Source organism: Lycium barbarum, chromosome 8, assembly GCF_019175385.1.
Source record: "Lycium barbarum isolate Lr01 chromosome 8, ASM1917538v2, whole genome shotgun sequence".
Taxonomy (NCBI): domain Eukaryota; kingdom Viridiplantae; phylum Streptophyta; class Magnoliopsida; order Solanales; family Solanaceae; genus Lycium; species Lycium barbarum.
In genome coordinates, this window is record NC_083344.1 from 128,143,537 (window position 1) to 128,214,894 (window position 71,358).

Genomic DNA, 71,358 nt, shown 5'->3' on the forward strand with positions numbered 1-71,358 from the left:
ATAAAGTTGAGTGACTATCTGAGTGAAGTATCAATAATTGAGTAACTTTTGAGTTAGAAAATAAAGTTGAGTGACCTTATGAGTAAAGTTACCTTAATTGAGTGACCATATGAGAAATAATCTCTATTTCTAATGAATTGTATAACCACAGAAGTTTGATATCACAAAGGGGAAAACACTTTGACGCTATTCCTTTTGTCTCAAATTACTTGTCGTGTTTCCCTTTACACGTCTTTTAAGAAAATATTAAGTAGGGATGATTATGTCTTAATATATAATTTCTCTTTATTGAAAATCTATTTTATAATTGAAGTGTTTGTAGTCTTCAAAAAAAAAATTACTACTAAGGATAAAATAAAATAAAAAATAACTAATTTTATTTTGAACATTAAAATGATAAATAAATTTGAAACAAATATTTTTAAGAATCACGATAAATAAAAATATATATTTTTCTTTTAACTCAAAATGTTAATGAGGTAGTACAAGATTGTCCATCTTCCAAAAGAAGCGGCGGGAAGGGGAAGCAAAGACATAGTTATTAATTAATGATATAATGGACCCCCTTGTGTTGTGTGTCTCAAATAAACAAACTAATGCAATACATCATTAATTAAAAATATATATACTCTATACATCATATGAAAGCTCCATCCATTGATTATTTTCAAATAAATCAAGACAGGGACTAAAATGAGTGATAATAAACCTTAGCGGATAAGCACATCCATTTTTTTTCCCCCTCCCATTTTAGGAGAATTTATAGTGTTTCCACACTTTCCTTTCAGTGTGACTCGAACCCAGGACCTACCGGTCGTGGGTGGAGGTGCTTAACCACTGAGCCATCCCTCACTTGTCAAGCACATCCATTTTTTTTTTCCCCCTCTCATTTTAGGAGGATTTATAGTGTAAGCACATCCATTTGGTCTTAGAGTATAAGTTTTTTTTTTTTTTTTAAAAAAACATTATCTCTTATCTAACAGTAATTTATGCTGACATCCATTTATTTTTTGCCCCGATAATAAATTTTAGGAGTAATAATTTTAGATTTTTGCTAAATTTCCTCCTCCTTCTCCGTCTTCTTCCCTTTCTCTTTCTTCATCCTACAACAACAACATACCCAATCAGTGGCGGATCCAAAATTTCACTCCGGAGTTAAAAAAAAAAAGAATAAAAGCTTTATATAAAAAACTATGTTGTCTTTGGAGATCGAATCTAGGATGCTAGAGACAATTTTGAACACCCTGGACCGCTTGAGCTAACCTTTTGCATTTGTTCAAGGTGTTCAAAAGTCAATATATGTACATAAACACAAAAAATTTACCCTATATATCACTGTAATTTTTTACCACCGCTATGTAAATCCGCCCCTGTACCCAGTGAAATCCCATTATGGCGGGGAAGATAAAGGATACGTAGACCTTACCTCTTTAAACTTAATTGTTAAAGAATATTTTGAACTTAATTTTTAAAGAATACAAAGTGATCTATTTATTCTTGAATGTTTGAGTTGAATCTAACAAATTGAAATGGTTGGAACAAATACTAAAAGCCTAGATATTATATTTGGAGTAGAACAATCCCGCAAGAATGTGTAGCTGAAATTTTACACAAGTTTATTGTGACCCACAAGAACTATGAGGATTTGGTGGTGGCTAATTTCTGGCGATAGTTACTTATGTTTATTTTGAACAATATTTCTTTTGTAGTTTATGATATTATACTTATCGTTTTAATTTTAATTTTTCTTGTAATATCTTTTAACCTAATAATTATCAATATAAAAGATTAATTATTTAACTTATTTGTCCCATATAAAATTCTTACTATTTTACTAAATCTAAATTTAAATTAATCAGATTAATATAATGATCTTTCTTCAAGCTCGTGCATAGTAAGAGCTTAGTGCACCGATATGATCGACTAGTGCCGGGTAGTTAAAGGGATAATAATTGAAGTAAACATCAATTTACTACATAGAGTGGGTGACCCACTAAAGAGGATAAGAGGATTGGTCCCAACTCCCTAGATACTCACTCTGACACTCCAAGAAAACAAAAATGTCTACGTGTGACCAAAGACTAAAAGTGAGACAAAACTCTTGCTTCACTTGTCTTCTTCCTCCATTCTTCAAGCAATAAAATAAAAAGCCGGTTTGGATGGGTTTATGCCTATAAGCTGTTTGTAGCTTATAAGTTAAAAAAAAAATTAGGGTAATTTAACTTTTTTTTTTACTTATAAGCTATTTTTAATTTATAAACTGCTTTAGATAAGCTAAGTCAAATAGACCCAATTATTTTTTTAAACTTATTTTAAGCACAAAATGAGACCAACCAAACACAAAAAAAAAGAAGCTAAAAACAGCTTATAAGCCACGGCAACTTGGAAGCCAATCCAAACGGGCTCAAACTCTCTTTTTCTTCTTATTTCACAGTCCCACTATCTTGGTCTATATATATTACACACATATACGGCTTGTATTGTACAAAAATATCGAGTCATTATTTATAATAAGACTTGCAGCAGTGAACAGGGTGAGCTCACTGTGCAACAAACTTATCCGTTCTCCGTTATAATCTTTTACGTCAGTATTACAAATACCCATAAGGATATTTTTCTGTGTTGGCTCATTTCCAGGTAAAAAATAGTGATCTTGATTGATTATGTATTTGGATTACATAATTGTGTTTATTTCTGGATTACCTTCGGTGGTTCTTATTCAATTTATCGTAATTTCACAAGTTTTTGGTTTGTGGGTATCTTTTCAAAATTAACTTTCTGAAACTTAACATACGGGTCAGTGGGTCTGTCTTAGTAATTCAGCTATACAGAAGATACTCCCCTCTGGTTCACTTTTACTTATCACGTTTCGCTTCGTACGACTTAATTTGACCAATTTTCGAAATTAAATTGTACTAAATTAATTCATATTTTTAAAGTTAAAATTTAGACCTTTGAAAACTATACAAAAAATACTACTAAGTTTCAATTTTTCTCATATTAATATGATGATAAAATATATCTTAAAATATTAATCAAAATCCATGTCGTTTGACTCTCGAGAAACAAAACGTGACAAGTAAAAGTGAACATAGGGATAAATAAAAGGAGGGAAATGGAATAGAGTGAAGGAAATCAATTGTCCTCTCATGTTTGGTATTGAGGGGAAAATAATAAGGAATTTAATTTGGAGCTTTTCTCTTCCTAGGGGTCATTTATTTAGCAGACAATTTATACATGGATTATACTATAAAGGATTGTGATACAGTTAACAATGATCACTAGTATTTGTAATGTTATGAGATGTGTGATTAATTGTATTAAAATGTGGATACACATTGTTTAATCTAAACATTTGTGTGATTTTAGATTGTATCAAAATTGTTTCCCCTTCTAAACACAGAAATTTTATTTTAAACGCCTTCTTATTATCTTAAAATTAGTATTACAAACTTTACTAGAAACAAAGGAGAGATAACAAGTAATGGATAGTTAAGCAACAAGTAACAGTACAAAGGTTATTCTTTCGTTTATCTGCTGTTGTGTAGGTATTACTAAGACATCATGATAAAATAGAACAGGAATTACAGCATAACAAATGCAAATATTACTAATATGGAAAGAAAAAATGGCTGCTAAGCGCCTGACTATTAATGCACAATCCTCGACCTTGTCTATCGTTGCATGCATTTCCATCCGTGACGCAACTGATTCTATAGGCCATGTTCCCGGTGCACAGAGAACTGCCTTCAGTGCCCAAACTTACTCACCCATGGAAACCTTGCAGCCCAAAAACTTATGAATGCTAGTGATTGCTATAAGAAAATGACTTATGTGTGACCTCAAGAAGAAAAAGCTCATTTTATTATGGACTTTCTGCCTTCCTAAAAAAAAGCTTAAAAATGTGATATACCTTCCTTTTTCTTCTTTTCTCTAGTTTCCAAACACGGTTAATTTTACTGCTTTGTGGGGGCGGGGAAATCGTAATAGTCCTTAGTGGATAGTGGTTGCATTCTCATGGCCAATCCCAAGTTGCATTCTTTATTTGTTGGCTCTCTGTTTGTTTGCCAGTGGTTTTGTTTACACAAAAGTGCAAATAAATTGGTCATGATATGTTGTAGCCTTTTGTGCTTTCACTTTATGCATATGTCTTGTTTCCTCTTGATACAATGTACTTGAGAGGCCTTCATGTTGTAGTTAAGTACTTAAAAAATGAGTTTGTAAAAATGTGTCTGGTATTATCATATCAATGGATCAACGGTTTGTCAAACTTTGTGCTGGTTATTAATCTCAACTAATTTTGCTTGACTCTAGAATATAGTAGTATGATCACTTTGCTATTCGGTCATAATTGAAGTTGAGGGCGGGGATTTAACAACAACAACATCAATATACCCAGTATATTCCCACAAGTGGGGTCTGGGGAGGGTAGAGTGTACGCAGACCTGACCCCTACCTCGAGGAGGTAGAGAGGCTGTTCCCGAAATACCCCCGGCTCAAATGACACAAAACAAGGAAGTTAGAAAAATACAATAGGGCGGGGATTTAAGAAAAATTATAAAATATAGAAAGGAGGAAAAGTGTTAAACTAGTAACCTGGCCAAATGGCGTCCCTTTTTAAGTTCAATAATTTGGTGTATCGTAATCTGCGGGACCTTTGAGCCAGTGTGTCTAGCATCTCCTTGTGAATTCAGCTTAATGAGTTTCAGTTATATTTTGGATTTGGTCATTTATCATTCTTCAGGTTTTATCTTCTGTTAATTCAATCAGTTAAAGTTTGTCCTGTAATTTGGATTCTTTTGGAACTAATTTATGAGCGAATAGATATAATATCTGCACTACAACATTTCTCCTTTTTATGGCGTTATTTTTTATTCATTAAGTTAAGAAAAAAATGTAATCCTTGATTGCCATTACTGTCATGCTTATAAGCAGAATATCTGAGAGCAGTTTCTTCTCTACGAAAGAGATCACAGCCCTTTCAATCCACCAAATGGAACACTTGGCGTGTACCAAAAATGAGAAATTGGGTCAGATTAATAAGCTTATGACCACTTAACAAGCTTTTTTGACCTTGATCTACTCATCTACCCGATTGGCTCTCGTTCTGATTTGGCGGAAAGGTGAAAACCACCAAATCTTTCCTCCTGGTTGGTGTACTAGGGCGAAGCAAATCTCAACCCCTTCATTAGCTAGCTTAGCTTTTCCTATTTTCAATCTAAATCAAATCCTAACTGACTCTTCTTGTTACTATTAGTTCAGACAATCGTCTTTTTGGTTCTGTCTCATGCTGACATTAGGTTGTTGTAAAAGGTAGCAACTTTACAACTTTATACTTCCATTATTGATCAGAATCTAACTGAATTTGCACCTCTTTCAGAGCTTAAATAGGCTATAGGCCTACAGCAACAGCGAATAGTCTGAGAAGGAAGATGGAGTCGAGGCATTCCCTTCATCACGTACTGCTTTTAGTTTTGTGTGGTTTGTCTGTCCTGTGCAAATGTTCGGCTACTGGGATTGAAGCAAACCAGACAGCAGTATTGTTTGTGAATGCATCTGAAGCATCAGCAAAGAAAATACCTGATACACTTTTTGGTGTATTCTTTGAGGTGAGCTTAGTAGGTGCTCAATTTGTGGTTCAAATGAGAAGCATTTACCTTCTAATTTACAGTATGGAACTCACTGCGTGTATTAGATGTTTAATTTATTTGTCTTTTTCTTTCTTTGTGCAAACTCTTTATCTACCTGATAACTATTCCAGTTTGCATGATACTTTGAATCATAAGCATCTGCTTCTCGAAAATAAATCCAGGATATGTTTTAATTAGTTCATTCCATCAAGCTGAAATTTGCATTCTGAACTCTCGTAAAGGTGTCCTCTTTGAACTGAAGAAGGAAAAGGATAATAAATAATGTGAAACTGGCATTGGACATTTGTCAAGTGCTGTTGATGCCTAATCTTATGATCAACAATATTTTCCAAATATCTGGCTGGAAGAGAATGATCATAAATTGGGCATAAGGGACATGTTACAGAATAAATTGGACTTAATTTCCCATGATATTGATATGGTCTATTAAATCTAGTTCATAAAACTTGAAACATTGTATTTCAGGAGATCAATCATGCTGGCGCTGGTGGATTGTGGGCTGAGCTTGTCAGCAACAGAGGTCAGTTTGATTTTATGTTTTACTTATTAAAGGAAAACTTCCTAAGAATAAATGAATACATGCTTTGCTTCTTAGTGATTAACTACTACTTGGCTTTTTTTGGCCTAAAATGGAAAAGGAAAGAAAGGACAAACAAGACTCATATGTTGGAAAGGATGAACTAGTTACATTTAGGTTGCTCAAGCAGAAAATTAGAGACGAGCATTGCAAGATTTTGTGCTATCTTGTCTCTTGGATTGTCATTATTACTTTTCCCTGTTGAAATATATCTTCATAGCTGAATATTAACTTGGATGGATCAAAGAGGTTGCTTTTTGGCTGTTTCGAAACTGTGGTGAATATACTGATAAGGGAATTAATGAGAATTTGCTATTGATCTATTCTTGCAATAAGAGCTTTGCTTCCTATTTATTCTTGACTTCTATTTTATTCAAGTGTTAGTTTTCTTGAAACCTCAGGTTTTGAAGCTGGAGGCCCAAATATACCTTCAAATATTGATCCTTGGTCTATCATTGGAGACGAGTCCTCAGTGATTGTATCAACAGACCGTTCATCATGCTTTGAGCGGAATAAAATTGCAGTTCGAGTGCAGGTGCTATGTGACCATACAGGTGCCAATATCTGTCCAGATGGAGGAGTTGGCATCTACAACCCGGGATTCTGGGGCATGGTATGTTTCTCTTTTAATGCTTGACCGAAACATTCTTTATGCGTTCCTTGCTTCCTCTCTCAAGGATTCACAGTTCAATACTCCACAATACTAAAAGCACATTTGATTCCTTCTTTTGTATCCCTATAGCCGAGTTCGCCAAGCTTCTGGGAAGTCAAAAGTGCTTATTTTAGAAAGTTGAGGTGTTTGGCCAAACTTTCAAGAAAAAATAAGTGCTTTTGAGTAGTAACAGAAGCTGTTTTTTAGAAGCTAAAGAAAATAGTTTTTCCCTGGAAACACTTTTGAAATATTGTCCAAGCACAAAGTATTGCTCTAATATTGGCAAAAGTGCTTTTCAATTAATTAGCCAAACACAAACTGCAATTGTTCAGAAGTACTTTTTCAAAAAGCACTTATGACAAAAATACTTTACAAAATAAGTAGATTTTGAAAGTTTGGCCAAACATGCTATAAGTCTTGCTTAGATTAAACTAGATATTGATCTACTCTTCCTTCTTTCTGTATTTTCTTGGTGCATGTTCTGTCTTTATTATCCTCATTTTATTTTTTCGTGCAGAATATTGAGCAGGGAAAGAGTTACAAACTAGTGCTTTATGTTCGTTCACAAGAATCAATCAATGTATCTGTAGCTTTAACTGGTTCAAAGGGATTGCAAAAGCTGGCTGGTGGCAACATAATGTAAGTAGATGTCTAGTCGGTTTTGTTTTCCGTGTTTTTACAAAGTTTGCTTCTTGCACACAATTCATTCAACATGCTCTTCTCAGAGCTTCCGATGTTTCAAATTGGACAAAAGTGGAAGTTATGTTAGAAGCAAAAGGAACAGATCCCAATTCAAGACTGGAATTGACATCATCTAAGAAAGGTGTTACATGGTTTGATCAAGTGTCATTAATGCCTACTGACACATACAAGGTGAGTGGTTTAGAGCTTTCTTGTAGCTATTTAGATAAATCTTACAAATTATTGTGGCTGTTTTTTCGTTTGCATTTTTTGGCTGTAGATATCCATCAGGTCTGCGTTACTTTAACGATCCTTCTTTTTCGACCAGCATGATATTTTTTCCAATTATTTTCTTTCTTATTTTTCATTTTTGTAGGGGAATTAGATGTATTCGTTTAATAAATGTTATTTGTGGCAATTTTCTTGGCATAGGGGCATGGCTTCAGGAAAGATCTTTTTGGAATGATTAAGGATTTGAAACCAGCATTCATTAGATTTCCAGGTATGCTTCGATATATTTCAACTTTTTCCTTGAGGATCATGTAACTTTACCAGCTGATTAACTGGGAATTACAGCTTTTAGTATTTTATACCTGCTATATTTATAAGCTTTTTCACGTGAGCCCTTCTTGATGAGGAAGAAGTGTATCACTAGAGAGGATTAATTCATGAGTAAATTGGAAACATAAAAGTATAATAAAAAGAACACCTTTATCTTAAACACTTAGATCTAAGAACTATCACCATTGTGATACTAAGGGAGATGAACTTCTAGATGTAGGATTAATATCAGACACTGTTCAAATTTTATCTCATATTTCAATTTCCAATTCTTTGACGGAGTAATAAAGTATCTTTTATCAGAATTCTGCTTGTGATTTCTCAACATAGTAACATGTTTCCTACCCAGGGGTTAGGATGAAGGAACTTGAATTGAAATTTGAACTTTCTGATTTATCTTTTTTTTTTTTAAAAATGTTTGCTTTACTTCTTTGAAGAAGTCAAATCTCCTCTTCCTAATCTGTTAATAATTTGTATTTGAGACTACTAGTTTATTTGACATTTTCTAGGAAAAGGGAATAAATATTAGACAAATGTAGTAAAAAGTCTTCATCAATTAGAGGACTTACTCTTGTGTCTTCTTTTACCAGTTCCATTCATTTTTGCCTCTGTTCCCCCCTATCAGTCGCTATCTACTATATGAGCTTCTCAACGATCATTTGTCCAATGTTGATAAACATTCATGTTATCTGTCTGTAGGTGGATGTTTTGTCGAAGGTGACTGGTTAAGAAATGCATTTCGGTGGAAAGAAACCATTGGACAATGGGAAGAGAGGCCTGGGCATTTCGGTGATGTTTGGAATTACTGGACTGATGATGGACTAGGCCATTTTGAGTTCTTGCAGGTAATATTCTATTTTCTCCAACTTTGTTGAAAAAAAGTGCACAAACTTGAACTAAACAGTTGTAAGCTTCTGAATTTGAATGACTCGAGTTTGTTTTCTGCAGCTTGCCGAGGACTTAGATACACTGCCAGTGTGGGTTTTCAACAATGGTAGTTCCTCCACTTCCACAAATGCACTATTCTTTTTCTTTTACTCTATTTAGTCCATTTAATTAATTTAAACTTCTTCCTATTGTGCTTCTATATTTTCAGGAGTCAGCCACCACGATGAAGTTGACACTTCCAGTATTTTACCTTTCGTGCAAGTAGGTTCTATTGAATTTTTAGCTCATTGAATATGATGTAGCACTTTAATATGATAAATTGCTCCTTATAGTTTGTTTAGTGTCATGAATGTTTTTTTTTTTTTGACAGCTGCGAACTGTCTATCTGTTCACAAAATCATAGACATTAAAAACTCACATCATTAAAAGCCTCATTTTTAATAGCCATAATACTCCGAATTGAAACTTTTCTTGGCATGTGCATTAGTAGGTTATGTTAACAGTCATTGTGTAACAGATTCAAGTCACCAAAGTAATCAATATTTTGAAAGCAACTTACCGTAAATTGGTTAACAAAGTAAAATTAGCAGTAGATATTGCATAACATACTCTAGCTTCTGTCTCTGTTGCAACAAATTGACTTCATTGGTTCCTTGTTAGTTGTTACACTACAATTTTACAAATATATTTTGTCTTTATCCAGGAAATACTAGATGGTCTTGAGTTTGCAAGAGGTGATCCTACTTCAACATGGGGTTCTATTCGATCCAAAATGGGACATCCAGAGCCCTTCAATTTGAAATATGTAGCTATCGGAAATGAGGATTGTGGAAAGCCAAAATACCGTGGTATGCATACTTTACTGTATTTGGCAGATGATATATTGCTCTTCTGGTTCACAGGGAACTTATTATGACACACAAAGGATATATCTGATTTCCAAACAGCACATTTATCTGAGTGAAAAATTTAGTGACTGATTTCTATTACTTGAAATTCAGGAAATTACCTCAAGTTCTACTCGGCCATCAAAGATAAATACCCAGATATTAAGATTATCTCAAACTGTGATGGTTCTTCGAGTCCACTGGATCACCCAGCTGATTTATATGATTTTCATGTAAGATATTGACAGTTTTCTAAGTCTTCTCACACTTAGCATGTGAATCAAAATCTTAAACTTTGGTTTCCTTGTCTTTTCATGAGCTTTAACTTTGTGATGTTTATATGGTTAGATTTATAGCAGCGCAAGTTCTGTATTTTCTAATGCTCGCCATTTTGATAGTGCACCACGCAGGGGACCAAAGGTCAGTAAAGCTTCCTTTTGATGATTAATGAGTTGAATTGTTAAGTGGTGCTTATGTATTATCATATATTTCTACAGGCTTTTGTGAGTGAGTATGCTGTGACTGGAAATGATGCTGGAAAAGGTAGTCTTTTAGCAGCGCTGGGTGAAGCTGGGTTCCTCATTGGGGTAGAAAAGAACAGGTACCTGTGTAGCATTTGTCTAATTTTCTTTTTTATACTATATGATTTTTGTTTGACTAATGCCGCATAGAAAGGGTGATATGTGATTTCACTTACCCAAGTCTCTGTTGCTTAACCACCTACTCTTTTTCATATGCAAATAACTGATCTTTACTTCAGCTTTTACTTGAAAATGTTCTACTCTACGCTAGTTCATCATGCAGTACTATGCCTTTATTAATTGTATGCCGGATGAGTTTGATCTTCTTTCCTTTAATATGTTCTCTTTGTTTGATGGAACTTGCAATTATCCTCTATGCAGCGAAGCAATTGAAATGGCAAGTTATGCACCCCTATTTGTTAATGACAATGACAGGAGGTACATCTGATTGCTTCTGCTCTTATTTCTCCTCTTTTTTTTTTTTGAAGATTTTCTTAATGTATTTTATTGACCAAAATTGTTCTTTCATATAGGTGGAACCCAGATGCAATTGTCTTCACCTCTTCACAAATGTATGGAACCCCTAGTTACTGGATGCAGCATTTCTTCAAAGAGTCAAATGGCGCAACTCTTCTGAGTTCATCACTACAAGCTAATCCTTCAAATTCACTCATAGCATCTGCCATCACTTGGAGAAATTCAGTTGATAACAGCGATTATTTGAGAATAAAGGTGTGCATATTTTCTTGTTTTGATTCATCACTCTTGACCATTTTGCATTTACACATATTGTTCTCCGTCTTTAATTGGTTCATTACTCATATACTGAGATATTTTCCCCAGGTCGTGAACTTTGGGACCACCACGGTTACTCTTAAAATCTCTATCAGTGGATTGGGGCTGAACACGTTAGAGACGTCATTTGGGGCTATAAAAACCACATTAACATCCAATAATGTGATGGATGAAAATTCCTTCAGAGAGCCTAAGAAGGTACAATCATCCTTCATTTACTTCTTATCCTAAAAATTTTGTAGTCTTTCATGGAACACATTATTTTCTGGATCTGCTACCAAGATTTGTTGGCTTGGGATAAGATGTTTCACATTTAGCAGCTCTAAAAGCTATTGTTCCTTGGCCTCTTCAAAAATGTTGCGGGTGCGCGTCGGATCCTCCAAAAGTAGTGCATTTTTTGAGGATCCGACATGGGTGCATTGGCATTTTCGGAGCTGAAAGAAGTTCATACTCAACAACTATCAGAATAAACTTAGTTGCTCCGTTCTCTTTTCTTTTTCAAATGAATTTCTTTCTTTTTTACTTTGCCTCATCAATACAATGGAACAAGTCAAGAATTTTTAGAAAACTTCCACACACCCGATTTTTACACCAAACCACATGGATTTACCATTTTTAAGTAGCAAATCGAGGTGAGTGTGCACTTAAACCTTAAGTGATATATGTGTATATAGAATAGATACATGTCATATCTTTATCGGTTTAGTATAAATACCATGTGTGACTTAAGTTTTTCCCGTCAGAAATGTTGTAGTTTACTGATATCTAACTTACAATAACTCCTTTTAAATGTCTGTAAAGCATGCTCAAACAAGAATTTAATTTTTACCTATGTTTTGGTGGTTACTTTTTTTTTTTTTTTTTTTTTTTTTTCTACTTATGTAGGTATCACCAGTTAAAGCAATGCTTGAGAAAGTTAGTGACAGCATGGATGTTGTAGTGGCCCCAAGATCCCTCAATTCATTTGACTTCTTAAGAAAATCAATCAGCAGCAGTGTGGATACTGCTTCTGTCCTTAAATCTTCATACTAGTAGCCTGCTATGTATTATTTAATTTAAGAATAAATGTGGTTATTTATCAATAATATCAGTTTCATATTCATGTTATTCTTGATACTTTCTATTTCTTTTGTTCTCTGTCACTTTTCTTTGATATGGGAACACTTCTTGGAGGCGGCCACTTTATGAAATAATCTCCGTTTTCACATTACTACCATAGAGAGAGGAAAGGGCCCCCTCGGAAGCCATTTGATGATGAGTTTACAGATTAGGATAACAGCAGCAACAACATACCCAGTGCAAATTCACCCCGTCTTTAAAGCAATTGTCTACAACAGGGGCGGATGTACCATTGTAGGTACGGGTCTTGAGCCTATAAATTTCGATACTTACCCATAAATTTATGCGTAAAAATTAACTAAAGTTGCAATAAACAGTAGAAATAAACTATAATTTTAAAAATGTAATGGATTCAATCTTCAACATTAAAGGTTTGAACCCGTAAAATTTAAATTATGAATTCGGCTCTCTTCTACAATTCCGCGTTTTGGCAGTGTATGGCTCAAACACATATCAGCTCCCTGCATTCAAGTTAGACAAGGACCTTATAGTAAGGTGTCATTCGAAAAACACACCATTTGGAAGTTAGACAAGGACCTGATAGTAGGGTGTCATTCCAAAAGCACACCCATTTGGTTATTAGAAAAGAATATTTAGATGTTGAGAAAAATAATTTGTTTTAATTACTACTTAGTATTCAAATCTTAATACAACACTCAGATATATATTTAGATTCAAACGTTCAAATCATAAATCTGAATACACATCAATTGCTCCTTCGATTTTTTTTTTTTTTTGGTACATAAGAAAGTGTATATGGTCCCATGTAACTCTCCATACTTTGTAAATATTGAATGTTGGTAAGTTGCGAGGTGATGGGAATTATTTCGATATAATCATTGAAAAACTATAATAAAATATGACTAATTTATATTACAAGGACAAATCGAAGTAAATATCAGATGCTATGAAAATTAAAGGTAAACATTTCCTGCTATCTCATAGGATATAAGCTTTTATAAATAATATTTTTAAATAATTGAACTAACTGTTTACCTTCTCAATCAACGAATAAAGAAGATACACGTAAAATCTTAACCAAAAATTCAACTCTTAAACTTGAAGTTACATGTTGAACCACAAACCTGAAACTCAACGCATGTGTAACAAATGGAAGCATTGAAGAGAAAATATTTCTTTCACAAGAACAATTGCGTACAAGCAACAAATATATATCATGTTACCAAAATTCCTTTTTCTTTTAATAATGATAGTATCTGGATCAGCTTGGCTAAATTATTTTACGCTCTGCTGCTTTGTACTAGTATAATTATCAAATATCTTTGTTCATGTGTTTAATCACTTATAGTTTATTTATTTTGCTTCGAGAATAACTTTTAAATGCTAACCATTATAATATATGGAGTAAATCGACTAGTCTAAATTGAAGGCGGAGAGAGTAATTTTCAAACTATACTTCATGGTATATTATATCAATTTCGTCTAGCAAGGATAAAAAATTTCCCTTCTTCACTTCTCAATTTTCTTAAAGATGTCTTATTTTAAAAGTTCTTATATTATTTAGAGTAAATGTTGATTACCTCCTTACTCTTTTTGATTTGCGGAATAGTGTTATGAAAAAATTTACTCAATAATATTACATAGAAGTTGAATTCAGTAACATCTCTCTTTCCTCCTTTAGTCTTGAATTTCAAAGTCCCAATTTTTCCAAAAACCTCAAATTTCTTTTCGAGATTTCTCCTTAGAGCTTCAAAACTTTGAATATCTTTTCCCCTAAAAAGTATTTGAGTTGGATTTAATTAGTATTCAAAAACAATATTTTAAATCATAATGATAAAGTCGAATCTAATTAAAAGATTGTGTGCAAGCATAATAAATAACCTACTTTGTATCACCAAATTTCTTTTTACCTTCTGCAAAGTAATTTTGTGAAATTTAACCTACTTCACCAAAATTAATCAAATAATTAAATTGAAAAACAATCCAAAATCTTTTTATTTTTACGTTTTATGCTCCATTTGTTTAGTACTCATTAACAGCACGATTCTTTCATAATGCACTAAAATAACTATGGCATTCAAAAAGCAAGTTCATAAAGTGATTGACAGGATTAACAATTTTTTTCCATAGGTTAACATAATATAGTAATTAATAATTTCTATTTAAATGTTTAGCACTGCAACCATATAGAGTAAATTATTAATTACTCCACTGTCACATAAAAAGTATAGAGAGGAAAGGTAATTAAGTGTATTATTGAAACAAGATAAGAATCTATTAATTACGACAACCAAGACAGAAGGTCATTACTATAATTTGCCTTATCTGATGAAATTATGAGGATACCATTTGAATCAACATGAATGGGATTTTCGTCACATGATAAAACATTAACTAAATTCAAATATTCAAATACTATTAAATAAGAAAGGCTAACACATCCTAATGTCATGGATAAAGATAAAATTCGAGAAAAACTTATCTGAACTCACCATATTCACTAAATTGTGATTTATCTTAGTTAAGTGCTAAATGAATTCTAACTAATAATACTCATCACTTATCATGATTAAGAAAAAGAACTTAATATAAACAAATTTATATTATGTAATTATTAGTTTAAAATATGGACAAATCCGATAAATATATTTACCTAAAACTGGTATAGAAAAACTAAGCTAACAAATTCTAAACAACCCTCTTCCCAACCTCGTCCATCCATGATCCAACCGTGTGCCATGTCTCCACCCATAATATGATTTGTTGTTTCTTAATTCTTATTTAGAATTTGTGTCAAGATAAGCAAATATCATTATAACTTTCGCTAGTTAAACATGCACCACTAGCGCATTCACACCATCTTTAAAACAAGCATCAAATTGAACCCAAAAATCATAATTTTTGCACAAGAAAAAAACAATGTTTTGAATGGAAAAGTTTAATTGTTTCACACTTCCACTTGAGTCTACAAGTCAAACTAACTTAAATTAATATATGTCTAAGGGGTTGTTTGGTTGCTCGTTAGAGTTATGCATGAATTACTTATGCAGAATTTAGTTATTCATGTATTAGTTGTTTATTCCACTTCAAATAAGAATAGGGGATATATAAACATCCGTAAAGTTACATTGCTAAAGTGAGTTTTGGGGGACAAGTTTGAGGGGGATTCATGTATTTTCTCTATATAGATCATCTCATAACTTATACATATAGTATTAGTTATGCAGGACTATATATCGACAACCAAACACAATACTTGGTGTGCTGACTTTTATATATAGCAACTAAAGCGCTACCAAACATGACACTAGTTATGTTGATTTTAATACATGAATAACTCAATCCCTAACAAACAACCAAACAACCCCTAAAAGTTGGAGGAAATTATGCAAATATAGTATTAGTTATGCAGGACTATATATCAACAACCAAACACAATACTTGGTGTGTTGACTTTTATATATAACAACTAAAGCGATACCAAAAATGTCACTAGTTATGTTGATTTTAATACATGAATAACTCAATCCCTAACAAACAACCAAACAACCCCTAAAAGTTGGAGGAAATTATGCAACTCAACTTCTATTTTGGTTCTTTTTCCTTTTGGAAAGTTTAAATAGATTCACATGAGTCTATGAGTAAAAATTGACCAAAATTAATTATATTTCTAAAAGTTGGAGAAAATTATATGTAACTCAACTTCTATTTTTTATTTTTTTTCCTTTTCTTTCACTTCATATTTTATGCATATGACAAAAAATTGGTCCCCCTACACCCCACTCACAAGAGTGCCAATGCCACTTACCAAGAATTACCAGAATTTCTTCTTTTTCTCCAAACCCAATACATATAGCATTCCACTAGTTCTCACCCAAAACTACTAAGTACTCATCACTTTCACCACCAACCACCCCAACCCCCCCCCCCCCCCCCAAAAAAAAATTCATAAAAACACTTGAACAAGCAAAAAGATTGAAACTTTATGCAAAATGGACCAAGAATTGCAAAGAAATTTAATTGAACCAAGATACTTTAGAGGTTTAAGTACCCCTTTTTCTTTTTCTTTAACAAGATTAGCCTCTTCTTTTAATCTTCAACAAAATCAAATTTTTGATGATGATGATTATGGTGATTATGGTTATTCAAGACCCATTGTGGTTCTTGATGTGATATGGAATTTAGCATTTGTTTTGGTTTCTTGTTTTGTGTTATTGACAACTATTGGAGAAAAACCTTCAACTCCATTAAGGCTTTGGATTGGTGGCTATGCACTTCAGTGTCTATTGCATGTTGGTTTTATTTGGATTGAGTTTCAAAGAAGGAGTAATTTTGATGATTTTGATGCTGTTAATTTTGATGGGGTTTCTCCTTTTTCACTGTTTCACAGCAGGTAAATTTTACTTACAATTTTTCTGATTTTAGGGTTTGGTAGTAAATATTATATTTAATTTTTACTTAGTTTTTGGAGTTTTTTTAATCTTTCTGGACAGGGAAAGAGTTTTTTTTTTTTTTTTTAAATAATAATTAATTTTGGAGTTTTTAATAATATGGTTGGATGGTTTATGTAGCTATCTGGACAAGGATAGTTTTTTATTTTATTTATTTTATTTTGAATAAAAAAGGATGAGCTTTGGTTGTAATTGGCTTGTTGCATGTTACTCTTTACCTAGGAATATGTTCATTCTCTTTTCCTTTTCCTCTTATGTCATATATTTATTGTTTACTGCCATTCTATGGTTTGTTCTATAATTTTCATATTATTTTTTCTATTTGCAGTAAATTTTTGGTTCTCTATAGGGTGGGCGTGGGGGGTGGGGGGTGGATAGTTCATAATTGAGGGAATACTTAGAAATCCATCTACCTAGTTTCACTAGTATATTATTGTATTTGCCCTTTTTCCTCTTTGGGTTTCTGAGTTTGTTGTCATAGTATTCTTATAGTTTACTGAATTCCCAAAGAATAATAATTGGGGCAGCAATTTAATATGCATTTAACAAAGATGAGTAAGAAATAGAATTTTGTTTTTAATGAAATAAGTGTGAAAGCTTATTGCAAGATCCCATTTTTGTGGTACATATTACATGTACAGTCAGACCTCTCTATAACAACCATCTTTCTGTGTGAGTTTCGGAAATATCCCCATCCATAGGTCCAAGATCTACATCTATGAATTGAAAGGTCCGAATGATCAACTCTGTATTCAGTTGTTAGAATCAATAGGTCTTCAAATTGTTCATTTGAAAAAATTGAAACCCTTTTTATTGGACGATCATGATACTTCCCCTCTATTATAACATTTCACTATAATAGGCATGTTTCCTGTGGAACCGATTTTTCATTTTATGTTATATTATATTATATGTTCTCTATAACAACATTTCACTATAGCAGCTAGAAAACATCGGAACAAACGACGCCATTATAGAGAGGTTTGACTATATCTCGGGTAACATCTATCTAGGAGTGATTGTATCTAAAGACAGAAATTACACACTGCTTCCCTTCATTTGAATCTAAGGTCCTCTTTGAAATAAGTGTAACTTTTAGTCAATTGATTTGATAAACCAAGTCTAGGGACTTTTTTCTCAAATGGTCAAGTTTGATGGAGATTTCCCGGAGTTGATAGCCTTGTTTGTCCGTGTAGGGAGAAGTGAGACTTATAACCTCTAGTTTTAGAATCCCTAGTACGAGTGAATTGGGACTTATATAGAGCACAATTGAATATAGAGGATCTTATAGCCGACTTAGACTAATTTGGGATTGATTATCAAAATAAACAACGAAAATAGTGCTCATGTATACTCATGTGATCAAAACCTCAAGAATTCAACAAGGCAAAATACAATGGTGAAATTGATCTAAGCACATGACTGCTTCTCTGTTTCTTTCCTTAGTTCATTGGGTTCAAAGATCAAGAGAGGGAAATAAACGAAAATTGCTTCTTCTCTGTTTCTTTCCTTCCCGAAAGTATCGAGAGTTCATTTTTCAAAGTTACTTCACTTTTTTTTTTTTTAACCGTGGTGTCTAGGATTGCTTGCGCGCACCTCGACTAAAGCTCAAATTTCTGATCAATCTTGACAATTTTGAGTGTGAGATATTATCACTCTTAATGATGACAACAACAACAACATACCCAGTGTAATCCCACATCACTCTTAATGATGAAAGTTGTGTATTTAACTTTCCATCATTTTATATTTTAGCAGCATCATGAAGAGGCTGGAATCAATCAATACTGTGATTTCATCAATCTGGTGGGTGTTTGGCTTTTACTGGATTGTTATGGGTGGCCAGGCACTGCTGCAAGATTCACCTCGTCTTTACTGGTATGAGCCTTGCTTCTAGAATTTGAAAGTTTTTTTTACTTTGTATTTACCGCTGTGAGGCGTGAGTTTCCTTTCCTCCCACACCCCCCAAAAGCAAATCCATAAGCAAAAAGTAAAATTGGAAAAATATACAAGGTGCGAGCTTGACTAAAGGGAAGGTTCCCTCGATATATGTAGCTAAAGAAATTAAATGGTGATTATTATTTCATTGCAGTTTACTTTCCATTGGCACATTTATGTTTATTTCTCAACTCTAGTTTTATTTGTTTTTTGGCTTAATTCATTAACAACCCCTTAAACCTTTTTGTTTTTGATAAGTACGACAAACCCTAATCTTGCCCGTACTTATCAAAAACAAAAAGGTTTAAGGGGTTGTTGATGAATTAATCCATATACAAGGTGCGAGCTTGACTAAAGGGAAGGTTCCCTCGATATATGTAGCTAAAGAAATTAAATGGTGATTATTATTTCATTGCAGTTTACTTTCCATTGGCACATTTATGTTTATTTCTCAACTCTAGTTTTATTTGTTTTTTGGCTTAATTCATCAACAACCCCTTAAACCTTTTTGTTTTTGATAAGTACGACAAACCCTAATCTTGCCCGTAAATATCATTAAGACACTCGCACTACGACTTGTTCCAATTGGGCGCCCTAACACATGATAAAGTGTTCTTATTAGACACTTGCGGTTCAAATTTTGAAAAAACTTGTGTGTGTGTTCTCAAGCGCCTATTAGGTAGTCAAGTTAACCATATAAAATATGTCATCTCCTTTAATTATACACATTAGCCACAATAAGTGACATATTTTAAGTGGTTGACTTATCTACGTATTGGACACTTGAGAATAGGCGTAAAGTTTTTGCAAAAATTTGAACCACAAGTGTCTAATAGGAACACTTTATCATGTGTTCAAGTGCTCAATTGGAAGTTCGAGTGTATACATGACATTTACGGGCAAGTTTAAGGGGTTGTGGATGTATTAAGCCTTCCTTTCTATATATATGAATGTGAAAACGTTGGTAAGTTTGATAGCTTAAATAACAATATCCTTAAATTTTGCAGGTTATCAGTTGTTTTCTTAGCATTTGATGTGTTCTTTATGATCTTTTGCATTGCGATGGCATGTGTAGTCTTCTTCGCGTTCTTTTGTTTCTTTCCGTTTATCGCAACAGTTGCATATGCCATGAGACTTGGAGATGGAGCATCTGAAAATGATATCAAGACTCTTCCCAAGTATAGATATGGTCAAACTAATACTTCAGGGAGCCTCGTAAATGTAAAGACGGGAGATGATCACTTGTTATCACAGTTCAACAGTAGTAGTGACTCTGTACCTGAGCTTGCTCTTCAACCAGATGATTCCGTAAGCACGTTTATCCACTTCTCCTCCATTTGAATCTTTTCCGCTTAGTTTACTATTTCTTCTCTTATACACACTCATTTTTTCAACCTTGAAATAAGGATTAGAGTCCAAGTATCGAGGAAAGTGTAATCGAGGAAAGTACACTGTGTAAACTATTACTCCCTCTGGCCCAATTTATGTGATACTCTTTCCGTTTTAGTCGGTCCCAAAAAGAATAACACTTTTCTATATTTTGTAACTATTTAACTTTGAACTTCCATTTTACCCTTAATGAGATGATTTATGGCCACACAAAATATTTCTGACTTATTTTGGACCATAAGTTTCAAAAGTTTCTCTTTCATTCTTAAACTTCGCATCCAGTTAGACACCTTCACATAAATTGGGACGGGGGAGTATATGTCTTTTCTGTATCGTGAGGATTCACCATAAATCGACTAGTTTTACACTGGTTGTCAACCTACAATCTCTTGGTTTATTTGGACTTGTGACCGGCAATATAAGCAGAGCTCACACAGGGATAGCTGTCGTCGTATATCAAACTATATTTCCTTATGTTATCTTTTGACCATAGTGGCTAACTTTTCATGTCAATATTGTTTGCCTACACAGGAGTGCTGCATTTGCCTCTACAAATATGTGGATGGGGTAGAGCTGTGTGTTCTTCCGTGTAATCACCATTTCCACCATGGATGCATTAGCAAATGGCTGAGGATAAATGCAACCTGCCCACTCTGCAAATTTAATATTCTTAGGGGTGACACTCTAGTCTGAGTAATTGTCTGTCAGAGGGTTGAGACTACTGAGAAATGTAATTTTTCCATGGCCTGCGATCTTCTGTCAAAATGTATGTAAAATTAGCCATATTTAATGATTGTCTCACTGTCACTGTTTCTTGTCTTTAAGCTCCCCCCTATTCCCTCCTGGGTAGCCTCATATGTATGATTAGTATGCTTCTTTTTCAGCCTAGGACCGGTAAATGGTACTTAATAGAGTTCAAGTTCTATGCACGAACAGTGTAAAAAATTATTTACACAATCAGGTTTCTTGTAAGGTAATTACAGGGTAATAATATGATAAAAATGGTAAGTCACCTACGATCACAGATTAAAGTTCTCTAATGTTGTAGAAATTCTTGACACTGTCAGCATATATAGTTATTTCCTTGATAATAGAGTGATTAGGTTAAGACTCCTCTACGCTATCACCATTTTGCAAGTTTCATATCTAAATTGTTGCGTGTTCACAATTTTTTTTTACTACCATGAACTCATTAAAATCCTCTATCAAAATCCTCTAGAGGAGTATGACAGGCTACGTGAACATCATGCTCCAAACGTTGTTCTAAAGAGTTCCAAGTGGCAATATATGTGGAAAAGAATTTGAGTGAATAGGTTTAAACGTTGTTCTAAAGAGTTCCAAGTGGCAATATATGTGGAAAAGAATTTGAGTGAATAGGTTTAAACGTTGTTCTAAAGAGTTCCAAGTGGCAATGTATGTGGAAAAGAATTTGAGTGAATAGGTTTAAAATCTATGTGAACATCATGCTCCAAACGTTGTTCTAAAGAGTTCCAAGTGGCAATATATGTGGAAAAGAATTTGAGTGAATAGGTTTAAAATCTCTCGTAAATTATCATCGTTTTGCGAGTTTCATACTTTAGGTGTTCATGGAACCTCCTGGAGTACAATGAACTTTATTGTGTCGGATAAACTCATTTTCAAGACTTTTTTCATCTCCTACGCGTCTTTCAACATGTTATCTCAGATATTTTTCTACATATTTATTCATTTTTTTTTAGTTAAAGTAAGTTATAGTCCAGGATTATTAGAAACACTAAATAATATAGGTACGAAACTCACAAAATGATGATAATTTAAGGAGGGTTTAACTTATTCATTGTTGATGATATGGTAGCGTTGATAATGTTGCCATTGATGTGGCTAATATGTGGGCACTTGCAAGCAAAATCTGTCAACCACAAACTGGTAAAAGGCATTTCGTGGAGTTTGATTTGATAAAGATGCACTGAAGTAGTGAGTGGAGTCGCTGCTTTTGCTTTTAGTCTCGTCATCAGTCAATAAACCAAGTTTAGTCATATTGTTTACTAATCTAAAGGTGACAAAACAGTACAAGCATCCAGGGCCACCAATACGCTTAAGAGGATATTCCAATGGCTATAATCACCAAGTCTGTTGGAGACAACGACACATTATACACAAATCTTGAAAAATTCAGCTTTTTTTGTACCAAATGCTTAGTGGTAACAATCGGAGAGAACACTAACTACATTCCTAGAATTTTTCGACGAGCTAAACCAACAAAATTTAGGAACAGAAGGGAGAGGAGAGCATTACGCTGAAGCCATCTTTGCACGAAAACATCCAATCCATCAAACAGAGCTTCCAGAAAAACTCAACAAAATGAGCAAAAGGCCATGGATGGCACAAGGGAACTTCACAAACAACAACAAAAAAATAATAATTAAAATAAATAAATAAATAAAGTTCCTGGAACATATTCCCATGGAAACTTCAGCTTCAGAGAGAGTATAGGATGTTTCTCACTCAACCAATACCAACTACAAACTCAAGAACAAACATATTCCATCACAAATCAAGAAATAAATTCGGAAAAAATCTAATTAATTCATTAAAGCTTCAGATACAGATTGAAGAAAATGATCTCAAAGGTTAAAGTATTTCAAAATTTGAAGGAATACAAGAAAGCAGATAAACTTGCAAGACATTTCAAGGTTAAGCCTAGACATTCTTGTTCTTCTTCATTTTTGAAGGTGGCCATCGCCCTTTCTTCCTTAGGTGGCGCTTCCTAACGAGTCTCTTCCTCCGTAGTCTAATCTTCTTTGCCAACTTCATTTTCATCTTCTGTTCAGCCATTTGCTGAAGCTTAGATTCCAGAGGGAGATTCTCAACAGGCACACTTTCCTCATTTTTCTCTGGTGAAGGCTCGGGATTATCAGAACCGACACTATCAATGTCCGCAGCCGCCTTGGCGATCAAAGCACCTCTCTTTTTGGAGATAAGAGGTGCTTGAATATTACCATTGGCAAATGACTTTGTTGCCAGGGTAATGTGATTGTTGCAGAACCTGGAGGCTAAATACAGAATAGATTACAACGTTCAGAACCTTTTAGAGTGTGGTCACATGAACCAAAAGAAAATCGAGCAAACTTTTTGTATCTTTTTATTCCTTTCTAATTTTCAAAAGTCGATATATATATATATATATATATATATATATATATATATATATTTGAAAAGAAGTACCAACTTCATGTCCTATTTTTCAGTCACCTAACGTTTGTTTGAACACTTCCTATTCAGTGTAAACTGTAAACTCATGTGTTCTGAACAATATCCTATATTTGTAGTACTCAAGTATTGTATGTGCACAGAAATGAATACTAATTTTGATGGGATACCTAAAAGAATAGTGCATCATTAGAACGTGATGGACTTAATCAATCATAATCATATAAAAGGCATATATTAACCTCAAATTGTTTGATACACCGTTGTCAATATAAAGAAATTTGAATTGAAAACAAAAATATATAAAAAAAGGACTTGTGTTGGAATTGACACTACAGTTCTAATCTGCCTAGAAGGAGTTCTACCGCTCGAACTCAGAGAGATGAACCCAAGAGTGACCCAAGCCAAAATAGAGAGAGTAGAAGAATACAACTATCTACTCGGGATCACAGTTCCCACCATTCCTTTGAAGAAGTGTTCACTGTTCAGCCACTCTCGATGGAATAGTCTTTACCAAAACGCTCTCTTTAACCAATCAAACAAACGGAATGAAAGAAAGAATAAGTAGCTCCGCACGCCTAGAATAAGATTAGACCCATCGTTATAGATTTGTCAACCCCTGAAATTGTCCAAACACATACCTGGCATACTTGACGAACAGTTAAAATCCGATATAATACAAAGCGTAGACCCTGAACACCCCCCACCCCCCCCCCCCACACCCCACCGCGCCCCGCCTCCCCAATCAACTACCCTCAATTCCAAATTAGTTGAATTCAGCTACATGAATCCTCTGTACCCATTTTCTCTATTCAGGTCCATTTCAATACTAAATACCTTGTCTTGTAAGTCAAATTAAGGGTTCTTTAAACAATAACGAAAACATGATAAAAAAAACCTCACATTTTCCTTTTTTTTGGCACCTAAATCAGTGGCCTCCGCCGAGGGGTTCAAAATATAAAAAAGTAAGCATCCGAAGAAGCGTAAGGGGTTCAACATCTACTATATATATATATAAAAAATAATGTTTTTTTCCGCCAAGTGACGAACCCCTCGGCTCTATGTGGCTCCGCCACTGACCCAAATGGGCAAAAAGAATGGTCATCCCAAATTACATGTAACATAACAAGAAAACAACTAAAGTTTCAGAAAATAAAATGCAGAAGCACGAAAACCCAAAACCCAGCTTGAAGTTGAACACCTCTTGAAAAAAGAAAATATTTTCAACAACATATATCGAGTAACCAAAAGGACAAAACAGTCAAATTGAACTAAATAATTCAAAGCAAGAAAACCCACCCTTAACAGGGTCTCAACAATTCAAAATCTCAAATAACATAGAATTTACACTTATAGGGTATTCATCAGAGAATAAGGTTAAGAAATAATAATAATACTTACATGGGAATGCAGAAGGTAGTGAAGAATGAGAGGAGAGAAGAACAGATGAAGTTGTAGTGCTGAAAATAAGGAGAGCCATTGCTCCTGATTTCACTTTGTTTTTCTGGATAAGAAGACTATTTTACAGGGATATACATATATATGAGTAGAAAACTAGAAGAATAAATTTGTGATACCTTTACCCATGTTATAAAAAGGGCCCAATTTTATGTTAAATGAGAATTGAGCTTTAGTTCCCAATTTTACCTTTTCTAATATCTTACTGATTACTTACTTGAGTTCACTCAAAATTATTTTAACCGGTACCATTAAAGTACAAGGCACGATGGCATGATTTTACAACCTTGTTTTGGGTGAATTATGTATAAATATTTAATCCCTTTGTTTTTTTTTTGTGTAATCCATACTTGAAATTCGCTAATCTGACTAATTCAAATTCGTGACAAGCAGGATTCTCCATTTCACAGCTCGAATTTAAAACATCTGGGTAAGAGTGGAGAAATCTCATCCATCTCACCACACTTTTTGGTGATAAATTATGTAATCCTTGATCAGTCATATTTTATATGAAGTGTTTGTATTCAAGAAGTTATTTTATTTATGCATGATATTAGTGGTAGTTGATACAAATATTGGAAATAATCAGGGGCGGAGCCAGCCCTTCGGGTGTGGGTTCAGCCGAACCCAATAGCTTTTGTCCGAAACATATATTTGTATTAAAAATTTTGTTAAATATGTACAAATTATTAATTAAGAACCCAGTAATTTTAAAGAATTAGAACCCCGAACTCACAAGCTTCGAATCCTGGCTCCACCTCTGGAAATAATAGATGAGACTTTAGTTTGAAACAATTTCGAGGAATGCCAAAAAAATCACTTACATTTGAGAATAGGTTAAAGTAATCTCTATAACATACTTTTAACGATAATTTTGTTAAGTTCTAAATCGTGCACAACAACAAATGTGTAATTTACTTATATAGTCAACTATTGGAAAGTTGTCTTAACTAAGAAAAACTTAAATGAAGAGATATCAACGATAAGGATCCAAATAATTGACGATTCCAACTTGTTTAAGGTTTTAAACGAGCAGTCCCTCCTCACCCGTGCACTTGATAATAAGATGAAGATACTACTCTTGAAAGTGGAAAACATTTTCAATTGCGTTCTTCTTCGACCATCACGGTTAATATATGGGTTAGCAAAACATGCCTCCAATGACACTAATGCTAATGAAGCAGGTCTTTTGTGAATCATAAAATTCTGTTTCATGGTTTCTGATCAGATAATAATTGCTAATAGACTTGCATTTTGGCAAATTCAGCAGAATCTCGAACATTGAAACCCATGAACCCTGAATTTAAGTATAGTTCTAGCCAGAACACTTTCAAGACGTAGCCAGCGAACATCGCAAAAACAAGACCAATCACTACAACACTTCATACAAAAATCTTATTCATTGTCCAGATGAAAGCTAAGCAACTATATTTAAAAAGGGGGAAAGCATGGAACAGGAGCAAGTTTATGTGGTACAATTAGAAGAAAAGACACATCATCTCCAAGAACAGCTTATGTCTTGAAAACAACCACCTCAACATCAAGCTGTCATCATAAGTCCTTAACAAAAAACAAAAGATGCTATAACCAGAGACGCTACTCCATCACGCTGCAATAGGAAAATGCCTAAAATGGTAGAGCAGCCATAAGAGGCAAATATCTTATCTAAATAAACATGTTCAGCTCGGGCCTACTGAAGACATTGTTTTCATCATCTTCCAGAATAGGATAAGAAGCTACAAGGGCATCCTGAGCGCCGATATAGAGTGAGTTGTAAATCTTCCAGTAAACTTCCCTAACCTTCCTTGCTGGATGGAACAACCCCTGTAGACAATAGTTAAGGACCACGGCTGCTCCCAGTGCAACCCTCATTCCTTCAATGGCTTCCATAACTGCATTGATCACATGTGGAGATGTCTCGAAAATGTTTGGCCATACATAATTCAATAGGTGGACAAGTGCATCTTCACATCCAAGCCCAGCAACTCCAAGAGCCATGTGCTTCACAGCAGAGGCAGCAGTCTGCCTATGTACGAGATCTCTGTCCATAAGAGCGTCTTCAAGTAATGGAGTCACAGCATATATATAGTCCTTCCCCATTTCTCCAATGTACTCGAAAAGGAAAGAGAGGGATTTCAAGACACCATTCTGGACATTAAGCTCAGGCACGCGATATTCGTTCATCAAGGCAGGCAGGACTGTAAAGGGAGAACAGGTTTCTGCAACAATAGCAATGGCGACAGTGGTACAGACACGGTTCTGACGTTCCTGCACCTTAAGATTGTTCAACAATGTTGCAAGCACATCCTGAGGTCCAATGGCTTTAGCAATGTACCCAAATGTGTTCACTGTTGCTCGACGGATACCTTTCTTGTGGGCTTTAAGCATCTCAAGAAGCTCAAAACAAATTCTCATCCATTCCCTTGCAGGAACAAATTCAGCACCACGGTCAGCAATTCGACCAACAAGGTCAATACAGTTCTCCTGGACTTTCTCGTGACGATTCTTCAAAATGGGTGTCAACCGAGGAAGCAAGTCCTTAATTGGAGGAGTCATTTTAGTCATACCAATAACATTCACAATAGCCTTGAGAGCCCCCAGTATAGATCCTAAAACCTCCGGGTATTCTTCTCCCAAGTACTCGTACAAGACAACACCAAGATGGCCCATTAGTTGTTCTTCCCCACACTGCTTCATAACTACCGCAATTCTGGAAATCAGATCTGCAGCTTGCTGCCTCACCTTCGCACTCTTGTTGTTCAGTCGCCATTTTATGGTACCACAAATCTGAGGGAGGTATGGCTTAACTCTTTGGCCAAGGGCATTTACAACAGCACCAAATCCGTTAAGCATCACATTGGCATCATCACTGGTTTGCTCTTGAAAGGCATAGAGGATTCCATCAATTAACAGCTCTTCTAAACGAGCATCAATATCAGATGCACCAAGATTTGCGACCACCTTCTCAATCGTCTCCATAACCATTCGTCTGTATGGCTCACTCTCATCTTTCAAGTCTTCAACAATTCTCCCTACTATATCAGCAACGCCAGTTTTGTTTGCTATCTCCACAGTGGTTTCAACAAGTTGCTTGTAGTTTCTGCGGTCCAAAGCCATTCGTCTGACCCAGAAATTTCTGAAGAACTCTGGAAGAATGTCTTGTCGAATGTAATCTGGCTCCACACCTTCTGTACTCACACATTGCTTCACCACTTTCAGCACAATTTTCTTCATCTCCTCGTCAGGTGATTGAAACTCACGAATAAGGACCACCATGACTTCTTTGGTATAGTAGCTGGCATATACAGCATCCATAAGAGGAATGATGAAACCTATAGCCTTCAAGAAAGCAGCCAAAACCTTGCCACGATGTGATCTGATACCCTTCCATAAGGGCTTCAAAACGGAATCAAAACTCTCAATACCATATGGTGCAGCAGCTTCAGCAAGAGCGGCCAGAGAAAGAGCTGTAATGGTCCTGACCTTCTGGTTCTCATCGTTAAGACCATGCTCAATGATTTCCACCAGAGACCTCAGATGCGGAAGAACAGCACAACCAATGAGAATAGCAATCTGCTGAACAATCTTAATACCTGTATGACGAGCCTGCCAAGACTTCTTACTCTGACAAACTGCTTTCAGGAATGGCAGCAACGCAGGAATACCGAGTGCAGAAGCAACAACGCTAAAAGCTCGAGCAGTTGTGTTCCTGACATATTCATCAATGTTGTCAATATCTGGTCGCATGGCAGCGATCATAGTTGCCAAACCAGCTGCCTTGCTGAGATTAGATATAATTTCCCTCCCTTCAACACGAGCATAATAATCTTCATCAATCAGCAGAGGTTCAATCACGACAAGAATCTTGTGCACATACGGGCGAACCAATTCATCCAATTTGTAGAGTACCCTATCGATAACCTTAACCAGCAAGTGCCTTTCTTGGTCTTCAAGTGTGGGTTGCATGAGCAATGGCAGAATCCGATTGAATAAGGGCCCAGCACCAAATTCTCTGGCCTTATCAGTGAGTTGTCTCAAAGCAGTTTTCCTCTGAGGGGGTGTGCCATTTTTAACCTTGAGCAAAAGCTTCATAATCTTTCGCTCCTTCTGTTCGTCAGGAGACAACTCCTCTTCATCATCTTCGTTCAACAAAGAACCAAAGTACTGGTAATCCTCAGGCTTCATAAATGGCAAACCACCCGGCATTTCTTTTGGTACATCAAACTGTTGACCCCGATTTTCCTCAGGAATAGAATACAGGGGAGTCCCTATAGGAGTTGGTGTGGCAAGAAGCTTCCTGGCAGGTGTTCTAATGGGAACATAGGATGCTGGAGGATCCAAAATCTTATACCCTTCCTGAGGAAACATTGCATCAAGCTCCTCATCGGTTAAGGGTCGATTTCTCTCCTCAATGTCCTTCTCCCACCTCATCAAATTGTATTGTTCAGGAGTCATTGGACCACGCAAATTAATGGCACCAGGGGTTGGTGTAGCTAGTTCAACCCCCCCAACAGGAGTAACACCTGGTGTATAAGCTGCTGCCGGGGTAGCACCTGCCATAGGAGTTGCACTTCCCATAGTGGCTGGAGTCTCATCCCACCTTGACCTCTGTCTTTTAGGTGTGGGGGTAGCAAGACCCGCAAGCTTCGGTGTAGCATCCCAAGACATACCAGCTGGGGTTGCACCTGGAGTAGCACCACCAGCAGGTGTAGCATCTGAATCAGCAACCCTACCAGGTGTGGGTGTCTCATCCCACCTATTCTTCTTGACCGAGGGAGTTGCATCACCAACCCTCCCGGGTGTCGGGGTTGCATCCCACCTACCAATCCCAGGAGTCGAGTCCGGCAAGTCCCAATCCGAACCAGTTTTTGCCTTCTTCGCACCACCGTCATTATCCTGAGATTGGTCCCACCTATTCCTCCTCTTCTGAGCTGGCTTCTCGACCTCCTCTTTCTTCTCCGCTGCCTTTTCTTGCTCTTCCTTCTTCTTCTTCGCTATCTCCTTCATCAACTCTTCCTTCTGCCTCTTCAAAGCCTCCTCCCTCATGGCATCTGCATAAGTCCTCACTTCTGGCCCTGGGGTCTTATCCAAAAAGGGATCCTGCCTCTCAGGGGAAATCACACGATTCAACCTCCTCCTCCTATAATCATCCTCCCTATCAATAATCTTATTTGTTTTGTTAAACCCTGCCGGCTCATCCTCTTCCCCGGAACCCCGTGGAACCTCCTTGAAGAACTGTTTCGGGGCAGTATATGATGCCATCTTCCTAGCAACCTCATTCTCAGTATCAAAAGTATCATCATCATCAACCACCGGAATGGATTTCTCATAACCATCGAATTTATTCGAGCTATAAAGATCAGTATCAAAAGTCACCGAAGTCATAGAAGCGAGCTGCTGCTCCATCTTCTTCCTCTCCTCTTGCGTCTTCTGAATCTCATCATCCATTTTTATATACTCAGTCAAGTTGTCCTCCCACACACTCAAAATTTCAAGAACCAAACCTAACTGAAGATTTATACCACCAAACCAGCTGAATCAGAGTAAATAAGGAAATACGCCGAATATGCACTAAACAAGAACCTGAACACACAAACAAAATTGAACAAATTATCAGAACATTAACAAATCAGTTTGAATCTTCAAATTAATAGCAAAATAACACTAACAAAAATGAGCAAATTTCAATTTTCCACCCAACACTCAAAATTTCAAAAACCCTAACCCTAACTGAAGATTTATCGAACCACCAAATCGAAGATAATTCAGGAAAAATAAGGAGATATTGTATGAATCCACTAACTAAGAAACTGAATACACAAAGAAATTGAACAAACTATCAGAACATTAGCAAGTATACATTACATAATCAGTTTGAATCGTCATACAACTTTTAAAACCCTAACTGAAAATTTATCGAACCACCAAATCAAAGCTTATTCAAGATAATAAGGAGAAATGGTATGAATCCACTAACTTAGAACCTGAATTTCACAAAGAAAATTGAGCAAACTATCAGAACATTAGATACCATATATTACATAATCAATTTGAATCTTCATATTGATTCAATTCAATAGCAAAATAACACTAACAAAAATGATAGAATAAAAATCTAGGGATTTGAATTTACAAAATGAAAATTTGAGAATAGCTGATAGAAAGGATATTATCCCAAGCAAAGAATACTTCAAAAACCCTAACCCTAACCCTAACTGAAGATTTATAGAACCACCAAACCAAAGCTGAATTCACGAGCACAATATCAGAACATTAGCACTTATATATTACATAATCGGGTTGAATCTTCATACAACTTCAAATCAATAGCAAAATTAAAATCCAGGGATTTGAATTTACAGAATGAAATGAAGAAATACCTGATGCAAAGGATATTATTATCCCAAAGCCCTAGTAGCAAGGCTAATGTACGCCGGTGGGGTTTTACGTGTTGTTGAGAGAGTGAAATACGACACAGTATCATATATGAAAGGAACCCCACTACACCGCCTTCCTGGTCGGTTCGGGTGAGTAAATATATGGAGTATCCAACCCGAATTAAAAAGGCATCACAGACAAATTAAAATAGGAAAAGGGCCAAAATTACCCCCAAACTTTGAAAAATAGTTCATTCATACCTTTCGTTATACTTTAGGGCCAATTATATTCTTACCGTTATACTATGGGGTCAATTATACCTTATGTCTAACGGCTGCCACGTGGCATCATCCCAGCCCTTCAAAATTATTTTACCCTCAAATAATTTTTTTACCCACTAAAATAACTCAACCCGACCTGAATTTTTTTTTTTTCCAGCAAAACTAATAGGGATAATTTTTCCAGCAAAAAAAAATAAATTCGTATTAGTTTGGCTGGAAAAAAAAAATAATTCGGGTCGGGTTGAGTTATTTTAGTGGGTAAAATAATTTTGAAGGGCTGTGATGATGTCACGTGACAGCCGTTGGACATAAGGATATAATTGACCCCATAGTATAACGGTAAGGGTATAATTGGCCCTAAAGTATAACGAAGGGTATGAATGAACTATTTCCAAAAGTTCAGGAGTAATTTTGGCCCTTTTCCGAATTAAAAAACCAACCACACCAAATAGATTTTTTTAAAAAAACAAATTAAAAAAATGAACCAAATCAACTACTTGCTCTGTCCCAAAAAAAATGTCTTACTTTTCTTATTAGTTTGTCTCAAAAAAAAATTACGCATTTCTATATTTAGAAATAATTTAACTTTACAAGATGATTTACAACTACACAAATATCTGAAGCTTGTTTTGGACCACACATTTCAAAAGTCTTACTTTATTTCTTAAATTTCGTGTTAAGTCAAACTAAGACTCACAATCTTTTTGGCGCAGAGGGAGTATATAAATACGTATTTAAAATTTATAATTATACCTATAGAATATTTTTATATAAAAATTATATTTTGCACCATTGGTTCGTCTATATGTTTTGCCTTTACATCTAGCTTGATTTATGGTCGAATTAATTGATCTTGTTTCTTTTTATGAAAATCGGCTCAAGATGAATTCTGAATGCCCCTAGTGGGGGAATACAATTGTTTTGATTGTTTTTTCTTTTTTTCTTTTTTCTGAAGTGTGTTTTGATTGACCGCATTAACAGATAATTCAAGCATACTAGTACGTGCATCTCCATTTCAAACTACTTGAGATTGATTATATGTATATTATACGTGTTGCTTGTTGTAGATCGAAATTTAACATTCATAATGTTGAATAATGTTAGCATATGTGCATAAGGAATTTTTTTTTCACTAACTAATGCAGTATTTTGATTGGCCGCGTAAGAAAAGACAATATCCGCATTAACTAATTCAATGCTCAGTGGGCGTTATTAAGCTTAATATGTGGATAACTTATGGGAACTTTATGTATTTACAGACAAGAAGTAATGAACCAAACAACAGCTAGTTTACTACTCATTCCAATTTGTTTGATACTCTTTTAACTTTAGATATCTCAAAATATTGAAAATATTTTACCGAATAATATTATTTAAATGACTTCCAAATTTTTTAATTATTTGAGTTCATTCATAATAATGGGTTGTTTTCCTATTAATTAACTTTTTAACTACTAATTTGATATTTTATTCTAAAATCATAAAATATAATGATATATCAGTCAAAGTTAGCATTACAAATGTGATCCTTAACACGTTCACAAACACTAATGGCAAGTAAAAAAAAACCAAAGCTGTATATCGTAAACTGTGAAATAGTTTGGTAGTAAAATGGCTAATTGCAATAACAGTACAGTATAAGCCTGAAGAATGCATTGCACCACAAATTTAACATGTTCACAAGACTTGTCTCTATAACCACCACTTCTATCCATGGCAGAGTTTTCTTTCTTCTTAAATTGAAAGCTCTATTGTGTTACATACTACCCTAGATAGTACGTGAAAACGCAGAACATACATAGTACATACTTTCATAACAAATGCAGGACAAATTTTTAGTCCTTGTGTAGCTAGAACTTCTAGAAGTTGATTGAAGCAGTTGCAAGAGGAATGCAACATATGGCTCCACTTGTTGCCAACAATGAACAATAGAAGAATCGGGTGAAACTTAGAGCGTATAATGGGAAAAGAACTCTTGCATCGTTAGCCATTTTTCAGCATTTCTTGCCTGAGTTGTTGACCATCATCTCACTCACATGGAGGCCCCGCGCTGAGTGATTCCCCCAAAAAAAGTCTCAATTCGCTTTTTCTATTCACTATTACACTGCGCGCTACAACTAGCAGCCCCTTTATTAGGTTGGGAAAAGGCTAGCGCGCAACGGCTGATGAAAAGCCAGCAACTTTTTTAAACTTCACCATCATGGTTTATCACAAGTACTTTACCGATAAGAAGATGACAACAGCTAGAATAACAATGAATATGACCAAAAGCCACAACCACCTTTCGTGCGTTTAATCAAAAATGCCAACTTCCTTTGCACTCTCTGTTTCAAAGGACAATGAAAAATCACATCAGCTTGAGCGCGACAAAATCAGATATTTCACTTCTTAAGATGGCAGGCTAGATTCAAATTCCAAAAGACGCATAAAATTAAAACCATCTAATTTTACCATTCGCAGTTTTTAATGCTAGTGCACCCATTAGCATTTTGATTATCGTATAAAAGCTTATTTTGCTCTCTACATATTAATCTGGTTGTAGCATTGGTTAGTGCATACTCATAATAAGGTAGTAATAAACTTTTTGACTTTAGGAAAAGCAAAACTAGATTTCTATAGTATATAAGAAAGAAATAACTCGTGTAATTATGAGAGATATGTTGGGATTGTCTTCGGGACTTCGTAGAGAATTTTTAGCTGAAGTTATAACATATTTGGTGGAATTTTTCTTGAAATTTTGAATTAAAATCGTAGTTGAAACAGGAACACACATGAAGATGGTGAAGAACACCCAAGAACATGATTTATAGATTTTTCTTTTGTTAGTAAATGCGTTTTTTTTGTGTGTGTGTCTGCGTGTGTTAATAATGTGTAAGGTTTAAAAATAGGTTTTTCTTTTCTTTTTTGAAATTTTAGTTTTTACTCAAAATTTATTTTTATATTATTATGAGATCAAATGACACGTCCTAATTTAATTTGTTATTTTGCCACATCATCGGCGAGTGTTACACACACATTACATATTTAGCTGATTGAGCGAAAAATGACTAAATGGCACAGTCGGGCCCCTACATCAAGTGTCTAAATGGTTTTTAAAAAGACCCATCACAGCAGTGGCGAAGGCAGGATATCCATCAAGGGGGTTCAAAAAAAAAAAAAAAAAAGCTAAGCACGCTAATCATGCTGATAAATAAGCGCGTCGGATCAGATATGAGCGAGCTAATATACACCTTCCTAACCAACAACCAAACGACCCCTTAGTCCCTCTCCAACGATATTTATGTTTGCGTGTTTTTTCTTCTCAACTCATCTTCATGAGTCATGACAAAGGACTTGGCATAATTATAAGAATTGTCGTTGTGTCACCATAAAGTTCAAGGTTTAAATCATGTTTACGTGCAAGATAAAATTGCATAGAAATAAATTTGATTTGTTTGAACTCTTTTCCAAATAGTGTATAGTGAGACCTTAATGAATTGAACTACTCTTTTTTCCATAGCTATAGGAAAGGAGGCTTTGATTAGAGTACAAATTATATCACATCAACTTGATCAAAACCTAACTTATTTAGTTGGTTGAGTGATTCATTCTAGAGCTTCATTTGCTCTTCTTGCTTTCCAGAAACGCTTGGTGTGAAATGCAAAAGTTACATTAATTTGTATTAGAAGACCTTCTGAATACATTTAATACAATAATAACATACCCAGTAAAATCTCACTAAGTAGGGTCTGGAGAGGATAGAGTGTACGTAGACCCTACCCCTACTTTGCGAGGTAGAGAGGCTGTTTCCGGTAGACCCTCGGCAAAAGAATAAAACTATACAATCATTTATTCATTAATCTATGTCCTATAGCAGGGCATTTCAAGCAATTGAAGCACGTAAAAACATTAATAATCGTAGACCATAACACATCAAAATTTAACGAGAATAGGATAAGGGAATATTAAGAGAGCAGTAAATGAAAATCAATGTTAAATAATGGCAAATTTAAAGGAATAAAAGGAATTGAGAGGAAGATGCAAGAAGAGGAAGAGAGAGGGTTAATTAAGGGGGTTAAAAATGTGGTGCTTAGCCTTCACGCCTGAAGCTAATAAAACCCATAAAACCCAAGAAATGCGTCCAGCGAGAATCGAACCCGGCCACTCAGGGAACATTTGAACCCCGTTTACCGCTGCACTACACCTTCAGTTTGTGTTGAGGGGGTTCAATACTTAGTATATATACCTAAATCGAAAATCTGATACTACATATGCGACGTAATTTTCCGACGAAGGGATGAACCCCCTCGGCTGTATGTAGCTCCGCCCCTGATCGCATGACATGTCTTACCAAATTTAAATGTAAATAATTGATTGAAAAAGAACAAACATGTCTCTCTCTTATGGAGAAAATGACAAAAATAGAAAAAGACTCATCACATGACACGTCTAACCAAATTTAAATGTAAGCAATTGATTGAAAAAGAACCAACATATCTCTCTCAAATCGACAAATGACAAAAATCGTCCTTTATATTGTGGGTTAAGGTTAATAGTCCTTTAAAATTAACTCACGGATATATTGAAACCAAGCAATACCCGAAGCGGGTAGTTTGTTGTATCAACGTGGTAATCTAAGTTATCCTGCATATTAGACAAACTTTAAGCTGCTAAAATGTAGTAACAAAGTTGGATGACCCCATGAAAATTAAAGTAACAGAGATGTTTTCAAGGTCAAATACTGAAACTTTTTGCAGTAATATCACCCACCAGTAGTTCAGGTTCAGTTCCTCACTGATTGCTACGCGACATGTTTTGTGCTTGTCACCATGTCCTCCAATTTATCAAGATCCTCATCCTGCTTTGTTTTTAATACAAACCAAAAAACAACCACATCAAGTAAGTGTTTTAGAAGAAATACGAAAAGAGCACGTCGATTCCTAGTGTATGAGGACATGCCTTTCATAACTTGACGTTGGAAACCTACAAGACCCTGGTTGTCAAGACCAGTTGCCCTGCTGATAACATCAGGTCGGCCAAGCAAGCTATCCCTATTTGCAAGGATATTCATGTTGAATGTAGTCGCCATCTGATTAGCTTTCATCATATTATCAAAGCATGTCATGACGCTTTCGTAATCATATTATCAAAGCATGTCATGATGATGTTTCATCTCCTTTTTGGTAAGAGCCATGAATAAACTTCCAAATCTCATCAATTAATAACAACAAATTTATTTCCTGAAAGAGGAGGAATAGATGGGACCAATCTCAAAATTTAACAACTAGCATAAAAAATTAAAATAAAGGTTGACAGATAACCTCATCTTTTTCTCCATCTTCACTGTAATTGAGCTCATAAGAGAAACTACAGAGCCTGATTTTGTGATCTTTACCGGCCATCATTAAGCAGGTTTTTGTGGGGTATGGAAGTCTTGTTTATCCCTTCCAAACCGATGCCTATAGCACTTTTTAGGGGCAAAAAAAAAAAGTAAAAGAAGAATTCAAATTGAAGAACATATTGCGAAAACCTTACGAGAAACTTTCCCGAAAAGCATTGCCGAAGCTTAAGCACTCTCCTTCGTGTCCCGTAACCCGTACAACTTTCGCATATCTTCAAAAGTTCTGACCCAAATCAAATAAATCCACTACCGACACGGGCTCAATGAAGCCCAATCCAAACTCTTTGTCCCCTATGGTGCGACTTAGGACCGTGTACGCCCTAGCTACGTGTGGAATACCCTTTTTCCAAACATTGTAGATCTCTAATAAATTGGCGTGCTTTTTCGAAGGTACTATATACTTAAAACACACACTTCAATTATCTCATCTTCATGGTAGTGTGCCACTAAATGTGTTAGCATTGATTTATTTGTGTTTCTAGAAATCCTAGAAATCACAAATAAATTGATGTGTGCGTGCCCAGGTATATAATACTTTTGAGAAAGCACGCCTATTTATTGGAGACCTAAAACGTTCGGTAAAAAGGAGTGTTCCACACGTAGCTCTGGTGTATATTGCCCTAAGTCTCACTATAGGAGACAGAGAGTTTGGATTAGCCTTCATTGAGCCCGTGCCTACAGTGGATTTATTTGATTTGGGTCATGACTTTTGGAGATATGGGAAAGTTGTAACGGTTATGGTGTTGACACCCAATTTTGTTCCTCCTTTATTTAATTTTATTCACTCGAGCGTCTAAATTTATTGACGAGCTAAATACTTTATTTTCACTACTATTATTTTCGCTACTTTTATTTTTAACATTACAAGTATTACTTTACCACAAATTTTAAATGATTCGTCATCATTTCATTTTTTTCGGGTTTGAACTCGTTAAATTAATTACAAGACAACACTTTGCAAAATATTTATTTTTTACATTATTAATTATTCATCATCTTTACCAGTTATTAAATTAGAAGCCCAAAAAATAATTAAATAGCGGAGGAAGAAACAACAATTTTCAGCCAGATTAATGGCCCAAAATACCAATACAATATTATTTCCCCACCTAAATAAACAACCTACATTTTAATACCCAACCCACATTTCGGACCAACAAAACGGATCAGCCCATATATTAAACACCCCAAATCAGTTTACCACTACAAACGGACCAGCCCATATCCTTAATCTACCCGGCCCAATACCCTTTTAACCCTAATCCCTAACCCTTTTCTTTTCCTTTTCATCTTCACCCGCCTCCTCTCCTTCCCTTTCTCTTTCTCCTTCTTGTTCCTCTCTCTTCCCCACGCTCCTCATGCGCTCTCCACTCCTTTCTGTCCCCCACACCTCTGCCACTTCCACCACGCCTGTTCCCCGCTTCGTCTCTCTCCCCGATCCTCCCCTCTGTTTTCTTCAACAAATTCGACAAAACCCACAGAAATCGAGAGCAAAATCAGGCATGCGTGGCCATTTGAGGAAAGGGGTTAATGGTCGGTCCTTTCCATTTCAAGGATTGGAGTTTATTTTTCTTGTTTTCTAACGCTGTCCTCTGCCTGGTATCTAAAACAACTGTAATGATTTTCGTCCATTTGTGAAGCTAGAATCTTGCTTTATCAGCTTTCTGATTCTCGAGTACAGAGTTTTCAATGGATTTTTGGCTTTACCCTTTGTTTTCTGATGGAGGTCAGAATAAGTCCTCCTAACGTTTTGCTTTTTGAAAGATTCCAACTTTAAATCCAGCCCAAAGGGATTAAAAACGCTAGTGATACTTTACCTATAAATACGTTCTTAACTCATAGCTAAAGGGGGGGATTTTTTCAAACTTTTAGAGGACACACAAGTTTTCTGTCATCAAGTCTTAAATTTCCTTTTTTCTTATTTTTGTCTGGATTTTCCTTTAAATCGGAAAACCCCTTCTGTTGAAATATACGATTTGGGACTGAAATTATCATCGAATAGATAGCCTCAATTCTAAAAAACAACCACGTATTACTCTATCTCCACTTTCCAGTTTGAAACTCTAGCTACTTTAATCGGGTTCGTTCGTGTTCGAGCGTAGATTCGAGACCCCGTCGACACCCACTTCACTGCACCCACAAAAGGTCAGTGTGTTCTTTTCATTTCGAATCTAAAGTCTGTGATATGTTCGTGTATGTTGTCGCTTTGATGTTTAGTTTTCATTTCAGTTTAGTAGCTTTAAGAAGTGATTATGCGTTCGTGCCAGTTGTTTCAGTTGGTTGATTATCATTTTAATGACTTGTAGTATTATGCATGCTCGGGGATCAGTTAGTGGGTTTTGGTTTTCTTTTTATGATGCCTGTATGTTCATGCCTTAATTTAATTTAGATTTCTGCGGTTTAGTAGGATAACATTCCACCCTTTAGCTTTTCTTTTAGCCTTAATTTGTTTTGATTGATATCAAGTATTAGTTTAGCTTTGTTCTTTTGAGCCTGTTGCCGAAATCTTCCATTAATGATGATTAACATATAAGAATGCTTAATTGATAGGACAACAGTAATGCCGTTTATGCTTGTTATTAATGATTAGCTTATAAACATGTTTAGCCAAGTTTTTGCTTTGTTTCGGAAATAATTAATAGCTTACACATCATACGTTAGGTTGGACAAGGTCACCTTGATTCTAAGCTTCTTGTTCGAATCAGGATGTATGCTAATTTTTGTCCCTAGTTTGAATCTCAATCAGTGTGCTTAAGCTGTGTCTGATTAGTATGGTTAACTAATATACATAATTTATGTAATTCAAATGATTGCTTGAGCCTCAGCAGAGCTGATTTCCACTGTAAACAAGTAACCTTTATATAGGGAGATTTTCTATAGTTCATAACTTAAGCTTAACATAGAAATGAGGCTATTTGTTTTGAAAATCTGGAATTAATATTTGTAGGTGCTTGATTAAGTTAGGTTTAGTCTAATTAAATGGGATCATTGTGTATTATTTGATCCATTTTAAACAATACTCCTGTTTGATATGTGAAGCATTGTTTTGAGTGATACGTTCCTCTAAAATAAGGTAAGAGGTCATTTGTTAACTCTAAATGTCGCTTCTGGTGAAAATGGACATTTTGAGCTTGTTCTGGACTGTTGATCCCATCCAGTCCCCCTTTTCTATTTAAACTAATAAGATATGGTTTAGCTATTAACTAAGTGTGTGGATAACTTGAAAATATTGTTAGTATGTTTACAATTTTGGTAGAAATGGTTTTAAGTTACATCTAAAAAAATGAATCTGTGGATTGGAATTCTGAAAGTTGTTAAGTATCCTTACTATTTTAGAAGCTAGGATTAAATAAGCATCACATGTTGCTGCTTTGGTTGATCAGTCCAATAAATACTTTGACATGCAATTCGAAGTCAAAATCTATTAATAACAGAATTAATTGAAACCGCTATTTGATTTCATAAAGACTAAAAATGAGCTTGTTTGGACATTATAAGTGAACTACGGTTGTACACTATATTGTGGCTTGTTATTTAGTTGTTCCCATGAACCTGAAATTTCGAAGTTGGAGAAAAATCTTTCCTGTGTTAAAATTACTTGATCCCTTTGGCTGTATAATTTGTGACAGGCTGTTGAGTATGAAAATCTGATATGTTCAGCTCAGTTCTTTAGTCAATTTTCTGTGATTGTTGGATCCATTATAAAAGAATATGCCATCTGAATGTGGAGAAATCTTCTTTTCCAACTGTTCTTCTTCTCTCTGGTTTCCCTGAACCGAAACTGCTCAAACTTTCTGCCTAATTCTCATGATTGAAATTGTTTTACTTATCTCTTGCTGCATCCCTACTGTCACATTCAGTTTGCCGCTTAGGCTGTGCTTTATTTAGAGTTGATTATTCCTTCTTTGCTGCTACTTGTCTAAACTGTGGATTCTTCCATCCGTCCATCATTTGTATGTTAACATGGGCTTGCCCTCCCTGCATTGGTATTAGAACTGCTTGGTTGTTGTATATGGTACGACTGACCACTTTACAGTTTGCAAAACACTTTGACTTATTAAGGCGCTGTTGATAGAAATGTATGACAGTGTCCCATACTTTCTTAAGTATCTTCACTAGTTTCACTTAAAATGCATAATCTACTGATTTGTTTTGAACTTATATCTTACATGCTTAATCTCATTCATTGATTAGATACTAATTTCTTTTCTTTTGTCTTTATGCATGAACCTCCGCATACGAGTCTCAGACTCGTCATCTCCCGCATTCAATGTTGGGCTAAAAGCCCAACGTAATTTCTCTATCGAGTCAGCCATACAGTAGCAGCTAATCCGCAGTCAAACAGAAGAAATAGAAATCTGGGCCAAAGCCCAATAGGCAAGACAACAGCAGCAACATATAAAAGTTGCTACTGGGCCGAAGCCCAATAGTGGTTAGATCCACAGCAGTCCAGAAAATGGGCAGAAACCATTTGATCTCATTTCGCTCTCTACTTTGTTTGTATATTTAACTTGTATTATTTGACTAACCCGTTACTGTGTTTGTCATCCTAACTTAGATAAAATCTAGTAAAATCAATGGGTTAGCTTTAGCCTAATGGGTTATGTTCTACATTATTTACAGCATCTATAATACTTATTGGGATAATTGATTTTAAAATAGCATGACTATATACTTTGAGAATTAAGATTCACTCTTACTATCTTAAGAAATTTAAAGCGTTACAAGTTTTGCATTGACGTTAACTTATTTTTTGAGAAATAACTATTTTCATGGATAACTGTTCTAATTTAGTTACTTTCTCAACACTGAAAGTACGTATTTGTTAAACAATCTTTTCACAACTTGTATTTGAACTAATAAGTCCTCCTATAAAATCTTTAAAGTTTTATTACTATTAATCTTATAATAATTTTTTTATTTGTTAGTCGACATAACTTATTTTCTTCCATATTTACAAAATGCTACATAATCTTGCACTTTCTCAATTTATCCCTTTTTATGCAAATCATTATTTTCTATCAGCTTTATTTTAAATAGTGTTCTTATATATCTATCCATAACTTTAACAATCCTTATAAAGACGTTTTCTTAAATATGATAAAATACTTCATCTACGTTTTAGCCTAATTAATTAAGTCCGGTCGGTTAACCATTGTTAATGGGTCTTAAAGGATGCCTAATACCTTCCCTTTAGACTAATTGAACCCTTACCTAGAATCATTTGGTTTCGTAGACTTTACAATAATATCAACTTTAGATAATAACTTTAATAAACTTTAGGTGTCCTAATTCACCATAAATAATTAGGTGGCGACAACTTAAAACAAAACAAAAAATAGGAATCACCAATATGTCGTACTTCTACTTTAACCCGGTTAAAATGGGGTATGACATATGGTACACGAAGGAGAGTGCTTAGCTTCAACAATGCTTTCCCAGAAGTCTTCTTGTAAGTTTTTTGCAATCTTCTTGTAAGTTTTTTGCAATATGTTCTTCAATCTGAATTCTTCTTTTACTCTTTTCCTATTTAGTCTTCTTTTCTTAAAAAGTGCAATAGACATCACTTTGGAACGGATAAACAGGGCTTCCATACCTCACGGAAAATGGTATGATGGTCGGTAAAGATCACAAAATCAAGGTCTGTAATTTCTCTTCTAAGCTCAATTACAATGAAGATAGAGAAACAGGTGGGGTTATTTGTAAACCTTTTTATTTTTTATTTTTTTAATGCTGGTTGTTAAATTTTTATTCTGAGATTGGTCCCATCTATTCGTCTTCTTCAGAACTGGCTTCTCAACCTTCTCCTCCTTATCCGCTGCCTTTTCTACTCTTCCTTCTTCTTCTTTGCAATCTTCTTCATCCGCTCTTGTTGAAGAATGAAAAAAGTTTCCATCGGTGGCTAATGAGATGGGTGATCTCCTTATATGGACTTGCACAATTCTCCCCTCATAAGCTAGCTTTTGGGATTGAGTTAGTCCCATGATCTATTTTTTACATCATATCAGAGCATAACCCATCTCACCCGATGTGGGCCCTCAAATTAAATTGTCCACGCACCAGATGTTCAGTTCTAGGCGTGATGAAAAAAAGTCCCTTATCGGTGGTTAATGAGATGGGTGGTCTCCTTATATGGACTTGGACAATCTTCCCCTCATAAGCTAGCTTTTGGGGTAAAATAAGGCTTGGAGTATGCCTGTCAACCGGTTCCAACCGGAACCGGACCGGTAACCGGTTAGGAAACCGGCCGGTTCCGGTTCCAAAACCGGAACCGCCTAACCGGTTCCGGTTTAACCGGTTCCGGTTAACCGGTTTGAAGGTCCAAACCGGAACCGGTCCGGTTTGGACTCGTTAAATTTTTTTTTTTTTTTTTTTTTTGTATTATATATATATATTATAGTATTTATTTGTATATTGTAGGTATATTTACATATGTTATACAATTTTATAATTAAAGTTTAAATATTTACTGACTAACAGCCTAACAGCAAGTCAGCAATACAGAATAATGCTTTTCATACACATATATATGTATAACTTACATATACTTATATATATGTACTATATACTTATATATATGTATAACTTAATATATATATATATATATATATATACTATATGTACTTATATATATGTACTATATACTCTATATACTTATATATATGTATAACTTAATATATATACTATATATACTTATATATATGTATAACTTAATATATATACTATATATACTTATATATATGTATAACTTAATATATATACTAAATATATGTATAACTTAATATATATACTATATATATGTACTATATACTATATATAGGATAGCTTAATAGATATAGGTATAACTTAATATATATACTATATATACATATCTACTATATATACAATATATACTATATATATTTATATAATATATATACTTATATACTATATATACTTATATATGTGTATAACTTAATATATATACTATATATACTTATATACATATCTACTATATATACAATATATACTATATATATTTATATAATATATATACTTATATACTATATATACTTATATATGTGTATAACTTAATATATATACTATATATACTTACTATATATACTTACTTATTATATATACTATATATACTTACTTATATACTATATATACTATATATACTTACTTATATACTATATATACTTACTTATATACTATATATGTACTATATACTATATATAAGTAAGTATATATAGTAAGTATATATAGTATACTTACTTACTTATATATGTGTATAACTTAATATATATAGTATATATACTTGTATATATGTACTATATACTATATATACTTACTTATATACTATATACTATATATACTTACTTATATACTATATATACTATTTTTTCTATATATACTTAAAATATACTAAGAATATACTATATATACTATATATACTATTTTTTCTATATATACTTATATACTATTTTTCTATATATACTATATATACTTATATATGTTTAAGTATACTATATAACTTAAGTATATTCTTAGTATATTTTAGGTATATTCCTAACTTAATAAAAGTAAAAATATAAACACAAATAAATAGAAGAAAGCTCAATGAGCCATATATTTTATTCATTCTTGGATAACATTTATTTGCAAGTTGTATTTTTTTTAACTTGCAAATAATACATGAGTTATACAAAAATAGTAGAATAATAAAATCACCAATTTTGAACCATTTCGTTAATTTCCCCCACATCATATTCGGTCATGGAAATATCTTCAAAGTCTTCCATTTGGTCCGGTCCACTAGCTATCAAATCTTCAATTTCTTCGTCTTCGCCTTGCTCCGCTTCTGAGTTTTGGTTGCGTCGCTCCGATCTAATCCAATCTCGAATGCACACTAGTACTTGCAAGCTAAAGCCGGATAATGAATGTCTATGGTCTCCAATTTGCTGTCTTCCTTGGCTAAATGCGCTCTCCGAAGCCACGGTTGATACTTGAACCGTAAGGATATCTCGAGCCATTCTTGAAAGTATCGGATAGCTTGCCTTGTACTTCTTCCACCATGCTAAGACGTCCACCTCATCCAGTTGGCTGATATCCACATTTGGCTGCATCAAATAAAAGTTAAATTCATCAAAGTTTGCAGTAGAAGAAGATAGAGGCTGTGAATGTAAAACTTTTAAACCCGACAAGCCCTTTTTGCTACTATGAGAAGTAGTAGGGCGTGGAGCAACTGGTGTAGCACGTTCTTCCAAACTAGAATAATGAGTAAAAACTCTTCTAAACTCATCATCAATAGCGAGATCGGCTTCAGCTAAAGATGGTTGAACTCCCTCTTCAATTTCTAAAAATGTATAAATTTGACTAACCAAATTTTTAGTATAAGACACTTTTAAACAAGGATTTAAAAGAGAACCCAATATAAATAAAGTTGGGATGGGAAAAAAATACTTCTTAAATTTGATTATCATTTCAAAAATAGCCACTTGATAATCGGGTTTATATTTATACTCTTGTAAAACTCTAGCTATTTCCGCTAAGTAGGCTAAAATTCCGGTTACCGTGGGATAGAATTGTCTAGAAAAAGCAAGAGTTGCATTATAAAAATTTTCTAAGAGTTCAATACATTCTTTAACATCTTCCCAATGCCTATAAGTTAACCAATCCTCACTATCAATATTATATTTGTTGTGAACTTGTTGTATGGGAATCCTATACTCATATGCTTGTTGTAGCATAATGTAAGTGTAGTTCCACCTAGTCTCAATTTCTACTTGAATTTTCCTAGGTCTAAGGTTATTTTCCACACAAGCATTCTTAAAATCTCTAATTCTTCCCCTATTAGCATTACAAAAAAGAAACGCAACAGCATTTCTAACTTTTTGAACAGAATCATCAAAATGCATAAGACCATCTTTAACAATTAAATTTAAAATGTGACAACTACATCTTACATGAAAAATATTTCTTAGAGGAGGGTTTATTTCTCTTTTTAAAAGACCAATTGCCTTTGTATTATTAGAAGCATTATCTAAAGCAATACAAAGTGTTTTTCTATAAATGTTAAAAAATCTCATTATAGTAGACATTGAATCGGCTAAAAATTTTCCATCGTGACGACCTTTTCCTTCGTCGTATAAAAAAGCTATAATTCTTTTTTGCATAACCCAGTTGTCATCAACCCAATGACATGTAATAGCAAAGAAATCTAAATGGTTAATACTAAGACCCAAATCAGCGGTAAGACAAACATTACAATTTAAAGAATTAAATACATGACGCAAATAAAATCTATATTTTTTAAACAAATCTATAACATCGGCTCTACAAGTACTTCTAGGAATACCCTCAAATAACGGGTTATAACAACGTTGAATGTAAGTAACAAACCCTAAACCCGAGGGAAAGGAAAATGGTAAACAATCATAAGCTACCATTTTAGCTACTTCTACGCGTTCTTTTTTCTTGTCATACTTAAAATTTCTACCAGTTCGTGGGTCTATCGTCATTTGAATCCCCCCCACATTTGAACCCGTTTGCTCTCCCCAAACATCCATATGTTTGGTTCTCATATGAGCATTTAGTGTACCCGTTCCACCATCCTTACCAGTTCCTTGCTTAAAACTAAATACTTGTCCACATAGGGTACATGTAACTGATTGATTTTCCCTATCCTTAGTCATAAATTTCCAAACTTTAGCTGTTGGCCTACGAGTTCTAGGCGGTTTGTCTTGTGTATGTGATTGTGCAGGACCTGTATCTCCTATAGGATTTTCGGGGGGTTGTGTTTCATCATCATCATCATCATCTAAGTCTTCATTAAAAGTGTCGGTAAAATGTTGTTGCATTGCCTCATGACCTAAAAGTGGATTATTTCCACCAACATCAATACCTAAATTAGGTGTTTCTTCCACAAATGTTTCCTCATTAAGCGCACCCCTAACAGTACGACTACTACTACCGGCACCACGTCTTAATCTCTTTGACATTATTAAATAGAAATAATTTAAATCACAATAAAATAAATTACAACAAATTAAATTGCGTAAATTAAATTTCAAAAAATTGCTAGAATTAAATTGCGTAAATTAAATTTCGAAAAATAAATTGCTAGAATTAAATTGCAAAAATTAAAGATAGAGTTGGAACGAAGGTACCAAATTGCCGGAATAATTTCCAACAAAGCGAAGGCGGCTAGAATTGCAAATCCACCAAAGCTACTTCGGATTGTTGCAAAATCACCAACTCCACCAACAATATTATAATTGCAAAATTAATAATTGAAAGTTCAAACTATAATAAGACTTTGTGGCTAATTATTGCAAAGTAACTATAATTGAGAGATTGAGATTTGAGAGAAAGATGAAGAAGAGTGAATTGAAATGAAAATGAAGAAGGGTTTATATAGGGGTGGGGGAGGGGTTAAAGTGTTAAAAAAAAAAATTTGGGGGCCAAAAATTAAGAAAATGACCGTTTGGCAACGGCCATTTTTGCAAATGGACCGTTGCCAACGGTCCATTACCGAGGCCCAAGTCCAACGGCTCTTTTCTTTTTTTTTTTTTTTTTTTTTAACCGGTTTAACCGGTTTAACCGGTCCGGTTCCGGTTAAACCGGTTTAACCGGTTCCGGTTAACAAAAATTTGGAACCGGACCGGTTAACTAATATCCGGTTAACCGGAACCGGTTAACCGGTTATACCGGTTCCGGTTCCGGTTCCGGTTTAACCGGTCCGGTTACCGGTTAAAACCGGTTACACGGAACCGGTTGACAGGCATAGCTTGGAGCACCCCATAGAAGTCAAAAAGGAGAGGGAAGGAACCAAAATGTTGTACAACAAGGCTTCTGGGTGTAAAATAAGGCTTGTGGCTGCAAATAACAGTAATTAAAACATAGCATATAGGTAGAAATATGAACAACAGAAAAATAAAGTTTCATGATGGTTCGGTCAAGACTCACACATAACTGAGGCCAAAAGTATAAGTCATAAAAAAGGATAATCCTTAAGCTTGAGTTCAAGTAATCTAAAGTGAATACTAAAAGTTGATATTTATGAGCTACACAGAGCAAAAGTATAAAAAACTAAAACCAGAAAAAGTAACATTGATAGCCGAAACTTAGGACGTCATGTTTAGTCCCTATTTGAGAGGACAAAAACAATGACTGTTGAAACAGAAGGAACCATAGAAAGATAAGTCCAAGTGGGATATGGCATAACAGGTTAGCCCTTATTCTTCATAGACAGGCAAACAAGGGTATACACCTTAGGAACTGTTTCACAACGTATGTTATATTTAATGTAGACAAGCAAATACACATGCACATGAATAGGTTATCTCAGCATGAAGCTCGTGAAAAGCAGAACAAGCACATTTGGAAGATTTACTGACTAGAATATCAATCATATGTTAAAACTTCCAAACTTTGTATAGAAGGGGGAAAAATCTGACCTTTCACAATAATGATGTCAACCAATCTTGCTGTTCGAGCTTTAAACTAAATCATAGAATAACCTAATACTGCCTGAGGACTTCTCATTTGCAGCGCATGCCTAACATAAAATAAACAGAGATAAATATTCTTAAGATGTGCAAAAACAAGAGTAAAAATCTGAGGCATATATTCTGAACAAGTTAATGCAATAAAGGCCACGATATTGCTTCTGCAGCATTACAATTGACTTGTGTGCACTGAACATACAAGGATGAAATGAACCAAACCAAATGATTGTGAAGACAACCCTTGCCAGGAAAGGGAAGTTATAAATAAGCATATTAACTCTTGACTTTAAAGATGCCATCAGGACCTCAAATGCCTTCCAAGAAAGTAAATCATTTAATGAGTTCATGCCCACTGTGATTGAGATTGACTATTCCCTCTATATCCTACTTGCATTGGATCAGTCTCACTAGTCTTCACAGGTTTCACTGCTCAAATACAGCTAGAAAACTTCCCACCAGTCCTTTATTTCCTTCAATCCTTTTTAAATAGCACTAAGAGACTTTTAGTATTGAATAGAAGAGCAACAAACACACCTCAATCTCAACCAGTTGGAGTAGTGTTTTTTTTTTTTGTGATAAGGAACCAACCGGAGTAGGTTATATGAACCTTAATACGCATTCTACTCCATTTGAACCAGTTCCATTCCAACACTCAATCATTTGTTTCTTAAGACAAATTTAGGGGTTCAATGCCACAGGTTGAAAGCTTAGGAGGTTGCCGTTCAGCCAGTAAGCACGAACAAATCCATGATCTGTAGATACTATGTTTTATGCAGATTGCAGGCTATCAAATTACAACGCTCCTCCTTTATTTGGGCTTTGGACTAGCAATATGAGCTCAAATAGGATGGCTAAGCTCTCAAAACTCCTTGAAGACTCCCAAAAGTAATAACTAAAATAAATAAAGAGCAACTTGTAGAACTTTTGTCTGGGATTATCAGAATTTCCTGTTTTATTAATTACTCCTCACATGGTGGGATTATACTGGGCTTGTTGTTGTTGTTGTTGCCTGTTTTATTAATTACTAGCTGGAAATATACCATAACCCTACTTAAGCCGTTTTTGCTATTTTGTTCAAATTAAAGAGGAGTGGAACTGATATAAGAAGTAGTTTTACATATTCAGGATTATTGCCCACGGAAACCATTGCCATTCTTTCCCGATGCACATATTCTCTTTAATACAGTTTTAGATAAATCATTTACGCACATACATTTATAACTCAAGAGTGATTATGCGTCCATAGAAATCATATCCATCCTTTTTTCCTATTGACATGAGCTCTATTTAGTGCAGTTGCAAGTTAATCGTCTTCACCGACCTGTATGAGCATGATGGTATCATGTCTGCAGACTGCAGTGAACACCCAAAAACGAACCAAAGAAAATAAAGAAATAACAATGTACTCAAAGATGGTGATCCTTATATTCTGATAAGCACAGAGAATTTGAGCTAATTATAATATCGTCTTAGTTCACCTGACATCAGAAAGAAACAGAAAGAATGAAAAGTAGTGGCTACACAAATGAACAATTGCACAATCACAAACATAAACACAAACACATTTGTTTCTATAGTAACTAGGTAAACTCTAGTGGTGAAGAAACCAATTTGCTTCTTAAGTACTCTTTGTTTTTAATCGATGCTTTTAACGGTATGAACAAATTTGCAAAGCTACTTCTTTTTGAGAATTGATTTACAAATTAGTTGGTCATGTTTAATACACCAAATTTATGCTCCCTCTTTTGGATGCCTTTCCTAATTCCTCTATAGGAACATTAGTAACCACTCAACAGAAAGTAATCAAACACTTGAGCACCATATGCAACAAGTAATCGATCATTTTACTATATTAGAAGCATCAGTTACTAACTGAAATATATATTAAATCTATATCTCCAGTGTATTTCCGATAAAGAAAAGACCAAGTTCCTGGTATAAGATGTTCTGAAATCGTCTGTTGATTAGGAAGGATAACTCTTCGTAAATTTCTTCCTTTGACTAAAGGTTGCTACGGAATCGCAACACTAAGATCATATCAGCATTCTATCTTATACTGATAAAATGGAAGATAAATTTGTTACCGTGCTTCCATAAATTCGATGTAAGACATGCCCTTTTCTTTGGTACACATGAGGTCATTTTCATACGAGGAAACCCCAATATCATACAGTATGAGCATTTTATCGCAATTTCAGATAGATGCTTTCCCTGAGCCAAAATCAATTGACCACTCTGACATCTTTTGTCACACGTTGTTCAGGCCTTCAATAGACTATTAAAGTCCAGACTAAATATTGTTTCTCATTAGAGACATATCGTGTTCACAGATGGCCTAATTAGGTCATCGTATCATCGGACAATCTATGAAACAATATGGTCCTATCCTCGACCACCACAGGTTTGACAAATTAACTGTGTTTTTTTTTTTTTTTTCATTTAAGATAGTTCCGGTTGGATTGGAAACCATATAATTGAGCTAATCAGTCATATAAACTGCAATGGTAATTGGAATCACATGTCAACAACAACAACATACCTAATGTAGTCCCACAAGTGGGGTTTGGGGAGGATGAGGTGTAGGTAGACCTTACCCCTGCCCTTGAGGGGGTAGAGAGGTTGTTTCCGATAGACCCTCGGCTCGAGAACAGGTCTGAAAGAAGAGCAAGAGTAAAACAACGATGAAAATAATGAAAAAAGAAAAGTACTGACAATAAAATAGTGTAGAGTAGTAATAAAATCGAAGGATAATACAATGCTAGCATAAAATATAATACTAGTGAGGAAACAAATTGATGCTCCAAACTAGAACGCCACTCTACCACAGGGAAGTGAGAAAACACTCAGCTACCCCCTAACCATCTATCCTAATTCTCGACCTCCATGCTCCGGTTCTCATCAATTGACAGCTCTTCTAATCGAGCGTCAATATCAGATGCACCAAGATGGCCCATTAGTTGTTCTTCCCCACACTGCTTCATAACTACCACAATTCTGGATATCAGATCTGCAGCTTGCTGTCTCAACTTTGCCCTCTAGTTGTTCAATCTCCATTTTATGGTACCACAAATCTGAGGAAGGTATGGCTTAACTCTTTGGCCAAGGGCATTTACAACAGCACCAAATCCGTTAAGCATCACATTGGCATCGTCACTGGTTTGCTCTTGGAAAGCATAGAGGATTCCATCAATTAACAGCTCTTCTAAACGAGCATCAATATCAGATGCACCAAGATTTGCGACCACCTTCTCAATCATCCCTATAACCACTTCTGTATGGTTCACTCTCATCTTTCAAGTCTTCAACAATTCTTCCTACTATAACAGCAACACCAGTTTTGTTTGCTATCTCCACAGTGGTTTCAACAAGCTGCTTGTAGTTTCTGCGGTCCAAAGCCATTCTTCTGACCCACAAATTTCTGAAGAACTCTGGAAGAATGCCTTGTCGACTGTAGTCCGGCTCCACACCAGAACTCACACACTGCGTCAACACTTCCAGCACAATTTTCTTCATCTCCTCGTCAGGTGATTGAAACTCACAAATAAGGACTGCCATACCGTGGCGGACCTATGTAGTGTAGTATGGGTGCTTAAGCACCCATTGCTTTTTGTGACAAAATCTAGTAATTCATTCAAATATATTAACATAACATCCACTCTATGCAGCAATTTCCAAACTAAAAATAATTGAGCACCCATGATATAAAATTTGGCCACTGCTGCCATAACTTCTTTGGTATAATAGCTGGCATATGCAGCTGGCATAAGAGAAATGATGAAACCTATAGCCTTTAAGAAGGCAGCCAAAACCTTACCACAATGTGATCTAATACCCTTCCATCAGGGCTTCAAAACAGAATCAAAACTCTCAATACCATATGGTGCAGCAGCTTCAGCAAGAGCAGCCAGAGAAAGAGCCGCAATGATCCTGATCTTCTCGGTCTCATCGTTAAGATCATGTTCAATAATTTCCACCAAAGACCTCAAATGTGGACGAACATCACAATCAATGTTAATAGCTATCTGATGAACAATCATAATACCTGTATGACGAGCCATCCATGGCCTCTTGCTCGACAAACTTCTTTCAGGAATGGTAGAAATACCGAATACACACGCAACAACACTAAAAGAACGAGCAGTTGCTTTCCTGACATATTTATCAGTGTTGTCAACATCGCGATGCATGGCAGCAATCATAGTATCCAAACCAACTACCTTACTAAGATTATATATGATTTTCCTCCCTTGAACACGATAATCTTGATGAATCAGCAGAACTTGACTCATAAAAACTAATCATGTCCACATACGGGTGAACCAATTCATCCAATATGTAGAGAACTCTAACAATAACCTCAACCAGCACGCGCCTTTCTTCGTGTTCCAGTTGAGTATGTATAAGCAATGGCAATATTCGATGGAATAAAGGACCACCACCAGATTCTCTGGCATTATCAATGAGCTCTCTCAAAGCAGTTTCCTTCTGTGGGGGTGTGCCATTTTTAACATTGAGTAAAAGCTTCATAACTTTTCGCTCTTTCTGTTTTTCTCTCTTCATCTACCTCGTTCAACAAAGAACCAAAATACCATTGGTAAACCTAGGGAAGAGAATATCTATACTGGTAAACCTCGGGTTTCATAATTGGCAAACCACCTGTGCTGCTATTTTTATAAACTAAAAGTTGTCTACGATCTCCACAATTGAAAATAGCTAGCAACACGCTCTACGACGACCTAGTGAATTTGATTACGAATCCTAACTAGTCAAGAGTTAAATAAATTTGCAAATATCAAATAGTACTAAACAAATTTGGTTTTCTACAACTTCAAATTATTTTTTACGTATTGTTTAGAGCGCAATACGATACTATCATATATGGAAGTCAGTTCGGGTGAGTTATATATGGACTATCCAACCGCTAAAGGTGGGGATGGTGGCAGGGGCATATCGAATTATACCAGGAAACAGAAAATCGAATATTTTCTGATTTGAGAGGAATTTAATTTTTAATTTATAACCCAAACATAGTTTGGTTTTAGTATTGATTTAAATAAAAATAATTGAACCAAATCGGTTATATAAATACATGTTTAAAATTTATAATTGCGAACATATGTCTATATTCTTATATAAGAGTTTTAAATTTTATAGTAAACTTTTGGTTCATAGTATAAGTCTTTGCCTTTTTATTCTAGTTAAGAGTACTTGAATTATTCATCACTATCTAATTGAGTCGAGATCAGTTAGAAACAACCTCTCTACCTCCCAAGGTAGGGGTACGGTTTACATACACTCTACCCTCCTAAACTCTATTTATGATGTTATTTAATTTAGTTGTCATTGAGATATCTTGGTAAATATAGCTCTTCAATTTCTTGCTAAAAAAAAAAAAAAAAAAACTAAGATAAGAAATTTTATCAAGCTCCTTACAAGTAGCTAAAATCTTGAACAGTCCATGCAATTTTTTATTGAAGCTACATATATAATATCTTGTTTTCTAAGGAGTAACTGGCTTAGTAGCATTTTGCTAGAAAATAATCGATGAGATATGTGTTTGGTAGCGTCACATATTTTATGAACCTCGATAAAACCTGAATAAAAATGACAAAATCAATGAAAAATCTACTTAATTGATTTTGGTTTAATTTTAATATTTTAAAACTGACTAAATTGCTTCAGTTTCTTTTTTGAAAGGAAAAAAAAAACTCAAAGCAAGCCGGGAACACCTATGTTCCAATTCGTTTTCCTTTTTCTCCAAGGGCCTAGTATCATAGCAATCAAATATCTCTATAATGGCACTATTTGTCGGGATATTTTTTGACTGCTATAGTGAAATGTTGTTATAGTGTTAATATAACATAACATGAAAAATTGATTAAAAAAAAACTAGGTTGTAATAGTGACATTTTATTACAGAGGATAACTATTTTGCTTACTGTAGACCCAGATTCAATAAGGGACTACAAACCAATGAAAGTGGATTCATGTCTCCCTGTGATCCCTTACACATTCAGAAGCATCATTGGCAAGTGAAAAGAAAACAATAAGTCATAAACTGTGAAATAGTTTGGCGGTAGTAAAATTGCTAATTGCAGTAACAATAGCCAGTATAAACCTGAAGAATGCATTGCACCATAAATTTAAAATGTTCACAAGACTTGTCTCTACAACCACCACTTGTATCCATGGCAGAGTTCTGTTTCTTCTTAAATTAAAAGCTCTACTGTGTTACGCGAAAACACAAGATATACATAATACATACTTTCATAACAAATGCAGGACAAATTTGCAGTCCTTGTATAGCTAGAACTTTTAAAGTTGATTGAAGAAGTTGCAAAAGGTATGCAACACATGGCTTCTCTTGTAGCCAACAATGAACAATAGAAGAACCAGATGATACTTTACCATCGTGGATTATCACAAGTACTTTACCAATAGGAAGATGACAACAGCTAGAATAACGATGAATATGACCAACAGGCACAACCAAGTACAACCACCTTTTGTGCGTTTATTCATAAATGCCAATTTCCTTTGTACTCTCTGTTTCAAGGGACAACGGAAAATCACATTAGCTTGAGCACGCAAGACAAAATGAGAGATTTCACTTCTTAAGATGACAAACTGGATTCAAATTTCAAAAGATGCATAAAATTAAACCATCTAATTTTACCATCCTCAGTTTTGAATGCTAGTGCACCCATTAGCATTTTGATTATCGTATAAAATCTTATTTTGCTCTCTACTTATTAAACTTTATAGCATTGGTTTCTACAGTTGTAGTAATAAACTATTTAACTTTAGCAAAAGTACTTTTCTTTTGTTTTTGTATATTTATAAGAATGAAGTAACTCATGTAACACACACAACACAGCCCAAAAACAAGAATAAGGTCAATTTGAAGTATATTGAGAACAAGCAATACCTGGAGCCGGGAGTTTGTTGTATCAACGTGGTAATCTAAGTTATCCTGCATATCAGATAAAATTATGCTGCTAAAATATAGTAATAAAGTTGGATGACCCCATAAAATTTAAAGTGATAGAGATGTTTTCAAGGTCAACTACTGAAACTTATTGTAGTTATATCACCCACCAGCAGTGCAGTATGTAGGTTCAGCTCCTCATTGATTGCTAAAGCAACATGTTTTGTGCTTGTCACTGTCTCCTCCAATTTGTCAAGATCCTCATCCTGCTCTGTTTTAAATACAAAATCAAAAGACAACCACGTCAACTAAGTTTTTAAAAGAAGTAAGAAAAGAGGATGTAGATTCCTAGCGTATGAGGACATGCCTTTCATAACTTGCCGTTGAAAACCTACAAGACCCTGGTTGTCAAGACCAGTTGCCCTACTGATAACATCAGGTCGCTTAGTTTCTGGGCCAAGCAAGCTATCCCTATTTGCAAGGTTATTCATGTTGAGTGTAGTTGCCATCTGATTAGCTTTCGAAATCATATTATCAAGCATGTCATGACGACGTTTCATCTCCTTTTTGGTTCTGTATACAAGTAAAGACTTCCAAAAATCATCAATTAATAACAGCAAATACATATCTCCTGAAAAAAGAGCAAAATGATGCTCACTTCTTTGTCCCGTCTATGTATCCTAAAAGTAAAGTTCATGCATTAAGTCGACTTGATTTGTCATTATCTGCTTGTTAAATAATTGCAAATTTCTTGGCATGAAAGGTGCAGAGATTGATTTCAAAAGACATTTAATCTATCACAGCTTGCAACATTTGTTAGAGAACAATATATCCACCTTATGTAAACTAGTTTGTTTAAGAAGAATTAACTTAATCATGTTCATCAGAAGTAAAATATAAAAATTCCCACACAACCATTTATTAAGAAGAATTTTGTGATTAATGATTCACTCCACCTTGATTTTTCCGTTAGAAATATTTTATGCCTCCAGCTAATGGACTAAACACTACGTTTATTTTTGGAGCAAATGCCGAAGTAACTTTGTGAAGCAACATGAAAACCTTAATTTGCCATCTTTCTGTTTAATGATGAGTACTTTAGAAGGATATCATATAATAATATGAAAGATGATTTTACATAATATCATCAAAATTCATGTTGAAGTTTTTGTGCAGTTTTCTTACAAAGGCTGCTTGCTTGGGAGCGTTGGCAGAAGGGACTGGAGAGTATCAAGCCTTGTCTTTAATATAGTGATTTTTCTCCGAGCTGCAGATAAATGACGTTGTGTTTCAGGTCCGGAAGAGGGCAAAGAGCTCCTCGCAGAAATCATAGAACCAACTTCATCAGAAAGTTTGGATGCTTCATTGAATTCTCGCATCCATGAGTCAGCAGACGATGCCATAGCTAGCTGAGAAATCAAAATTGCATCTTAAGCAAAAGATTAAAGAAAATGAAAATTAAACATTACTTCTGACTCTTGTCCAAAATATAACTCAATAAGCTCTATGAGCAAATTGACGTCCAAGTCTGATTGGACACAATTAGTGACAACGGAAGTTGAAATTAGGCATTGTATGTGGGTCCAGAGGCTATCATGATATTTAGGAGTAGCTAGGAACACAAAAGAGAAAAGGGAGGTGGGTTCCACATAATTTCTTGTTGTGGTGTAATATATTGGTGAAATTTTCCTTTTCAGAAAGATGTGCATTATTCTAGGATGACATAAATGATATAGGCAGCCACTCAGTTTGGGATAAGGGAGTGCATTATTTGAAGTTTAACTTCGAGCTGCTTTCTTTAACGAGTTAGTTTTCAATAATTCTATTGTAAATTCCAAGTTGTTAAAGACAAGTTGTGACAAATGTAAGAAAAATCTAAGCTGCAAACGTCTTTATAAAATAACATTTCAGACTTTTAGAAACATGCAACATAAGATCAGCATCGGAGTTACTTTTAGTAACTCTATTGAAAGTTTGACAGAGTCGAACATCAATCATATGCTATAGCTTCCGAACTTGAGTACAGAAAAATCTGACCTTTCACAAAAATGATATCAATCAGGCTTGTTTATTTTAGAGCTTTAAGCAGACTCGCTGAAGAACCCCAATATTTACTGAGAACTTCTCATTTGCAGCCCATGCCTAACATAAAGTATATAGAGTTAAGTAATCTTAAGATATGAAAAAAGAGTAAGACTCTAAGGCGTATATTCTGAATAAGTTAACACAATAATCATCATGATGTTGTTTGTTATAAAGAAACATCTTAGCTCTGCCTCGTGTGCACCGAACGTACTAGAATGAAGTAACCTAAACCATATGACTGGGAAGACGAACTCTTGCCAGGAAAGGGAAGTTCTAAATAACACTATATCAGGTTAAGTGACATAGTTATTGGGCTGTTGAATACAGCACTCATTTTTGTGATTTGTCGATCCCTGCTAGAGTTGTATGCTTATTAAACAATGAGAGATAAGATTTTTTTTTTTTTTTAATGACATGGGAACCCGCAGCCGCTACCCTTCGGGTGCACATAGGGTAAACCCAGCTCCTGTGCAATAGCTCGCAAACCACACAGGAGAGGTAACCCGCACTAGGCAAGCCCCGTGCGACGAGCTCGACCCAGAAGGCAAATCCCCTGCTGTCGTAGGCAGGGGGTTTCGAACCTAAGACCTCCATTATGAAAGTCCCATGCTCAACCAACTGAGCCACCCTTGCGGGTACAATGAGAGATAAGATTCTTATAGGGTTTGATAAGAAAATATTATAAAACCGATCAGAATATGAATCATCTTGAATTCGTTCACCTGCTGGAGAATTATATCATTATCACCTAATAATGTAGTAGCACTAGGTACGTCATAGTTACAAAAATCAAACAAATTTGAGATTGTAATAGCCATAGTTCAGCAGGTGGTTAATAACGGCTTTCAGAAATAAAGTGAATGTGTCCCCAGATATAATAATTCCTACACTAGGCATTCTGCATAATGACTATCCTGAGAGCCAGTACCACATTCTCAGCTTCGAGTCCACTGACCTTTGATTGCGGTGGGGAACAATTGCCAAAGACATGACATCACTAGTCAAGCAATTTATCTTCTATGGCTTCACAAGTAAAAAATAAATAATAAAAAAAATGATACAGGAGTAATTTACATTGGGTGGACCCTTTTACTGTAGAGGTTATGTCAACGTTGTTTCTAGCTAAAGAAGGGAAGACTTAACGACCTAAAATGACTAGAACTAGTATCATTTCTAATTTTATACTCCTTTGTTTACGTCTTTCCTGATTCCACTTTGTATAAGAACCTTAGTAACTACACCAGCAGAAAGTAATCAAAAAGTAGAACCACCACAAACGGGTAATCCATCATTTTATGAGTCTATGACGGTAGGTGTCTTTAACTAAGTGACAATATGTTAAATCTATTTCTCCAGCGTCTCCTATAAAGAGAAGACCAAGTTCTGGTATAAGTTGCTCTGAAATCAACTATTGATTAACAAGGGTAGCTTCGCCAATCTCTTTATTTTACTATAGTTGATATGGAACTACAACAGTAAGATATATCAGTATTTTATTTTTAGCTGTCTTCATCACACCCCTTGGGGTGCGGCCCTTCTCTGCACCGTGCTAATGCGGTATGCTTTGTGCACCGGGCTAGCCTTTACTGATAGAAAGGAATATAAATTTGTTAAAACATTTTCATAATCTTGAAGAGACACCCTTTTATTTGGTACACATGATGTCATTTGCTTAACGATTAGAAAACTTAAATACCAGTGTCTTGTAGCGATTTCAGAAAGATGCTTTCTCGGAAGCCAAAATCAATTAACCACCCTGACAGGTTTCAACAAAGTAACTGTTTTTTTCATTTAAGATATGCGGTTTGGAATCACATATATCTTATTTAATTGCTACACCAACTGCATAACACAATCTCGGTTATTACAAAAACTCATAAGTACTTTTTTCTTGAATACAACTCTGGAAGTCCCTAATGGCTGTCCAGTGCACAAAGCATCCGTGTTAGCATGGTCCGGGGAAGGGTTGCGCTCCAAGGGGTGTGATGTAGACAATCTAACCTAATGCAAGCATTAGTAGCTGCTTCCAAGGCTCGAACCTGTGACCTATAGGTCACACAGAGACAACTTTACAGTTGCTCCAAGGCTCCCCTTCCGGAAGTCCCAAATTGTGTTAAAGACAAACTTACACAAAAAAAATATCTTAAAAGACACATCATTGAGTAGTGGAATGAATTGGGTCGATATAAGGAGGCACAATGTATATTGAGGATTCATATATCTTAACAGAATTATTTTGAGACTGAGGCATAGTAGTTGTTGTTGTATTCCATTTCTTATGTATAAGCCTAAGATCAACTCACTTACAGTTACGAAGGAGAATTCAGGACCTAAGACTATAAGAAAGTGATAGTTAACATACTTACATCCATAGGAACTCTCAATTTACTTTTCTCTTAACTGTTTCAAATGTATATAAACTCTTTCTCTGTATAAACTACCTTTGATAAAGCTGCTAATTCACTAGTCGAATCTACCTCCTAAACATACCAAATCATTAACGCCAAATTAAAATACTGGCTTCTATTTAAGAACCCACTTTTGGCATCTTTACAATTTCCATATTAACTGTCGAATACTATCAAATTAACAAAAAAGGCAATTCAGACAAAAGTTAAAGGTTTCAAGATTCTTAATCTTTTCGTCAGTACTCTTCCTGGGGTTTATCAAGAACCAACAAAAACAGGAAAAGGGACAAAAACCCATCGATGATTCATCATGAAAACCAAGTAATTTAGCAACTATCCCCAATTCAATCTGCCTCCAAACTATATCAAATCATTAACACCATTGTCTCTACTGAGAATCCACTTTTGGCAACATTACAATCAATACTACCAAAATAGCAAAACCCAATTAAGACAAGCTAAAACTTCCAAAAAATCTAATCTTTTCGCCAATATCCTTCCTGGGGTTTTATCAAGAACCAACAAAAACAGGGAAAGAACGAAAACCCATCTATAATATTATTTTTTTGACAATGGTAAACAAAAAACCCATCTATAATTCATCATGAAAACTGAGTAATTTAGCAACTAATCCCCCAATTCAAATCATTTACATGAGTCATTGGCTCTACTAGAATCCACTTTTGGCATCACTGTCATTTGCAAACTCCAATTAAGAAAAAAGCTAAACGTTCCAAAATTCATAATCTTTTCACCAATTTTCTTCTTGGGGTTTATCAAGAACCAACAAAAACAGGAAAAGGACAAAAACTCATCTATAATTCATCATGAAAATTGAATATTTAAGATTCAAATCAAAAGTAAATAAAGGATATTTTGAATTTACCTTAGAATATGATTTGAATATCAACAATTTGATGATATTTTTGGATCAAGAATCTTCATGTAGTCTGTATATGGCCTTTTCTCCTTTACGTTTTTTAAAAATTGTTATTGTTACTTGGGGAAAATGTCAAAAGGAATGTGGGGAAGACAGGAAGCTGACTCGATTGTCCGTTTCCTAATAAATTACTACAAATTTGGTTATATTGGTAGTATTCCAATGGATCTCGTGCTACTTCTTTAATTGGGGGAAAAAAAAATATATTGCTGACTAATAAAAAGTCTGACTGACAGCTTACATTACCAAGTACCATACAAGTATAATGCTGACCATGCATGTTAACGGTTAAACCGATAACCCGAATTGATTATTGGGTTATTGGGTTAATGGTTCGGGTTAATGGATTACCGGTTCGGATACCGAGTGGTGTTTTTGGGTTATTGGCTTATTGGGTCGGGTCGCGGGTTGATCATTTTTGTTAACGGGTTACCCGATAACCCGATAACAATTTAATTAATTACACTTCTACCCTTTCATATATATTAAGTCACTTACACTACAATTAGGGTTATTTCATTTCGTTCACGATTTTTGCACAACTCCAAAGCAGCCAAATGATCTGAAACCAGCCCCTCTTTTTCTTGCCTCTTCTTACTTCATTTCATTTCACGATTTTTGCACAACTCCAAAGCAGCCAAATGATCTGAAACCAGCCCCTCTTTTTCTTGCCTCTTCTTTGACGATTTCTGCCTCTTTCACGAACAGGTACGTTTTCAATTCTCACTCTTCTGTTATGGGGTTTTTGTTGGGGTTGGGAAAGTAGGGAAATCACTTCCTTAGAATTGTAAATTTAATGTCTTTTCTTAGTTGGGTTGAGAAATAGTGGGAATTTCTTCTTGTATTGCTTGCAAATTGAGTTTTTGGTTATGGGTTTGTTTTTTTTGCTGTTAATGTTGCAAACCTGGTATTAATTTGTGCAATTTCTGTTTTTGGTTGAAGCATTGCTTGCAAAAAGGGTTCTCTACTTAATTTTTGTGTTCTTTCTTTACAATGTAAGATTAATTGAACTCAAGTTACATAAAAACCAAATGGAATCTGAACACTTAAGCTCCATTTCATCTTATTCTTTTGGTAGTTTGTTTTATTTTTCTCGTAAGAATGCTTCTATATATGTCTTCTTTTGGATATATGCAGAAATTTCTACTTTTTCAAGAATGTGCAATAAAAGTATTTAAGCTTTTCCTTCTATTTTATCACAAAAAAACTAATGATTATTTTGTATCTCGTGCAGCTCTATATTCTGCTCTATATAATCGGCATTCTCAGTTTCGGCAATTCAATCAGTTTCCGGTAAGTTTCTGATTCTCCTCTTCTTTTCCTTTGGATTTCATTCGAGATAACGAACGTTTGTTTTGTTTTGTGCTATTTGGATTTTTATGTTTTGTTTGCTCGCTGTCATCTGTTTGATTAATTTATTTATTTTTGAAAAAGCATAATTCATAGTGATACAAACACATGGCTGAAAATATGATAGTTGATAAAGTAGTTGGTGAAAGTGGAGCTTCTAACTCAAAAGCAAGTCAAACTCAAACAGTTCAGTCCAAAAAAAGGAAAGAAAGGAGAAAAAGGTCTGTTGCGTGGACTTATTTTGATCGAGTTATTGATCCTGATGGAAATGAGAAGGGTGTCTGCAAATTCTGTAAAAAAGAATATTTTTGGTTTTCTGAAATTCTGATGGTACTAGACAAATTATTGCTAACTACAACACCACTTGCATTAGCTACTTTCAGTTTTGAAGTTATTAATATGGAATGGTAACTTATCTTTTATCTGGTGCTAATATGTTTTCAAATGTTGATGGCAGCCTAGCCTTATTAGACTGTATACTTGTGCATTGCTAGATTTTTGGTGTTGTGGTGCTGCATTTTTATGAGATTAAATGGAAGGAGAAATTTACTACATGTTTCCTTTTAGAATGTCATAAGCTTGTTTATTCATGGAGTTGAAGAGAACTGGAAAGCAGAGTAGAAATATTCATACAATTACAGAGAAGCAAATGTCATAGTAAAGAAGGATGCTCCAGGACTGCAAGCTACTAAAATAGAAAACAAAATTGGACTACGGATTGTTCAACATGGAGACATTCTCTTAAAGAAAGTGTTTGTACCTGATGTGGATAGACTACCTGGTGTCAATTCTTTCCAGGATACAAACAAGGTATGGCAATATGAATGGGTATTCTATTTGTTATCAATGTTTAATCATGATCTGCGTGGATAGATGTTCATTCATCAAGCTTCACAGGCATAGTGCAGAGCTCCTTCTACTGCAATTGTCATTTTTGTTTTATATGATTGCACAATTGATATTGCTGATTGGTTTCAAGTAGCAGATTTTTTGTTACATTATCATACTCTTTGCTTGAACAGGTGCTTGTTGTATCACTACTAGGCTGGGCTGCCTGAAGGTGTTTTGAATATCATATCTGGTTTTGATCCCACAGCTGGTGTTGCTCTCTGTAGTCATATGGATATGGATAAGGTACACTTTTTAGTTATTTTTCTTCAGTCCTTTCTGTGTGAAGATCTCAAATTCGTGACTTTTCAGCTTTTACTTCTTCATATGGTGGAAATCGTTTTGGTTTGAAAGATTGCTAGACACTGTAACTACTTCTCATTCATATTCAAACATTTAATTCATGTATTGTCATTTGCTGCCATTTCTTGCCAAATGCTACTAGTTTTGCAAAATGAGATCCCTCAATTTGATATTATTAGTATTATTTCAAAAAGAACTGTGAAGAAATCTCATCACTTGCTTTCTTCTGCAACTTTTTGAAAAGATGAATGTTCATACAATTACATAGAAGCAAATGTCATAAGCTCATCAATTTTTATTCATCATAAAATATATGTTAGTTCTTTTAAGCTCTTTACCACCATATGGCCGACTGTAAGATTTTGTATGAGCTTTCTATAATCCCTTCTCTTTTTTGTTGTGTAAAATCTTAACGGTTAAACCGATAACCGAACCGATAACATACAACAACCGATTAACCGATAACCCATTAACCGATATTTTAACGGTTCTTTAACGGTTTAATATGTCTACAAACCGATAACCAATAAGTTAAACCGATAATTTTGAAACCCGAACCGAACCGACCGATATACAGCCCTAATGCTGACTAATAGTAATACACTCCTCTCTCATCCCAAAATAAATATTGTTTTAGCAAAAAAGAAAAATTAGTCCCAAAATAAGTGTTGCTTTAAAAATTCAAAATAAAAAATGGAGTAATTGTTGTCAACTATACCTCATATTAATTTTTTTTTAATAGTACTTAATTCTCAAGAAACATTTACTCCTTCCGTCACATAATAAATGTCACCTTAGTCAAGAATACGCATATTAAGAAATCAATAATGCAATGTAAAGTTTACCAAATTATTCCTGTATAATAAAATAAATTACTTTTACCTTTTAATTAGAGCATGCACAAGAAGTAAACCTTTTGACATTGGGAATCCAATAATACCAAGTTATTATGTAGCTTTTCCAATCATTATTTAGATGTTACTTTATTGTCTAAGGGTAGAATTGGAAAAAACTAATCAATTTATGTATTGGTTTTCTAAGGTGACACTTATTATGGGACAAAATTTTTTGGCTAAAGTGACACTTATTATGGGACGAAGGGAGTAATAAATAGGGATAATTTAGTAAACTAAACCTTATGAGTTTAAATTTTATACACTGTCAGTGTACAACTTTTTTACACCATAAGGTAACATTAACCTGCTACAGGTAACTAACTTTTCCTTTTTTTTTTTCTTTCTCCAAAATTCAAACACTGGTTTTTTCTTTTTTGCTATCCTCTCCCTTGAAACCCTCCGTGTTCATAGCTCCTCAAATTTATTAATTCATCTTCTCTCTGGCTTTTCCACACCCGTGTAACCTCGAATCCGCGACTTTTGTAGCACAAAAAAAAAGTTGAACCAAACTAGCGCAAAAAAAAAAAAACATTACTAGGTTTCACGCACTAAATTAGTGCGTGAAAGGACCAAAGTGCACAAATGCAACTTGGTCCTTTCACACACGAAATGTGTGAAAGGACCAAACTGCAAAAATACAACTTGGGCCTTTCACGCACAATATCAACGATGATGAATCTTTGAGTGATTTTTTGGGATCGCCGGAAGAATATCGTGATTTAGTATTCATTAATGTTCTTGAGATGTATGTTGAAAAGATACCTCGGGAAGAAGTCCCTCAAGTCCAGCCTATTCATGGTAACACTTATGGGGACTTTAGTTCTTATGGAGACATTTTGAGTGGTCAAGTGCCGCTGGAAAATCTAAGCCAACAATTTAATCAAGCTTACAATGAAAATTGCTAAATATGGATTTTTCATATTATTATTATGTGTAGTTGCACGTGTTTGTTGTATGAATTGGTAAATAACCAGTTTTCAAATCTTTATAGGAACCATTCTCAAAACTCGCCAGTGGTACCAAATATGGATGTTGGTCAATCCTCTCAATTCGGTGGAGTTGATCGTTCTCCACACCATGACAGTGCTTATGAACAACAGTAAGTTCATCACCTTGATATTAAATTATCTGTATATATATGATGTTGGTATTTAAAATATGTTACTTTTCGTGTAGGAGGATGAATACACTTGATAATGAAGATTTTCCTAATTATTATGAGTCATCATCAAGTGATGACGATGAAATAGCTAATAATGCAGAGGTAACCGATGATGAAGATGATGATGATGTTCAAGTTGGTATGACCAACAACATTCCTCAAAGCCAAAACCAACAAGAACCAATGCACCACCACGTACCACCACCGATGGCTGAAAACCCAACTTCTGAAAGCCCAATTCAGTGGCATTCTAACAATATCCCTTATTTTGACAGCCTGCAGGGTCGTGATGATGCATTTGTCTTCACAAGAGAAGATGATGATAGTCGCCTAAAAACCTGGATTGAACCAAGGGATCTCAACAAAGATCGATGCTACCTTGCAAAGGGAATGTTGTTCGCATCCAAAAAGGCGTTGCAACGGGCTGTCAAAATTTATTGTTTTAAGGACATGAGGGAGTTTAAGGTTGATCAGTCAAACACAAAGATATGGAGGCTAGTTTGTAGACGACGGTATTAAGGCTGTCAGTGGTTGCTTCGGGGAATTGTTAAGCCTGATGGTATGTGGGCTATCACAAAATTCCGCAAAAGACACACTTGTGATATGGAAGAAAATCGAGCAGATCATTATAATTTAGATACAAACATGATTGCTCAAGTATTACTTAAAGACATTGCCGAAACGCCAAGGTAACTTATCCTACCTAGTACATTATATGTCTTATATCAATTGAAAGATCATTACTAAATGTTGTTTGTTTAAACTTGTGCAGGTTCCCCATCAAAGATTGTATTCGAAACGTTCAAACCGTATATAGTAAAACTATAAGCAACAGAAAGGGATTTCTCGGGCGTAGACGCGCTTTTAAGATGGTCTATGGAAATTGGCATACTTTTTTTCAATCGCTGCCAAGGTATATGACAGCTCTACAACATTTTAATAATGGTACTGTTGTAGAGTGGCGGCTTATAGAGGGTAAAATCTTCAACTTTGTATTTTGGACATTCAAACCATGCATTGATGGTTTTGCTCACTGCCGACCAGTGATATCCATAAATGGTACGCATGTATATGGTGCCTACGACATCAAGCTCCTAATTGCAATAGGAATGGATGCCAATGGGTCAATATTTCCTCTTGCTTTCGCAATTGCCGCTAACGAGAGCAACGACACATGGGGGATCTTTTTGACCCATTTGAAAACTCATGTTATTAAGGATCGTACCGGCGTATGCGTGCTATCTGATCGTCATAAAAGCATATTGCACAATATGGATAATTTACCGGGGTGGCAGCCTCCCTTTGTTTACCATCACTATTGTTTAAGGCACTTGAAGGCAAATTTGCAATCAAAGTTTCACAATGGCACTCTAAACAAATTGATGTGGGGGGCTGCGATGGAGCACCAACAACGAAAATGGGCTGCAAAAATGGATCTGATCAGGGCAGTGAGTGAACCTGCATACGTTTGGTTGATGAAGCTCGAAGTTGAAAAATGGACGCTTCATGCTGATGGAGGCAAAATATGAGGCATGCTCACAACAAACAACTCAGAGTCTTTCAATGGCTTGCTGAAATCTGCTCGAGGACTACCTGTCACCGCAATGGTGAGAATGACTTTCAAGCAGGTTGTGGAGCGATTTGTTGTTAGGACAAGGCAGGCCAGAGCGATATTAGCCGACGGCGGGACATGGATGCCAAAGCCAAAAATATGGAGCATTATAGAAAAAAAAGTGAGCATCACCAAATGATTGAGTATGACCCAATTCAACATGTGTATGAAGTTAGGACGGGTTATTACAACGGTAAGGGTGGAAACGTGCATACCGTTTATGAGGCAACAAGAACATGCACTTGTGGTAAGTGGCAAACGTACCACATGCCGTGTTCTCATGCTGTCAAGTGCTTCGAGAGAGTGAGAAAAACGGTAACAAGTTATGTGGCGGGGGAATACAAGGTCCACAGTTACCTTAGAGCATATTCCGGTCAATTCCATCCACTTGGTAATGAAGCTTATTGGCCAAACGAGCCGTTTTCGATGGTTGCAAACAAGGATTACATCAGGAAATTGGGCATTAACTCACGGAGTCGTAGATCCAATCAAATGGATGTTAGTGAAAGAACTTACTCTCGCAAGTGCTCTACATATAAGCAATATGGCCATGACAAGCGTTCGTGTGGGCAACAAGGTCGTGGTAGTCTAAGCACGTCTCGAAGTAATAGAGCCTCTAGAACTTGAAGATTGTATTGTTATTGTAATTTATTATTGTATTGCTTTGAATTAGTATTGTAATTAAATGGAATGAATTATTTTTTAATTAGTATAAACCTCTCGTATTGGATGAATTATTATTAAATCAAATATTTATATTTGTACATTCAAATATAATAAAACACTTAAATCAAAATCCTATAAATATGACAAGTTTCAAAACTTACTTCAGGGCACTTCAGAACCCCTAAAACGACGATCCAAACGTTCAGGTGGACTTGATGTAATGAGCCGACATTATTGTACACAAAAAAAGATATTAAGTTTTATATAAAATATTGATATTTTGGGGTTTTGAAACATAACTAATCTTTGCCCAAAGTATGGAAAAAAACGTGATTTGAAAGGTAACACTAAAAAAAAAAAAAAAAAACAGAAGACCTCCTTCACGCACGAAATTCGTGCGTGAAACCTAGAATTTTTTATTTTTTTTTGCGCTAGTTTGATTCAACTTTTTTTTTTGTGCTACAAAAGTCGCGGATTCGATGCTCTTTTTAATTTTTAGATTGTACATTAGTATGTACTCCCTCTGTCCTATAATAAGTGTCACTTTAGTTAAAAAAAAATTATCCCATAATAAGTGTCACCTTAGGAAATCAAAATATAAATTAATTAGTTTTTTCCAATTCTATCCTTAGACAATAAAGTAACATCTAAATGATGATTGGAAAGCCACATAATAACTTGGTATTGTTGGCTTCACAATGTCAAAAATGTTTACTTCTTATGCATGCTCTAATCAAAAGGTAAAAGTAATTTATTTTTATTATATAAGGGTAATTTGATAAACTTCACATTACATTTTTTATTTCTTAGTATGCGTATTTTTTACTAAAATAACACTTATTATGGACGGAGGAAGTATTTGTGAGGGACCTCGAATGAGATGGCATCACCGAAATTTGTCCTACATCTTTGAGGATGCGCACCAAGGATGAACTCCATATCAGAGTGTTAATGGGAAAATGTGGGCGCTAAAAATTCGATTCGTAAGAATTTGCAGCACTTCGTTATGACAATGAGAAAATTTCCAATGACCTTTGAGATATTGAAGAATTATTTCTTTTAAGATTCATAATTTGAGTGTGAAGAATTACTAGTGGTTGGTTTACCATGATATTTAGAGAAATACTAATAATTTAGTAAATAGCATTTAACTATGAAATAATTTTGGTGTTGAAGAATTACTTTACTGAGATGAAAAACGTCAGATTTCAGTACATAATGTTGGAAAAGGAAAGAATTTTGTTTACTTATTATTAGGATTCAATTTTCCTTTAACATGTTTTTGGTCATAAAATATAATTATGAGTAAATATATTACTTTAAAATTACCTGATGGTGTAAAAAACCTTGTACACTGACGGTGCACAAAACTTAAACTCAAACTTTATATCTTGCTAGTTGTGTGAAATTCATAATAGAGTTTTTCCGATTTTTTTGGCCCTAAGCAAGTAGGAGTTAGCAAGTTTTTATTAGTTTGTTGTATTTGCCTCTTTTACGTAGAGGTTCTAATTTTCTCTCTTTTTCCTTTCTTCTCCATTTACTTTTCTTTCTAACTAAAATCTCGTTCTAAAATTCATGACTACCTCATCGGTGTTACCTTCGTCATATTTAACTTTTAGTTGAAACAAATAAATTTTGATAAGAAAAGAATAGCTTTGGCGAAATAGATATGGATAGATCCTATTCCTATGAAATTCTCTTTCTTTTTATTCTAATGGAAAAGGTTTTTGCATTGTTATGGTGAAATGAAAGAGTAGTGGTTTTGGTGAAGATTGTGGTGATTTTCTAATGGTGATTAGGTGGTGGAATAATTTTATGTCAAGTGTGTGTTGTTTGTATACTATTAGTTAGGGGTGTGTGTGCTTACTGATTGTGAAATTAGTGTATGTTTGGTATGCGTGGAATGTATATTTGATGTATGTGGACTGTATGGCATATGCATTATTGTAAATATAGTGATATACACACGGAATAATTGTATGTGTCTTGTGTATATTACGTGTATCGACATTATATACATAAGATACACATAATCGACATACACAAGGAGAGAGAAGATGATATGAAAGCAAAGAACTCTGACAAAGAAGAAAAGCAACAAAAAGAAGCATAAGAGAGAAATCCCATGAAAAAGATAATATTGGGTAAAGAAAAACCAACATATTTGATTTCTTAGCAAAACTCCGATGATTTTCCGATTGAGCAGCATTGACGATCCATGGCCATTGTTGGGATGGGGAATAAGGGTTGCTATAATTTATGTTAAAGAGAAGACAACATCCTTAATTTTGTGAGTTTTGTTGGGGGTGGTATGTGTTTTGTAAAGATATACTCATCTAGCCTATCTTACTTGCAATGTTTGTCTTTTACATCTTTGTTAATAAAACATCTACTAAAAGAGTAATTTGACTATATTACTCATGTTTATTTATTGATATCAATTTTGATACTCCCTCCGGATCAAAAGAGTGTCCACTTAGCAATTTGCACACCTCTTAAGAAAATATTAACTCCTAGACAAAAATAAGTTATTTGAGTAAACTGCCCCTAATTAAATATGTATTGGGATTTGATCACATAGCACTTAATAGGAGTAAATGTGGAAAGATAATGTTATAAGTGGACACCATTTTTGACCCCCCCCCCCCCCCCAAAGGCTAAGTGGACACTATTTATGAGCTGGAGGGAGTACTATTCTTCATTTCACTACATTAATCTTTCTCTGTATTCATTAAAGTAAGGGTAAAGGTGGAAAGAGATAATCAATTCTTTGTTGATTTTCTAAAATGATACGTATTTTGGATCAACATTTATAGTAATCATGACAAGTAAAATGGACGGGATGGATTCACTGTTATGAGTGGAAATAGAATAATATTATTAGTTACAATAATTTGGGTCCTATTTTAGCATATATAGGAATTTATCCCAAAAATTAATTAAGATGACATTCGAAAACATTAAATTGATAAATTGAAATGCTAAGAATTTGTTTGAGTTAGCTGGTTAAAAATAATTAATAAACATCTAGTGTTGAAAAAACTTTTGGGTGTTAAATCTGATAATAAGTTGGTGTATGTTTAGTAAAAAGGTATTGATAAGCATTTGTTTTTGTTAAAATCATTTAAATATCTTTAGAGTTATTTGCAAAAAAAAAAGAAGTAAAATTAAAATTGATTTTACTTAAAAGGGACGAATGATGAAAATCGAATAGAGAGAGATAAGTAAAAGTCATGTTTTAGGACCAATTTATGACTTTTAGTTGATTTTGACTTAAAATCACTTTTGATATTTACCAAATACGCAAATAAACCAAAAATATATTTTATAAACTAGTTGAACCAGCTTATAAACTTAGACAAACACTTTCAAAATCTAAAACTTGCTTTGGATTTTTCTAACAATTTAGATATGAGTTGAAGTTTTCCTATTTGAGAGGACTTACATTTTAGGAGAGAAAAATTAAGAATTAGGAAGAGAGGTCTAAATAAGCATGGTCTCTATTCTCTCATTATTTTACATCACAACTTAAAAAATTTAATAAGTTTAGGGATAAACAAAAAGTGAGGGGTCAAGATTTATTGGGCTAATTTACATTTATGCACCTTCTTCTATCTTCTTGTTCCCCCAAAACCCTTGGGTTCTGCTCATTCATTTATTCATTATTTTCTTCTTGATTTTATTCAACGGCAAGCATAAAATTTGTTGTATTTTTTGCTCTCTTTTTCTCTTCTCTTTTTTAATTTTAGGGAAAAACAAGTAATGTTAGAGCTGGATTTTGCTGTACAAGAGTTTAGTAGTGACAGGTATTGATGGAAAATTTGCATTTGCAAAACAGGTTATTCCTTTACTTGCTCATTTTGTGCTTAAT

At 34.8% G+C, this 71,358-nt stretch overlaps 6 protein-coding genes, 1 long non-coding RNA gene and 2 pseudogenes across 19 annotated transcripts in view; 3 read left to right on the top strand and 6 right to left on the bottom strand.

Annotated features, from left to right (window-relative positions):
- The first annotated feature begins 2,468 nt into the window (after window positions 1–2,468).
- LOC132607314 (alpha-L-arabinofuranosidase 1-like) lies at window positions 2,469–12,315 on the top strand. The gene is made up of 18 exons (XM_060321237.1): window positions 2,469–2,637; window positions 5,381–5,609; window positions 6,117–6,171; window positions 6,630–6,841; window positions 7,398–7,519; window positions 7,606–7,753; window positions 7,994–8,063; window positions 8,822–8,967; window positions 9,071–9,116; window positions 9,219–9,271; window positions 9,714–9,858; window positions 10,012–10,130; window positions 10,246–10,317; window positions 10,395–10,498; window positions 10,800–10,856; window positions 10,952–11,150; window positions 11,262–11,411; window positions 12,099–12,315. The coding sequence occupies exons 2-18, from the start codon at window positions 5,433–5,435 to the stop codon at window positions 12,243–12,245; spliced, it is 2,022 nt and encodes a 673-aa protein (XP_060177220.1). The 5' UTR covers window positions 2,469–2,637; window positions 5,381–5,432; the 3' UTR covers window positions 12,246–12,315.
- A 3,884-nt stretch (window positions 12,316–16,199) lies between these two features.
- LOC132607315 (E3 ubiquitin-protein ligase At4g11680-like) lies at window positions 16,200–20,890 on the top strand. Of its 2 annotated transcripts, none has more exons than XM_060321238.1 (4): window positions 16,200–16,686; window positions 18,500–18,622; window positions 19,690–19,990; window positions 20,603–20,890. In XM_060321238.1, the coding sequence occupies exons 1-4, from the start codon at window positions 16,286–16,288 to the stop codon at window positions 20,762–20,764; spliced, it is 987 nt and encodes a 328-aa protein (XP_060177221.1). In that variant the 5' UTR covers window positions 16,200–16,285; the 3' UTR covers window positions 20,765–20,890. The 2 variants fall into 2 exon arrangements, with proteins under 2 accessions (XP_060177221.1, XP_060177222.1); XM_060321239.1 differs by having other exon boundaries at window positions 16,202–16,686; window positions 18,503–18,622.
- A 1,726-nt stretch (window positions 20,891–22,616) lies between these two features.
- On the bottom strand, window positions 22,617–24,822 carry LOC132607316 (large ribosomal subunit protein cL37). Its single transcript, XM_060321240.1, has 2 exons — window positions 24,662–24,822; window positions 22,617–23,103 (listed from the first exon to the last, which is right to left on the bottom strand). The coding sequence occupies exons 1-2, from the start codon at window positions 24,738–24,740 to the stop codon at window positions 22,751–22,753; spliced, it is 432 nt and encodes a 143-aa protein (XP_060177223.1). The 5' UTR covers window positions 24,741–24,822; the 3' UTR covers window positions 22,617–22,750.
- Window positions 23,498–24,655, bottom strand: LOC132607317 (uncharacterized). The gene is made up of 2 exons (XR_009570234.1): window positions 24,341–24,655; window positions 23,498–24,183 (listed from the first exon to the last, which is right to left on the bottom strand). It is a non-coding gene; the product is annotated as an uncharacterized LOC132607317 (long non-coding RNA).
- Window positions 24,823–26,069: 1,247 nt separating the features above from the next.
- Window positions 26,070–31,254, bottom strand: LOC132607318 (uncharacterized). Of its 2 annotated transcripts, none has more exons than XM_060321241.1 (2): window positions 31,099–31,254; window positions 26,070–30,301 (listed from the first exon to the last, which is right to left on the bottom strand). In XM_060321241.1, the coding sequence occupies exon 2, from the start codon at window positions 30,164–30,166 to the stop codon at window positions 26,384–26,386; it is 3,783 nt and encodes a 1,260-aa protein (XP_060177224.1). In that variant the 5' UTR covers window positions 30,167–30,301; window positions 31,099–31,254; the 3' UTR covers window positions 26,070–26,383. The 2 variants fall into 2 exon arrangements, with proteins under 2 accessions (XP_060177224.1, XP_060177225.1); XM_060321242.1 differs by lacking the exon at window positions 31,099–31,254 and adding an exon at window positions 31,010–31,092.
- A 2,331-nt stretch (window positions 31,255–33,585) lies between these two features.
- LOC132608328 (syntaxin-51-like) lies at window positions 33,586–36,481 on the bottom strand (annotated as a pseudogene).
- A 13,962-nt stretch (window positions 36,482–50,443) lies between these two features.
- LOC132608329 (U2 snRNP component prp10-like) lies at window positions 50,444–52,809 on the bottom strand (annotated as a pseudogene).
- Window positions 52,810–54,362: 1,553 nt separating this feature from the next.
- Window positions 54,363–60,758, bottom strand: LOC132607319 (syntaxin-51-like). Of its 2 annotated transcripts, XM_060321243.1 has the most exons (7): window positions 60,557–60,756; window positions 57,215–57,319; window positions 56,363–56,586; window positions 55,545–55,750; window positions 55,348–55,448; window positions 55,178–55,222; window positions 54,363–54,795 (listed from the first exon to the last, which is right to left on the bottom strand). In XM_060321243.1, exons 3-7 carry the CDS (start codon window positions 56,578–56,580, stop codon window positions 54,670–54,672), a joined length of 696 nt encoding a protein of 231 aa, XP_060177226.1. In that variant the 5' UTR covers window positions 56,581–56,586; window positions 57,215–57,319; window positions 60,557–60,756; the 3' UTR covers window positions 54,363–54,669. The 2 variants fall into 2 exon arrangements, with proteins under 2 accessions (XP_060177226.1, XP_060177227.1); XM_060321244.1 differs by lacking the exon at window positions 57,215–57,319 and having other exon boundaries at window positions 60,557–60,758.
- A 10,188-nt stretch (window positions 60,759–70,946) lies between these two features.
- LOC132607320 (uncharacterized) overlaps window positions 70,947–71,358 on the top strand; it is a 5,574-nt gene continuing 5,162 nt past the window's right edge. For 4 of the 10 annotated variants that reach the window (XM_060321248.1, XM_060321249.1, XM_060321251.1 and 1 more), the window contains exon 1: window positions 70,947–71,325. The gene's annotated coding sequence lies outside the window, so the exon portion shown is untranslated. The remainder of the gene's footprint in view (window positions 71,326–71,358) is intronic. The other 6 variants (XM_060321252.1, XM_060321250.1, XM_060321245.1 and 3 more) reach the window with 4 other exon arrangements.

What these genes read in the sequence shown, in the direction of transcription:
- LOC132607316 (XM_060321240.1), bottom strand. Translation starts at nt 24,740, where the DNA reads ATGGCTCTCCTTATTTTCAGCACTACAACTTCATCTGTTCTTCTCTCC. An exon ending in ACTACCTTCTGCATTCCCAT is followed by an intron (nt 23,104 to 24,661) that starts GTAAGTATTATT and finishes TTCTGTATTTAG; the next exon opens with CCTCCAGGTTCTGCAACAAT.
- LOC132607319 (XM_060321244.1), bottom strand. Translation starts at nt 56,580, where the DNA reads ATGGCATCGTCTGCTGACTCATGGATGCGAGAATTCAATGAAGCATCC. An exon ending in CTCCCAAGCAAGCAGCCTTT is followed by an intron (nt 55,751 to 56,362) that starts GTAAGAAAACTG and finishes ACTTGTATACAG; the next exon opens with AACCAAAAAGGAGATGAAAC. An exon ending in TCAACGGCAAGTTATGAAAG is followed by an intron (nt 55,449 to 55,544) that starts GCATGTCCTCAT and finishes TATTTAAAACAG; the next exon opens with AGCAGGATGAGGATCTTGAC.
- LOC132607314 (XM_060321237.1), top strand. Translation starts at nt 5,433, where the DNA reads ATGGAGTCGAGGCATTCCCTTCATCACGTACTGCTTTTAGTTTTGTGT. An exon ending in TGAGCTTGTCAGCAACAGAG is followed by an intron (nt 6,172 to 6,629) that starts GTCAGTTTGATT and finishes TTGAAACCTCAG; the next exon opens with GTTTTGAAGCTGGAGGCCCA. An exon ending in GTTAATGACAATGACAGGAG is followed by an intron (nt 10,857 to 10,951) that starts GTACATCTGATT and finishes TCTTTCATATAG; the next exon opens with GTGGAACCCAGATGCAATTG.
- LOC132607315 (XM_060321238.1), top strand. Translation starts at nt 16,286, where the DNA reads ATGGACCAAGAATTGCAAAGAAATTTAATTGAACCAAGATACTTTAGA. An exon ending in TTTTCACTGTTTCACAGCAG is followed by an intron (nt 16,687 to 18,499) that starts GTAAATTTTACT and finishes TTTATATTTTAG; the next exon opens with CAGCATCATGAAGAGGCTGG. An exon ending in CTCTTCAACCAGATGATTCC is followed by an intron (nt 19,991 to 20,602) that starts GTAAGCACGTTT and finishes TTGCCTACACAG; the next exon opens with GAGTGCTGCATTTGCCTCTA.
- LOC132607318 (XM_060321241.1), bottom strand. Translation starts at nt 30,166, where the DNA reads ATGGATGATGAGATTCAGAAGACGCAAGAGGAGAGGAAGAAGATGGAG.